The sequence below is a fragment of the Anabrus simplex genome, chromosome 8, assembly GCF_040414725.1.
Source record: "Anabrus simplex isolate iqAnaSimp1 chromosome 8, ASM4041472v1, whole genome shotgun sequence".
NCBI classification, from domain to species: Eukaryota; Metazoa; Arthropoda; class Insecta; order Orthoptera; family Tettigoniidae; genus Anabrus; species Anabrus simplex.
Genome location: NC_090272.1, coordinates 67,052,025 through 67,124,113, shown reverse-complemented (window position 1 = coordinate 67,124,113; position 72,089 = coordinate 67,052,025). Strand labels below are relative to the sequence as shown.

The 72,089-nt window shown below is 42.7% G+C and overlaps 1 long non-coding RNA gene across 1 annotated transcript; it reads left to right on the top strand.

The window, feature by feature from the left end:
• The first annotated feature begins 44,784 nt into the window (after positions 1 to 44,784).
• On the top strand, positions 44,785 to 60,934 carry LOC137501829 (uncharacterized). Its single transcript, XR_011018628.1, has 2 exons — positions 44,785 to 44,898; positions 60,514 to 60,934. It is a non-coding gene; the product is annotated as an uncharacterized lncRNA (long non-coding RNA).
• Positions 60,935 to 72,089: the final 11,155 nt, after the last annotated feature.

The following is a 72,089-nucleotide window of genomic DNA, read 5'->3' as shown; positions in this document are numbered from 1 at the left end:
ATACCTTTCATATTGTCAAAGCCAAGAATGAGACTGAGACAGATCAATGAAAGTAACAAATTTGGTATAGCCCATACCAGAAGACATAGTGCATTATAAACACTACATCTCGCCAGCAAAGGCATGAGGTAACCTTATCTTGTTTTAAATACGCTTGTATTCGCGGACTTAGCGTGGTGGCTCTTGTTGCGATCAAGCGACAGGTTAGATCCCAGTCTCTTGCGGTGGACTATTACATTCATTCACCAAACAAGACAAAGACACCGCCGTACAAGTCATGAAGGCCCTTGGAGGAGTGGTAGGTAAAGGCTTCCACCATTGTTAACCGCGGCACGTGATGGCCCGGCCGCCTTTGCCCCCAGGAATTAACCTGGTACTCATTTTAGGTGTAGGCTGAGTGAACCTCAGGGCCATATGCACCTCCGGAAGTGGAAGTCTCGTTTCTTAAATTTTACGACTTACTGACGGGGATTCGAACCCACGTCCTTCCGGGCGAACCGAGCACGCCTTTGTCGCCTCGGCCAGACAGCCCCTTACATGCATTCACCATCTTTGTTATACCGGGTGATTCAAAATTTTGCACGGAAACTGAAGTAGCCAATAGAGAGTTTTCATTCCATACGCGGATAAGGTATGGAGGACTTCCTAGACGGTAACACTGTCTCTCAGGTCAAAGAGATTTGTATCGGTGATGTGATTTTCGGAGAAGGTAAATTATGGGATTAATCCAATTATGGTGCCAAAAACAAGGAATCTATTTAGAAGGGGAAAACATACAGAGATATATCTTTTCAACTGTGGATTGTGGAAAACGAGATGAATTAGCGAACGTAGTATGCACAGGAGTTCTTCGTTGCCGAATGCCCGTTCTTATATTCATCCAGGAAGCAGGTCGTTAAGTGAATTTTGAGAGATGTGATCTTGGCAGAATTCATAAATCGATGAAGATCAAAAGTAAGAGAAAATCGTGGTGCTTTGCAGAGGAAAGATTTGTTGTATTTAACACTACGATGAATGGGAATCTAGAGTGTAGATTTTGTATATCGGTTATTTCTGCCATGTATGTTGTTCATTGATCGGAATAGGTTATAGAGATAGCATGGGATGTTAATATATAAAATAGAGTATTGTGTCTGTAGCGCAACTGGGACATCCTTACGATATTTAATGTAGTAGTTTCCCGTTGCTTTCTATATCCTCATGCTGTTGACCTATAGTATTTTCCGCCTTAGGGACGGATCCCATCCCAAGGGTAAGAGATTGCCCTGAACATTTATCTGCTCATCCGCCCTCCTAAGAGGCCGTTGATGTGGTGGAGGAGGACTCCTTATCCCGTGGATCAGTCAGTCGGCTTTCCTTTTTTTTTTTAGTCGCCTTCTACGACTAGCAAGGGTTAGCGTGGATGAATTCTAATCCGCAATCCACACGGACAGAGGGCCACGAAGGGCGTTAAAATGAAAGACTCCCTAGGCCTCGAATGCTCTAATACCGTCGGGGTCGGAAAAGAGTTGTCCAAGGGAGGTCGGACAGGATAGATCAAAGTGAGGAGTAAGTGGAAGCAATTCCAGGGCTTAGCTAAGGGCCCCGTGGTTACCAACCCACGCTCCCTAGTTGAAAAACCTTGGCCCCCTTTTAGCTTCCTCTTACGACAGGCAGGGGGTACCATAGGTGCATTGTTCATATGCGTCCCCCATCTACCTTTGTTTGGAGTGTGCTGCTGTATGGGTGCGGCACCATAATTGAAGGTGTACTGGGAAAGAGACCCAGGGGACGACCAAAGATGTCATACATCAAGACCTCCGTCGGTGAACTGGCATGTGGTTCATATAGCAATATGAAGAGGCTAGCAGATCGTCAGATGTGGCTACAGCGACAAGCCATTGCCTTAAGTAGATGGTGATGATGATGATGATGATGACGACGACAAAGAAAGATCTTCATTGGGGTAATCACATTAATGAGGTTGCAAATAAAGGTTACAGATCTCTTCATATGGTTATGAATAGGGGACGGATGTTAATGACCGAAAATATCATTCAAAAATCATCAATCAAATGCCCTTAAATTTATGTAAAAATTATTTAAAAATTACTTTAAAATATTTGACCAAATTGAATTCTGGTTGATTATTATTAATTTCGTGTGGTTATTTTTAGCCGAGTGCAACCCTTTTAAGGCAGACCCTCCGATGAGGATGGGCGGCATCTGCCGTGTGTAGGGAACTGCGTGTTATTGTGGTGGAGCATAGTGTTATGTGTGAGTTGCAGGAATGTTGGAGACAGTCTCCGGGCCATTGCAATTAACCAATGAAGGTTAAAATCCCCGACCCGACCAGGAATCGAACCCGGGACCCTCTGAACCGAAGGCCAGTACGCTGACCATTCAGCCAACGAGTCGGACCATTGAATTCTAGTGACTGTCTAACAATGGTTTTATATTGTTAGTGCACAGCTCTTGTTTTTACAGAAATAATTATCTCCTAATTTACTTGGAAGTGTATATAAATGTGGACATAATGATTTGCCGGATGCCCTCGAAGAACCAAGGAACACTTGTTGTTCTTCTTCGCACTTGTTACAGCTTTCGGATGCTTTTCTTGTTTAATGTGCTGCTGTACAACAAAATTCGTTGCCCAGCTCCATGGCTGAAAGTTTAGCATGCTGGCCTTTGGTCACTGGGGTTGCGGGTTCGATTCCCGGCCGTGTCGGGGGATTTTAACTTCTTTCTTTCTTGACCTGTTTACCCTCCAGGGTTGGTTTTTTCCCTCGGACTCAGCGAGGGATCCCACCTCTACCGCCTCAAGGGCAGTGTCCTGGAGCTTCAGACTCTGGGTCGGGGATACAAATGGGGAGGAGGACCAGTACCTCGCCCAGGCGGCCTCACCTGCTATGCTGAACAGGGGCCTAGGTGGGGGATGGGAAGATTGGAAGGGATAGACAAGGAAGAGGGAAGGAAGCGGCCGTGGCCTTAAGTTAGGTACCATCCCGACATTTGCCTGGAGAAGAAGTGGGAAACCACGGAAAACCACTTCCAGGATGGCTGATGTGGGAATCGAACCCGCATCTACTCAGTTGACCTCCCGAGGCTGAGTGGACCCCGTTCCAGCCCTCGTACCACTTTTCAAATTTCGTGGCAGAGCCGGGAATCGAACCCGGGCCTTCGGGAGTGGCAGCTAATCCTACTAACCACTACACCACAGAGGCGACGATTTCAACTTCGTGTGGTTAATTTCTCCGGCTCGGGGGCTGGGTGTTTGTGTTCGTCTTAAAATGTATAAGTTAAATTCATCAAAGTCAATTCATAATTAATAATCAGAAACATGTAAAAATTGTAGCTGGCTAAATGGCTAGTTGGTAAAGGCGTGGCGGAGCGGGCTTGCATGTCAGGTGGGGGGTTCGAGTCCGGGGAGAAAATTACAAATTTTTGAAATACTTCTTTAATACGTACCGCACGCAGTGTAAGGTGAATACCCGCTTTCATGCAAATTGTGTGAGAGTTAAAGCGTTTAGCAGACAGGAAACATACAGAACGGAAATTATAGGAACACAATTGCCCTGACAATGTTTTATCGCAGCAAATGCTCGATATGATGACCGTTTTGGTTTATGCACATTCGGGCCCGGTGTCCAATAGATCGTCTTGCGCGCTGAAGCTTTCCAGGTGTAATTGCTCGGCAGACGTCCGTGATAAGTTACCGGAGCTGGTCGGGGTTTTCCGGCGTTTGAGTGTAAACGACCTTGTCCTCACAAGAAGAAGTCTAACGGCTTTAAATCCGGTGATCTGGCGGGCCAAAAAACGGGCCTCCTCGTCCTATCAATTTCCCTGGCAGTTCCTCGTTCAGATGGTTACGAACGGGCAAAGTCGAATGTGGTGAAGCTCAATCCTCTTGCAACCACATTGTCAAACGATCGTGCAAGAGCACATCCTCCAGCAGCAGTGGGAGTTCCTGATGCAGAAAGTGCAGGCAGCGTGGGCCCGTCCAATGGCCCTGTAAGAAATAAGGTCCAGTCAGGCGATCCCCCACGATTCCACACCAAACATTCACTCCCCATCGTACTTGATGGGCCGCCTGTTGCACCCAGTGAGGATAGTACGAACTCCAATCGTGCATGTTGTGGCGATTGATGTTCCCATTATTGTGGAAGCTCGATTAGTCCGAGAACAAGATATGTGATACGAATGCTGCATGATTGTCCAGCCTGCCTAATAGCCACCGACAGAACTCCATTCGAGCTTCGAAATCACGCCCATGGAGCTCTTGGTGTAGCCCAAGATGGTGTGAGTGAAATTTATGTTCTTGCAGTATTCGCCAGACGGACGGCTGGCTGCTGTTCACCTGTCGTGCAATCGCCTTTGTACTGATGTGTGGATTATTACAGGCTGCCTTCAGAACGGCCTCTACTGTTTCATCCGATGTAACGGGCCTATCGCGGACTGATGGCTGGTTGGAAATCACGCCTGTTGTCTTAGGCGTCTTTCAACACGGCGGAATGTCGTAGCAGCCGGGTGTCTCCTGTCGGGATACCGTTCCTGGCACAGACGCAATGCCTTGCATGTGTTTTGTCTTGCTTTCCATATATCAACGTATTCCTCAGTGGAAAACATGCCGAATGACAGCAGAGATTACAGTACATTCAGGCCCTAACAAGCGGAGTATGCGCAGGGCACAAGGTAGAATAACAGCATCATTCTACTGTTTGAATGTGGAAACGTGAGCCTGTCTTTACGTATTCAAACATCATACCGATGCAAAAATACTCGAACGATGCTGGATTCGAACCGCTGCTGGCACGTTCCGTCGAATGCCACTTAAACGCCTAACTTCATCCGCTACGCTACACTGCTGGAAACACGCTGGTAGTACAACGAGAGCAGAGTACATACGCCATTCCGTTCGGTGTTTAAGGCATTAATTACTGCACTCTTACCTGCTTTTATGCATTGATTCCCCTCTTCGCTACGCCCGGTCACGAGGCACGACACATTAACATAGTTACATGGTAAAAGGTCGTTGCTACACGACTTCAAGGCGTCATGTTTTGCGAACGGACGTTATAAATTTCGCTAAGGTTCATAATCGTGTGCACCGAGCTCGATAGCTGTAGTCGCTTAAGTGCGGCCAGTATCCAGTATTCGGGAGATAGTAGGTTCGAACCCCACTGTCGGCAGCCCTGAAAATGGTTTTCCGTGGTTTCCCATTTTCACACCAGGCAAATGCTGGAGCTGTACCTTAATTAAGGCCACGGCCGCTGCCTTCCCACTCCTAGCCCTTCCCGGTCCCATCGTCGCCATAAGACCTATCTGTGTCGGTGCGACGTAAAGCAACTAGCAAAAAAAAAAAAAAAAAAAAAAAGAAGAATCGTGTGCAAAATGTGCTCACTGGACATTAGTGGCATACAGTACGCCTGCAGGGAAATAGCACTCCTACAACCATGTGGACGTTAGTTAGGTTGCAGCAGATGATATTGGAAGGCGCTGCTGGATCACACTGTAGGCCCATCATATTTTTTAAATACTGGTGTGTTTGAGATGCCTATGGTGTAGTGGTTAGTGTGATTAGCTGCCACCCCCGAAGGTCCGGGTTCGATTCCCGGCTCTGCCACGACATTTGAAAAGTGGTACGAGGGCTGGAACGGGGTCCGCTCAGCCTCGGGAGGTCAACTCAGTAGAGGTGGGTTCGATTCCCACCGCAGCTATCCTGGAAGTGGTTTTCCGTGGTTTCACCCACTTCCCCTCAAGGCAAATGCTGGGATGGTACCTAACTTAATGCCACGGCCGCTTTCTTCCCTCTTCCTTGTCTATCTCTTCCAATATTCCCATTCCCCGATAAGGTCCCTGTTGAGCATAGCATGTGAGGCCGCCTGGGCGAGGTACTGGTTCTTATCCGCAGCTGTATCTCCCTACCCAAAGTATCACGCACCAGGACACAGCTCTCGAGGCGGTAGAGGTGGGATACCCCTCTAAGTCCGAGGGAAAAACCAACCCTGGAGGGTGAACAGCTTAAGAAAGAAGAAAGAATTATAAAGCCGAGGCCACTCAGGGACGGCCCAACACCCGGGCGCAGACCAGGAAGGCGGCACGGAGACGGACATCTCCGGGTGTTCAGAGGATGCTATCCAGCCCGGCCTTCTCTTCCACCACCGAGAAGAGAACCCCATCGCCATGGAGCAGACGCCGCCCCTAGTCCAGGAGGAAGAAGACGACGTCAGCCCACCAGGAGAGGGCCACCCAGCCGCAGCCCAGGAGAGCATTCGAGCGACGAGCCAATCAAGAGAGGACCTCAGGGGGTAGCGGACTAACGACACTGGGTTACGAACCCACTCTCTCCCGAATGCAAGCTGAGAGCTACGTGACCAAACCACGTAGCCACTAGATCGATCAGTTAATTTTTCTCAGTTTCTGTCGCTTTATAATTGGTCATTTCCGCGATAATTAAACGCCATTTCAATAATAATAATAATAATAATAATAATAATAATAATAATAATAATAATAATAATAATAATAATAATAATAATAATAATAATAGTAATAATAATAATAATAATAATAATAATAATAATAATAATAATTGTACCGGAGGTACACCTGCCACGAAATTTCGAGGGCTGGAACGGGCAGGGCTTTATAATTGGTCATTTTCGCGATAAGTACTCGCCATTTTAATAATAATAATAATAATCATAATAATAATAATAATAATAATAATAATAATAATAATAATAATAATAGTACCGGAGGTACACCTGCCACGAAATTTCGAGGGCTGGATGAGGCAGGGCTTTATAATTGGTCATTTTCGCGATAAGTACTCGCCATTTTAATAATAATAATAATAATAATCATAATAATAATAATAATAATAATAATAATAATAATAATAATAATAATAATAATAGTACCGGAGGTACACCTGCCACGAAATTTCGAGGGCTGGATGAGGCAGGGCTTTATAATTTGTCATTTTCGCGATAAGTACACGCCATTTTAATAATAATAATAATAATAATAATAATAATAATAATAATAATATTAATAATAATAATTGTACCGGAGGTACACCCGCCACGAAATTTGAAAAGTGGTACGAGGGCTAGAACGGGCATGAAATAAATGGAACTCGTATTTCTGTAAGAATTGTACTCTAGGGTCTGGAAGACTATTATTTTGCAATCTCATGTTTAGTAGAGTGTATTGTACATTTGTGTTCACAGCTGACGGCATCGCGTGACCGATAACTCGCCTTATCTGACAATTCCTGGAGAAACAATTATCTGTGCTAACCATGACTAAAGTGTTTGGTCTTTTCTGTCATACCTGATGTGAATATGATAACGGTAGAGATAATATTGTAGCATTCACATACAAAAGCGCCTTAAAAACACGACGGCAGGCTGTCACTATTGTAACGGCCGCACGGTTGTAAGTGCTTCGTAGACTTACTTATTAGAAATAAAAGACAAATATAATGTTAATAACTAGGACTCGAATGTTTATGATATGTCATTTTTTCTTTATATTATTCCTTCTTTCTTAATCTGTTTTCCCTCCAGGCTCGGTTTTTTCCTCGGACTCAGCGAGGAATCCCACCTCTACCACCTCAAGGGCAGTGTCCAGGAGCGTGACACTTTGGGTCGGAGGATACAACTTTGGATAAACACCAGTACCTCGCTCAGGCGGCCTCACATGCTATGCTGAACAGGGACCTTATCCGGGGATGGGAAGATTGGAAGGGATAGGCAAGGAAGTGGGAAAGAAGCGGCCGTGGTCTTAAATTAGGTACCATCCCAGCATTTTCCTGAAGGAGAAGTGGGGAAACCACGGAAAACCACTTCCAGGATGGGTAAGGTGGGAATCGAGCCCACCTCTACTCTATTAACCTCCCGAGGCTGAGTGGACCCCGTTCCAGCCCTCGTACCACTTTTTAAATTTCGTGGCAGAGCCGGGAATCGATCCCGGGCCTCCTGGGGTGGCAGCTAATCACACTAACCACTACACCACATAGGCGGACTCTTTATATTATTTCCATAGAAAATACAACTTAAGCATGATTTTCAAGGGTCATATAAAGTCATATTTTGGCTCTTTTGTGCTGGCTTTTGGTCACAGGGGTCCCGGGTTCGATTCCCGGCAGGGTCGGGAAATTTAACCATCACTGGTTAATTTCTCTGGCACGGGGGATGGGTGTATGTGTAGTCTTCATCATCATTTCATCCTCATCACAACACGCAGGGCGCCTGCGTGCGTCAAATCGTGAGACCTGCACCTGGCGAGCCGAACATGTCCTGGGACACTCCCGGCACTAAAAGCCATATGCCATTTCATTTCATTTGGCTCTTTTAACGTTCTTTGTCGTTTTCCACTAACTTTTTAGATTATGGTCATATTTTCCCATGGATTTTCTTGTTTCTTGTCGTATTTTTATCTTTCTATTCCATTTGCGCATATCTGCTTGCAGTCGTCTCAAAGAGAGATTTTTCACATCTCCTACTTGTCTGTAATTTATTACAGTTATCGTGTAGGGGTAGCGTGCCTGCCTCTTACCAGGAGGCCCCGGGTTCGATTCCCGGCCAGGTCAGGGATTTTTACCTGGACCTGAGGGCTGGTTCGAGGTCCACTCAGTCTACCTGATTAGAATTGAGGAGCTGTCTGACGGTGAGATGGCGGCCCCGGTCTAGGAAGCCAACAATGACGGCCGAGAGGATTCGGCGTGCTGACCACACGACACCTCGTAATCTGCAGGCCTTCGGGCTGAGCAGCGGTCGCTTGGTAGGCCAAGGCCCTTCAAGGGATGTAGTGCCATGGGGTTTGGTTTTGATCTTTCTTAGAAATATATGTTTATGTGAATTAAGAGTGTAAGCTGCATAGAAAGAGACAGATGCGTATATAGAGACAGAATAGTGAGCCTCAATTGAACTCTAATGATTTGACGTATTTCAAAGATGTCTCAATAACATCCTGCGACGGTGAGCGGTCTTTTCCCCGTTACAAAGCAATGTTGCTCCAAAATAGAAGATCGTTCTTATTTCAAAACATTGTCATTCTTTCTGATAACCCATCAAAATGTGCCATTTATTTCATTCTGTGCAGAGTCGAGTGTTACCTCTGGATTGACCAATTAAATAACATCAAAATATAATAATAATAATAATAATAATAATAATAATAATAATAATAATAATAATAATAATAATAATAATAATAATAATAATAATAATTGTTACCGTGTTTTGGTGGTAGTTATGCATGAAAGAAGGTGCTGGGTGGTGAAGGGGTCTCAAGCTACTAAAGTGAAATTAATTTTAAAATTTAACAAGGTTATATTTTCTTTTCAAAATTAGGTAACAACAAAGAGAACAGGTACTTAGTAGCCGAAACACGATTGACAAATACATTTACATAGGTACCCCATTTGGGGCTTCAAAAAGTCAGAAACATAATTCTTGAGCCATGAGCCCAACCTTACAATGAACACCATACAACAAAGGGGCCGAAAACCCCCAAACATGCCAGAAACACCGGCTTCCAATTACATCCAAAAGCCTCCTTGAGGCAGAAACACAATTTTCAAAAAGGGCAACTTCCCCTTAAAATACAAGCCTATCATAGGCCACTCCGAACTCCACCTTTAAGCCGTCCTCAAAGGACATATACACAGGGGCAAAATACCCAATCTACTGAGGTCTGTTAAATGACAAGAAAGTTAATACATGACCTCTAAAATCACAATTTGAGAGGAGGCGAACTTGCACTCCTAATACACTTTGTCTTTAAGACCTATTTTGGCTCTAAGGCCACTGATGCAAGGGCTAATCCCATACTACAGAGGTGACTTAAGAAACTACTAACTTACATTACTGAAGAATAGGTTGCGAAAAATAAGTTCACCTCAAACAATGTGAGTGGGAGCTCGAGAGGGTTAACACTCTCTATCCCAGTATGTCGCTTTACAAGAGAATAGAAGAAAAGAGAAGTTACATTTTAGGAAAAGGTTACATAGGGGAACGCTTAGAACCTGCCCCGAAAGTTAAACTGCTGAGCTGGCAAAGAAAAAAATTTATTAATCGGCCATTACCTTATTGTTGACCGCTGCCGAGGAAAGAGGCGCTTCCCGCCTCCTGCTATGTACTTAATACACTGAAAGATGGAACAGAAGTGCCCGGAGACCCTAAAATCAGCAGTTTAAATACTCTCGCAGAAAGTTCTAGGCGTTAGGGGAAAGAAAACACCCTCCCACAAAGATTTTATTGGGTAGGACCCCGCAACAGATTCAAGTTGGGGAAAGATACACCAGATTGGTCAGAAATTAATTGAAAAAATTCGTGATTGGATACATTCAAAACAAGGGGAAGAAAGGGGTAAATATTGCCAACTTAAACAATGACAGAAAGAAATTTAACAAAGAACAAACTCCTGAAATTAAATTTTCTCCAACAAAATAGTTCTTTGACTCCGCACTAGGGTGCACTATTGTTGATCTTCAGTAGTGTCCTCTAGAAGAGAAAGTTCACACTTCTTAATACAAGCAAGACAACAGTACGTCGAAAATGACACAGTTCACAAACTCAAAAATTTCCAGGTAGTGACATCTTCTGAGAAATTTGGAAATTAAGACCGTAGATAAAGTTCAGACTTCCTCCAGAAGAGGAGTTTCAACTGGCGCAACTTTTAAATAAACGGTGTGGAGGTGTACCGCCCGGTACAATAATAATAATAATAATAATAATAAAATTATTACTTATTTATTATTATTGAATGTTCTAGATTTAAAAAATATATTTTCAATATAATGTTATTTTAAACAGCGGCAATATTTTTAAGATTCGAAGATGTTACCAACAAATTTTCAAGTCACATTATCATATTTCTAACATTTTTAGGTTATACGCATCTGGGCCCTAATAATTACTTTTATTCAGTAGAATGTCGTACACTTCGAATGTGGGTAATAACTCGGTGTAGTGTTGGTCTGTGATATGAGAAATACGAGACATAGTTTAAGAGTTCGGGAATAATATTACGAGTAAAAATAAGATCCCAATTTGTTGGGATAGTTACTCGGCACAAAGTTCAAATGAAAGTGATGTTTGAGAAAATCAACCTCCAACTGAGCGCGCGGGGTTTTCCCGTTGGGGGAGGGGGAGAAGCCCGCAACCCCGCCTGGCGATCGACTCTAATCTACATCACCTCCGACATGCTATTAGTTCTAAGGAGAAAGAGATAGCAGGGAGTGTTGGAAATTGTGATACTAGGGAAGTATCGCCTGTCCTCATGCTCAACATGCTACAAGGCCAGATGTGTTGATGGGTATCAATAGCGGTGTAATCAGGTAATAAGGGTCAGGACAAAACCACATAAGCGGAAATAGAAAGATGCCTACATGTAAGACCTGACCTTTTTTAAAAATAACATATGCAAGGATGTGGTTCTGGGAGGGTCCAGGTAATTCCGTTGGTTGAAAATAAGTATCATGCACAAGTCAATAGCCTAATTCTCGCCATTCCAGTTATTCAGAGGATCAGTCCTTCTGGGCACTGCCATGACTAGCGCGGGCCTTGCCAGTTCCCGACCCATGTGGCAATAACCACTAGGGCCTATCGCACCGCTCGACCCCCTTTGTGATCCCTCGTTCCCAGTCTCCAATCCCGGAGAATGCGGTCAAGCCCGCCGAGGTGGGACCTCCTGGATGAGCGTTGGACATGACGCCGGGCCTCATTCCTTTCTTCCCAGGTCATGGCCCGGAAGACCGGACAACTACGATGACAGGCCGGATGGCTCACCGCACAGTTGGCGCACACCGGCGCCTCCCTAAATGCCGTGTAGGCCGTGCAGTGGTGATCATCCCTACAGCGGTTGCACCTCACTAGGAATCCACACCTATACCGACGGTGGCCCCTCCTCAAGCAGCGGAAACACTACTGAGGGCGACGTGCAGATCTCACCTGTCTGCCGCTACCCGCTGAGGTTCTCTCCTGATTGGCTTCTCGCTCGACTGCTGTCTTGGGCTGCGGCTCGGTGGCCCTCTCCTGGTGGACCGACGTCTGCTCCCTGGCGGTGGGGTTCTCTTCTTAGCGGGGGAAGAGGCCTCGTGCTGGTGGCCCTCCTCCCGGCCTGGTAGCCCTGGAGTAGTGGGTGGCCCCGTTGCTGTGCCGGTTTCTCCCTCCTTCTTGCTGGCAGTGGCGGCGTCGGTTGTTGCTGGCACCTGATTGCGTTCCCTGTCTTGTAGGTTGCACATCGATATCTGCATCGTGAAGGAGGTGCTAGCAGACCGGGCTGGGTAGCAGCCTCTGAACACCCGGGGGCGTCCATCTCCGTGCCGCCTTCCTGGTCTGCGCCCGAGTCGTGGGCCTTCCCTGAGTTGCCCTGGCTGATGGTGGACGTTCCTGGTTAGCGGCCCGCTCGGTCTGCGAGTGCTTCGAGAAGTGCAGCGGTCCGGCCTGGGTCACGCCTTCACAGCGCTCGGGAGCGTGCCGTCCTCCTCGATCCTCGGCTCCAGGAGTTCGTGCCCACCTGCTTGTTCTTCTGCCTCCTGGCAGTCTGCGTCTCGGCGGTAGACGTCTCCTGTGACGTTTGGGTGGCCGCCTCCTAGTTGTCGGTATCGGCTGGACAGCTTCTCCTTCCTGGTAGCCGCGTGACCTGAACGTAAGCAGAAAAACTCCTCTCATAGTGGCCGATGAGGCCTGAGCACATGGGTCGCAATTTAGAGGTGTAGGTGTAGATTGTTTGGCCTTCGCTGACGATGTTGCAATCCTTTCTGAGAAGATACAAACAACACATATCCAGGCAAACCTTTTGAAAGAAGTTACAGAGAAAGTTGGTCTTCTGAGAAGACCAAATTTACGACTAACATTTGAAATTCACGTACAGTGTTAATAACAGATTATGGACAAATCGACAGGATGGAAAAGTTTATGTAGGCCGACTTGGGAGAAGAAACTCAAATTAATAATCTAGACAAAGAAGCAAATAAATCAAGAGCAAGGAAACAGGAACAAGCTTGCCTACCGACCAAGCCTACCTATAAGACGAGTCTCTTCATCAAAACTAAAATCAGGCACTGCAACATGGTAATTAAACCAGAATGTCTCTATGCTATAGAGTTTATGTTCTCCACGAAATCAGGAAAAATAAAAGAGCTACAGAAAATGGAAATAAATGTTCTAAGAAAAATCTGGGACCCATTAAAGACTGAAATGGGGATTACAGACACAGGAAGAATGAAGACCTAAAAAAAAAATTTAAAAAAACCGAATAAAATAAAGATACGATCAGGAAGAGGAGAGTTTATTTAGGTCACACATTGAGGGTTTATAATGTCAGTCTCAAAAAAACAAATTTTTAATCATGTTTACAGGAGTGAGAATGGCAATAAATGGATGCAGAGTATAAAGTGAGATGTGTGTATGTTGGGTATTCAGCCCGAAGGCTAGTTTGATCGTCCACAGCTCCGCCAAAGGCTGTCATAATAGCCTAGGCATCACTGAAGAGGCGTACTAGGGAAATAAGGAGTGAGGTACTTTCCCATTGCTTTCCTCACCGAGCCAGAAATTTGCATTTACATATCAGTCTGCCAAGCCAACTGAAATGCATGCACCAACCGACCCGATGAGCGATATTTTCACACCATTCATAACAGGGACTGGCTGCATAAAGAATAGTATTACTAGCATCACTCATACCTCAGTCATTTTCACATTATCAAAACCAAGGATGAGACTGAGACAGGTCAATGAAAGTACCGTAACAAATTTATTCTAGCTCATACCAGAAGACACAATGCACTGTAAACACTAAATCTCGCCAGCAAAGGCATATAAAGTGAGATATGGCAGAGATAATACAGGACAGAACCACGTTTAGGAGATTGATACAACATTTCACGGATTTCCAGGAACGGAATAGTGTCTAAACAGAAAAGAGGAGGAAAGAACACAGTGAAATAATGAACTATTCGAAAGAAAGAAAGAAAGAAAGAAAGAAATGATGATGTTTGTTGTTTAAAGGGGCCTAACAGCTAGGTCATCGGAAAGAAAGAAAGAAAGAAAGAAAGAAAGAAAACAGGGAACAAACGGAAATGAATGCAGTAGGTTATTATCCGTGGTCTTAAGGTGGCCAAAATCGACGAGGTAATCAGATAATTATAACGTACGTAAGAACAATTCGAGCCCCTCATCGGTGAATATCAAACTGGCTTCAGATCAAACAGATCAGCTGTCCAAGAAATCTTCAATCTGAAATCCACCTTCAAACTTCGAGCCTCGTGAAACCTCCCAACCATCTGTACATTTGTTGACTTCCGGAAGGCTTATGACTCCATTGATCGACAATCTCTTCTTAATATACTTCAAGAAAACAATCTCGATCTGAAGACAAGAACTCATCCAACAAACTCTAACCGACACAATTTTCAAGGTCAAATTCATTGAAGAGATCTCTCAACCTTTTCCCATTAAAACCGGTGTCCGGCAGGGTGACGGACTTGCTCCGTTGCTGTTTAACATCGTTCTTGATAAGGTCATCAAAGAATGGGAAAACGAATTGAAAAGTCGCAATATCTGGAAACCTGTCATGTTAGGAAGAAAACAGAATAATATCAACATTACTTGCTTAGCCTTTGCTGATGATTTGGCAATTCCTCTCCGGAAACGAGCAGACGACAATTCACCAGATTGAAGTCCTCAAAGAATGTGCTGGGATAGTTGGTTTACATACCTCCTTTACCAAATCTACACTCATGGCTACAAAACACAATGAACCACATACGTTGGTAACACAATATGGCACAATGAACAAGGTTAACCATTTCAAATATTAAGGTGAAATCATTGAACCTACAGGTACTGAAAGAATAGCAACAAAAACACGTAATTTCAAAATGCGGAAAACATATGGAAAAACCGCCAACATCTACAACAAAAAATGCATGAGCATTAACACAAATATTTGACGTTACACGACTAACAAAGAAAATATTGATGTACTCACAAACATTAAAGATGACAACAGTTTGAATCAAACAAGTTCAAACTGATCTCAATATCATCAATATCACACCTACAGATATCGAAGACCGCAAAACTTTCAGGCATAAGATCTACACTTCGGAAGTTGCTTCAGAAGATAAGCCCAACAGATCTAGCGGAAAATGGACTGACGAACGTCGAGCTAATCACAGCGACATGAAAGAATTCTGCAAGAACAAAAAAAAAAAAAATAACTACAGCAATTCATAATTTGCTTTATGGGTCGAAACAAACTAAATAAATAATAATAATAATAACATGAGTAAGTTAATTGCTCGAGTTCTCGTCTAAACACACTGTATAGTTCCGACAACAGAGCCTGACAAGTGGTTCCCCTCCCGGTCAGCTCAGGTTAGAACAATAAGCATTCTTTACCAGGGTTTAGTGTTTACCCTGTTGTCACGGTACAATAGCTTATCAACAGTCCCATTGTTCAGCAGCTCTTATGTAAACAAGCCCTGGGACCTCATGTTACGAGCTGATCATCGGGAGGCTTCATGTATTGTAGTTATACCTCCGCCTACATCTAAACAATTAATATCCATATGTTACCATTGACCTCTTTCTGGTAGGGACAAACCGACGAATAGACACACCTCGGCGTCTCCGAAAACCTCAAAAGTAGTTAATGGGACGTAAAATCGATAACAGTATAATCATTTGGTGGTATTAGGTCGCGTAATGTTAATAATATGCTGACACGTTTCGATCTTGCGACCAGGATCGTCTTCAGAGCAATAACAAGTAATGTATTGGCAACTGTCACCCCATAGTAACCAGACTCAAGACAGAGAGACCCTCTTAGAAATATAGTTACTTAGAATCGAAACGCGTCAGCATATTACTAACATTACGCCACCTATTATTTCCAAATTAGTATTATTTCATTTAGTGGTCGTGAAAGTCCACGTATTATTAATATTATTATTATTATTATTATTATTATTATTATTATTATTATTATTATTATTATTATTATTATTATTATTATTATTATTACATTAGGGGCTGCCTGGCCGAGGTGGTAAAGGCGTGCTTGGTTCGCCCGGAAGGACGTGGGTTCGAATCCCCGTCAGGAAGTCGTAAAATTTAAGAAACGAGATTTCCACTTCCGGAGGTGCATATGGCCCCGAGGTTCACTCGGCCTACACCAAAAATGAGTACCAGGTTAATTCCTGGGGGCAAAGGCGGCCAGGCGTAGAGCTAACCACTCTACCCCATCACGTGCCGAGGTTAACAATGGTGGAAGCCTTTACCTTCCACTCCTCCAAGGGCCTTCATGGCCTGTACGGAGGTGACTTTGCTTTTTTTATTATTACATTATTGCCATCGGTGCCCGACACCTTCGCGAATGGCCAGCGTTGAGGCCATCGGTTCAGAGGGTCCCATTTCGATTCCCGGCCGGGTCTGGAATTTTAATCGCGTCTGATTAATTTTTCTGGCTCGGGGAATGGGTGTTTATGTTTGTCCCAAGTCAAGGTCGACTCAATGGATTGGCTCTTTTGAAGATTGACAGAGACATAATTAGTCAAACCAACACAACTCTTGAATCGATTCTCTAGGAAGCCTCGAAAGTTGTACTTTAGATTGTAAACTGAACATTCCATACGCTGTAAAACTTCTGAACTTGATCATATTGTTCTTGTTCTGCATTTTAATGTGAGATTTTATAGTGTACTACAATCTGAATATCAACATAATTCACTTGTATTAATGTCTGTATGACGACATTCATGCATGCGCGCATGTATAACCCCGCCTTCCCCCCATCAATGTCCGGCTGCATGGCTAAATGGTTAGCGTGCTTGCCTTTGGTCACAGAGGTCCAGGGTTCGATTCCCGGCAGGGTCGGGAATTTTAACCATAATTGGTTAATTCTCCTGGCACGGGACGGGGTGTACGTGTCGTCTTCATCATCATTTCATCCTCATCACGATGCACAGGTCGCCTACGGGAGTCAAATAAAAAGACCTGCACATGGTGAGCCGAAGTCTTCGGACACATCCCGGCACTGAGAGCCATACGCCATTTCATTATTCCCCCGTCAGTCGTCCTGGGGTTACGTCGCGCATTCCTATCTACCAAATGTCACTGTAAAATTTGTCACAAATGGAACATAATAATTGCTTTTACTTAAATGAAGTGAAAAATCTGCGGTAAATTAAGAAATAACGTCGTTATTAGAGAAATATGAATACATATTTAACGCCTGTAGACCGGACTACTTTATGTCGTATTCCGCTGCTGGTGCCGTCTTTTGTTACTTTCTTGAGGTCCAGGGTAGCACCGAGGAATGGGAGTGCAATGTCTGTGGATTCTCATTATCTTTGTCCATATGACTAGAGCGGCCAGTTGAAACAGCAAAATGGAGGTCAACAGCATTCACGATGTTATTTCGTTCTTCAATGAGGCAAATGACCATGTTACAGTGATGTGACTGGAACTCTACGGAAAAACAAACTAAGGACGCATTCAACAACTTGGTGCTGCACATTACAGAGACATATCGTAAGTACCACAAAAATGATTTCTGTTGAAAAAAAATAGCATGATCCCTGGACCAATAAATCACTACAATTCAGGAAATGATGTCATTGACGACTGAAGCAATGAAACGAAAGCAAAGAACTTCAGTGAACACAGACATCACACACGAAATTGTTGAAAGTGTAAGACAAACAAAAGACATATGTGTGTTACTGGGAACGTAGCACCAAAAGTACTTGTAAGGTAGGTATACATAACATTCTCCAAAAATAAAATATTTCTTAACTTACCGCAGATTTTAGACTTCAACTGTGTAAAAGCAATTGTTATGTTCCATCTGTGACAAATTTTACAGTGACATTTCGTAGATAGGAATGCGGGATGTAACCGATCCTGGATACGCTACTGCTAAGTACACTTCTCCTCTGCGACAGCCGCATTAAAGTGTAAAACTGATGTAATATGGAATTACTTATTTTCAGAATTAATCAAAATGGCCACTTCAACATAAATTGTGTAACTTTTACTCGAAACGGCGCTTGTAAAGGTAATGACGTTGACAATTTGACTTTTAACTACATTCTCGGAGGACGAATAAAAGAACAAAATAGCGTACTAACAAGGCAGATAATAATAATAATAATAATAATAATAATAATAATAATAATAATAATAATAATAATAATAATAATAATCGTCCGCCTCTGTGGTGTAGTGGTTACTGTGATTAGCTGCCACCCCCGGAGGCCCGGGTTCGATTCCCGGCTCCGCCACCAAATTTGAAAGGTGGTACGAGGGCTCGAACGGGATCCACTCAGCCTCGGGAGGTCAACTGAGTAGAGGTGGGTTCCATTACCATCTCAGCCATCCTGGAAGTGGTTTTCCGTGGTCTCCCACTTCTCCTCCAGGCGAATGCCGGTATGGTATCTAACTTAAAGCCACGGCCGCTTCCTTCCCTCTTCCTTGTCTATCCTTTCCAATCTTTCCATCCCCCTGCAAGGCCCCTGTTCAACATAGCAAGTGAGACCGCCTGAGCGAGGCACCGGTCATCCTCCACAGTTGTATCCCCCGACCCAGAGTCTGAAGCTCTAGGACATTGCCCTTGAGGCGGTACAGGTGGGATCTCTCGCTGAGTCCGAGGGAAAAGGGAAAAGTCGACCCTGGAGGGTAAAGAGATAAAGAAGAAAGATTATCATCATCATCATCATCATCATCATCATCACTGTAACAGTAATACAGCCTCTTCCTAGTGGTAAGCAACACTTCTAACGCCTGAAGGCAGTCAAGTCTCCCGGAGACAGGCTGAACTGAATGATGAGTTCTTAATTTTCATGTTTATTAAAAGATATGATTCCCGGCCAGGTCAGGGATTTTTACCTGGACCTGAGGGCTGGTTCGAGGTCTACTCAGCCTACGTGATTAGAATTGAGGAGCTATCTGACGGTGAGATAGCGGCCCCGGTCTAGAAAGCCAAGAATAACGGCCGAGAGGATTCGTCGTGTTGACCACACGACACCTCGTAATCTGCAGGCTTTCGGGCTGAGCAGCGGTCGCTTGGTAGGCCAAGGCCCTTCAAGGGCTGTAGTGCCATGGGGTTTGGTTTGGTTTGGTATTAAAAGATATCACTACTTTTGATTTTCAGTGCCACCTAGAGACTTGGATTGTGTACAGCTTGTTTGAGAATTCCTTCTGTTTGGGGGTTAGTACAAAGATGGCTTAAGTCATTTGTTTCGAAGTTGCCACTACTGTCTGTTCATTTCAAACCTACCAATCAGCGTCCAGCTCGTCCCTATAAAATCTGTAAATTTGAACCTTATGTCGTCGGTAGATGCAGAGTGGGTTTCGTCTCTAAAGTGGCCACGGCTGGTCCGTGGTCCAACAGCTTTGCACTCTGACCGGCCAACCGAGCAGAGGAGAGGTGGCTACGGCTCTACCGTGGCTCTACGCCTCTGAATTCGGGAGACGTGACAGGGCTGGACCCTACGCCTGGCCCCAACCGTCGGCTGTCCTGAGAATGGTTTTCCGCGGTTTTCCATTCTCCTGTACTAAGGCGAATGCCGAGACAGTTCGTAGTATAGGCCACGGCCGCCCACCCCCTCACTTTCTCCGCACATCTCCTTCACCGTAACAAATCTCCCGGCCTGAGAGACGGCGTCACCGTCTCAGAGGCCCACCTCCCCCTTCAGAGGAGGAATGAAAACGTTTAGTAGTAGTAGTAGTAGTACCTTATGTACCTATGTGGATCTTGAACTGGGCGGCAATAAGTATTTTCTATATTTAGAGGAGGGACAAAGTCTGCACTCTGTGTCAGTTATTCATAGTGTTCTACGGAGCGAAACACCGGTTTACTTGAGAGATGACCTTCAGTGCCTATCATCCAGAAATGATCACCAAACAAGGTCATTAACTCACTACCTACCCATCACACTGCCAGTTACAGTGATTCATTCATCCCCAATACTATCCGCCTGTGGAATTCCCTGCCGGCTGAAATTAGAGACATTCCTAGTACTCAGCTGTTCAAAAGAAGGTGTTGCAAACATTACTTTCATATAACAACATAATATGCCTTTTGTGGCAGGACCTAGTGTTTAAAGTGCTCTATGCCTTCTGGTATAGGCTAGAGCAATTTTGTTACTTTCATTGATCTGTCTCTGTCTTTTCCTTGGCTTTGAAAATATGAAAGTGACAGGTATGAGCGATGCTAGTAATGCCATTCCTTCTGCAGCCAGTCCCTGCTATGAATGGTGTGAAAATGTTGCTCATAGGGTCGGTTGGTGCATGCATTTCAGTGGGCTTGGCAGACTGATATGTAACAGCAACTTCTGGCTCGGTGACGAAAGCAACGGGAAACTACCTCACTCCTCATTTCCCTAGTACACCTCTTCAGTGATGCCTAGGTCATCTATTACAGCCGATGGCAGAGCTGTTGAGGATCCAACCAGCCTTAGGGCTGAAGACTGAACATACATACAACAACATAATCAAAAGAACATATCTAAGATAATGCACTTTATTCATGTAAATATTAACCGTAGACGATAAGCTTTTCCAGTTAGCCTATAAATTACACAATTTTAGTATGTTATAGAATTTAACATAAATTAAGTTTAAATAGTGTATTATGGTTGGGAATACTATCGGTCTCTATAGTCTGAGCCACGCCATAGAAAACAAGACGATAAATAAATAAATAAATAAATAAATAAATAAATAAATAAATAAATAAATAAATAAATAAATAAATAAATAAATAAATTGTTACGGAGTTGTTATCCGTGGAGGTCAGAGGTGAAAGAAGGTGCGGGCTGGAATGGGTCTAACTACAAGTCCGAAAGATGAATTAAAATTTCAATAAAGGTTATATTTTCAAAACTTAACAATGGTGACATAGAATTTTTAACGTACAACAAATAACAACAAGTTAAATCAGGTACACAATCAAGAAGTCCAAACTTAAACCAGTTTCCACTAGGGGAAATAACAAAATCAGGTACCAGAGTAGATTTACAAGAAAAGCCCGAGATTCGGGTTCATACAAGTTCTGGGCTTCGTGCCCCAAGTTACAATTCCTGAGCCCTCAGCTCATAACCACAAATTACCAAAGGGCAGAAAACCCCTAATTGCATGGAGCACTTGCTCCCAACTTTTAACCTCAAGCCTCCCAGAAGCACCTTTCACACACAAGAAAGAGCTGACCCGCTCTCAACTTTTCAAGCCTATTTAAGAGGCCATAAACTGACTTTACACTAACTGCCCTCAAGGCACACAAAGAAACAGGGGTATTTAATACCCAACCTACAGGGCCTTCGCATGAAGAAAACAAAACATCAGGTTAAGTTAATCGCCCAAAGTACAGAAAGGACTGGAGGCGTGAACTTGCACTCCTAAATACACAATATTAAAACCTAAGTGGCTCTAGGTCGATACACAGGGGCTAATCCCAAGCTAGGGAGGTGACTCGTATGAAAAAACTTTAATACATTAAGGAAGAGAAGAAACGGTTATGAAAACGTAGTCACCTCAATTTCAAAATGAAGGAGAGCTCGAGAGGGTGAAGCACTCTCTATCCCCGCTTTACGGTAAAAGAGATTTGTAGTTTTTACATAGACTGAAAAGGAATTTACATTTTAAAGAGATGGGTTACATATTAAAGGTTTCGAACCCTCCCCGAGAGTTAGACTGCTGAGCTAGCAAGAAATAAAGATGTTAAAAGGCCATTACCTTGTTGAAGATCTGTTGTCTGAAGAACGAGGCGCTTCCCGCCCCTGCTACATATTCACACACTGAGTTAGATGTTATACGAGTGGCCCGGAGACAAGAAAATCAGCAGTTTTTATACCCTCGTGGAAAATTCGAGACCTTTCAAGAATGAGTAGACACACCCCCTCAATTTTTATAGGTAGACTATGAATTACACGTCCGCCTCTGTGGTGTAGTGGTTAGCGTGATTAGCTGCCACCCCCGGAGGCCCGGGTTCGATTCCCGGCTCTGCCACGAAATTTGAAAAGTGGTATGAGGGCTGGAACGAGGTCCACTCAGCCTCGGGAGGTCAACTGAGTAGAGGTGGGTTCGATTCCCACCTCAGCCATCCTGGAAGTGGTTTTCCGTGGTTTCCCACTTCTCCTCCAGGCGAATGCCGGGATGGTACCTAACTTAAGGCCACGGCCGCTTCCTTCCCTCTTCCTTGCCTATCCCTTCCAATCTTCCCATCCCTCCACAAGGCCCCTGTTCAGCATAGCAGGTGAGGCCGCCTGGGCGAGGTACTGGTCATTCTCCCCAGTTGTATACCCGACCAAGAGTCTGAAGCTCCAGGACACTGCCCTTGAGGCGGTAGAGGTGGGATCCCCCGCTGTGTCCGAGGGAAAAGCCGACCCTGGAGGGTAAACAGATGATGATGATGATGATGATGAATTACACATGGAAATTTGAAGAAGAAAGCTATGATTGCGAAAATTAATTACAGAAATTACTGATTGGCTTAATTCAAAATAGGAGGAAGGAAATGATTAATATTGCCAACCCACAAACCACAGAACAAAATTTAGTAAAGACAAAACTTATGAATACTACATTTCTCCAAGAAGGTTCATTCCTTTACACCAGAGTTCGTTATCATAGTTTTGGGTAGAGACATCTGTTAGAGAATGTCCACACTTCTTGATCAATGATAAACAAAAGCAAGTCAAAAAAACAGTGACATCTTCTGATAACCAGTAGAGTTGGTTCAGTTGTTAAAGTTCCGGGTTTCTCCAGTAGAGGAGTTTCAATTGGCGCAAGATTTGAACTTGCGTCGCGTGGAGGTGTACCGCTCGGTAAATAAATAAATAAATAAATAAATAAATAAATAAATAAATAAATAAATAAATAAATAAATAAATAAATAAATAAATAAATAAATCCGCCTGCAGTACCATTGGGTGGATTCAGTAGCCTAATGGTGCTGTTGCCGCTCCCAAGCCGGGGTAAAGGAGGAGGGTTGGTGTAAGGAAGAATATTCCGACGTAAAACAATTGCCAAGACTGTCAAAGTCCTCTGGGGTTAACAACTTCAGCTATAATATCGGGAAGAATTTGCTTCTTCCGCAAAATCTGAGTGATAATATCAAACGGACGCTGTACCTCACCTGCGTCCGTCCGATATTACTCTACGGCTGTGAAGCCTGGTGTTATATCCTGAAATCGTCACTGCGTCTCCTTCAGGTCTTTCAGAACAAGGTTCTACGGCGCATGACCTATTCTCCATGGTGCAAATCAAATTTGGACATCCACCGGGATCTCAATATCCCAACTTTTAAACAGCAGATTCAGAAACTTGTTCATCGAACGAAATCTCGTACTACTACTACTACTACTAAACGTTTTCATTCTTCCCCTGAAGGGGGGAGGCGGTCCTCTTAGACGGTAACTCGTATCTCACAAACCCAGTCAACAGATGAGGGCATCCCTCTGCTTAAACGGGTTCTTAGGACCAAGAAGCCGAATACTCGCTTCAAGTACAGAGGCCCTTGGCTTCTATACCAACCAAATTAAACTTTCGGCCAACAATTATTTCCTTATGTCAAAATTCTGTTTTTAAAGTCTAACCCACTTACATGAAACCAACGACCGAGCCATGAGGGGGTTTCAGTTCTGACCTTTGGCAGTAGGGCAGAGTGATTTCTCCTCCACCAGTGTAGTAAACACGCGCTTTTTCTGTTCATCAGACACTCCACGGATACTGATGAATAAGACGGTATTTTTTCACCCTGGGGCTCCCATCTGTTCGATATCATTAAAAAAACCTAAGCACGTTTCTTAACTCCTCACCTTGAAGCATGACGGACAATTCAAACGGAAAATCTACCCCAGGTGGTAACCAATCCTCCGGTCCTCAGCGGACCGCATGCAGACCAACGGATTCTGGGGAGTCTGCACCAACATGCTGAAAGGAGAAGTCGGAGTCTCCTGAAATATTTGACACACACACAAATTCAGTTCCAAGCATTCAACTTTCTTTTTAACCTTCAACGCCAATTCACTCCTCAAAGTAGGTAAACTCAAACATCTAACGGATGTACTCACGAAACATCGAATATCAATAGCTGCGATTCATGAAACACGTTACTCAGACGACGTACCGTTTGAAACCGAAGATTACAGAGTATTCAAGAGCGAAACAGATTTAAAAAATCCTCCAATATGCTCCACATCTCGACACTGGTTTCCTCGCAAGTCGTATGGTCCTTGGACCAATCATCAGCTTTATCCCTATAACCAATAGGTTATCCACTCTTTCATTTAAATGTGCTAATGACGCATACACCTTGGTAAATGCTCACGCTCCAATCAATGCTGACAATAAATACAATCCAGGAATTGTTGAAATTTTCTGGGACAAATTAGATGATGTCATCTCCAATATTCCAAAGACTCACACTACAATATTCTTGGGCGATTTCAACGCCCAAATTGACAAAGGACGGAAATATCGGAACATAGTTGGTGATTATCCAGCACATCTGAGAACGAACCAAACTGGAGAGCGGTTAATTGAAATATGTGGAGGAAACACGCTTCTACTGAAATACACGTTTTTTAAGCACCTTCCACGGAATCAGAAGACTTGGACATCTCCAACCCCATTATTCGAAGAATTACAACTTGACCACGTCACCATCTTTGCAGAGTCCTCCAAAGAAATTCAGAATGTCAAAGTCCTTCGAGGCGTCAACCTCGACTCTGAATATTACCTCTCCAACGTAAATATCAAGTTCATCCCGTGAAACACACAGAAAAACCGGCCTCAACGGATCCTTCGATCTGACACTGAGAAACTTAAAGTACTTCAAACCGAATTCTGAGAACTAATTTTCTTTCTTTCATCAGCAGACCTCGAACAATTGAAATGTTCTCTTGTTGATACAGATCTTAAAATAGCACCTCAAACGAGGAAACCCAGGCACCCTTGGTGGAATTCGCAATGCGATGTAGCCCTCAGTGACAGACACCAAGCCTGGCTACTTTGGAAATCGCATAAGACTCAGTGGACATATCAGAAGTTCCTCGAAACCCGCAAGAATACCGTCCGAATCATTAGGAACACCAAAAGAACATTCTACAAGAACGAACTGGCCATCATTGAATCCAGTTTTCAAAAGAAGAATTCGAGAAAATTCTACCACACATTCAAACGGAACCTAGCCAGATACAACCCTCCAAACCTATGTTTCCGTGACCCAGCCACTAACCAGGTCCCCCACAATGACGGACAAAACTGTCAGATCTTATCAAAATACTTTGAGTCCCTTCTCAACTGTGATCCACCGTAATCGACTTGTATCGCTAACCTGAATTCAGTTCCAACCAACCCTGATTCTTCCCCACCAGACATTTCTAATCTTCGAGTATCATAACTTTTATCAAAATCTAAATCTCCGGGTGAAGATCGCACGAATACTGGAAATTACTGGATGACAATACGCTACAATCCTTCCTCCAAATTATCCACCAGATTTGGAAGCCGACTCAGATACCATCCAAATGGGTCACAGCTCTTATTTATCCCCTTCATAAAAAAGTGATAAATCGGATGTCAATAATTATTGCGGCATATCTCTTCCTCCTGTTACTTATAAAACCTCTCCAAAGCCTTACGCATTAGGGTCGTAAAACAACTTGATTCAGAAATATGTGAATACCAAGCTCGCTTCCGAAAACCCAGATCCTGCGCAGAACAGATCCAGAATCTAAAAATGACTATCGCCTACCTGAAACACAGAGCCAAACAATTTGTCATAACTTTTGTAAATTTTCAGAAGGCATATGACTTGATTCATCGCACAACTCTTTTCCATGTTCTCCAAGAATCTGGCCTAGACGAAAAGACCCGACAGATCATTCAAACTATACTCAGTTGTACGTCTTCCAAAGTGAAATCCAACCCCCTGTGGGTGGAGAACGCAGACGAAGAATACACCCACGGTATACCTTGCCTGCGGTAAGAGGCGACTAAAAGGGGTGACCAAGGGATGATCGAATTAGAACCATGAGACTACTTGTAATTAGTTCCACCACACGGGCAACACCATGGGTCACTTTTACTTGCGCGTAGTACCACTATGTTAGGTACAAAATAGGTCTGTGATTAGTAGCAACAGAGTGCGCTTCCGGCTTTTACAGTACCTGTGATTAGTACCACTATATGAGCAACACCATAGGTGGGCAACACCATGGTCCTGGCTTGCCTATGATTAGTAACCACTCTATGAGGAACACCACGGAAAAGTATGAGTCCCTGTGGTTAGTACACTTCTGTGATGAACACTATAGGTTTGCGTTGCCTATAAATGCGCCGCAATGTGCGAAACACCATAGGTCTGTACTATATGCGAATTTCATTACCTGTGAGTAGTACCATAATGTGAAATACCGCGAGTCTACTTTACTTTTGATTAGTACCGCAACATGACAGATACCATGGTTCTACTTTTCTAGCGATATGTACCATTATGAGGGGCGGATGACTTGGATTTTGGACCCCTTTAGACTGCAAGGATCATCGATTCAGTAATATGCTATAGAAGCAGTCCCTTGGTCAGTAATACTCTTGTTTTACGTCAGTTTCTGTGAATGTGAGGCATTGCGGGTCGGATCCACTGATTGTTTTAAACAGGGGAGATATAGCTCACATTTTACAACACAAGACGTTCATGTCTTTGCAGGACCAGTAGGTCTGCACAAATCTTTGGTTTAATACAGAGGCTTAGGCCAATATTACCATGCTGAGGGAAATAAGCTCACCGGACAAATAATTAATCACCCTAGTGCGCACGCACAGATGGATCGTTAAGCCTGTACAGATGGCGCAGCGAATGAGTCTCCCGCGCACTGTCTCTGCGTGAGCATAAAGCAGTAGCGATCAGTGAGACATTGATGTTTCAAGCGGACAGTATAGGCTACGTAGATGTAAGGATGTGACAGAATGGCAAAAAGGGGCAATCGTGTTTGGCCGTGCCATTGGTCATACGGTGCGTGCAGTTGCTGGATTTGTTGGTGTTTCGCAGCGGACTATTCAACATGTCTACAAGCAGTGATGTACGACACGTGGCCACGAAACATGACGTCAGAATTGTGGTTGGAAATAGATCCTAACTGAAAGGGACCGGAGCGTTTCACGGCTTGTGATTCAAAATCGTTTTCAAACCCGACAGGAATTGCTGCAGTCAGTGAATGAAGGTTCATCCCAACCTGTCAGCGAGAAAACAGTGCAGCGTGAACTGAATGCAATGGACATTGGAGTCGTCACCTCGCAAGAGACCATTGCTCACACAGGCACATGCAGCTACGTGTCTTCAGTGGGCTAGAAATCATCGAACGTGGACAGTAGCTGACCGGCGGAACGTAATGTGGCCGTATTCCAATGACGCACGTCGTCGAGTGTACCGAAGGCCAAATGAAGTATTTCATCCTGGATATGTGAAGGTCAGGTTCAAACCAGAGGTTGGTCTGTGATGTTTAGGGGGTGTTTCTTGTATCAAGGATTGGGCCCGTTTGCTGAGATAACCACTAGCATGCAGCAGCATATTTATTTAAACTTTCTGGATGATCAGATGTTGCCTTTCAGTCAACATCTGCATGATGAGTATGCTATTGATGTCCCAGATGACAACAGCAAAGTTCATCGGGCTGGGCGCGTTTGTGACTGGTTTTATGAACACTCCCCTACCCTATTACATCTCGATTGGCCTGCAAAATCACCTGACTTGAACCTCATTGAAAATATGTGGGACATGTTAGAAAAGCTGGTAAAACACCGACATCAGCATACCCACCATTTGGTGGAATATCGCGATTTAATCCTGAGTGGCTTAACCTGGATGTGACGTACCTGCACAACCTTTTGGACTAATTTCCTAACCGAATCCAGAGGTGGAGTTATACGGTATTAAATGACGCTCGTAATGATTTCTCCAGGGGTGACTATTTTTTTGTCCGGTGATCTTAGATATTTTAACTTAGGTTTAATATAAATAAGAAACTAGAGCTTCCAAAACAAGGTTACATATCAAAGTGGCTCTCGGATCCTGAACTACAACATGACCTTTCAATGGCCGAACAGGCCAAGATTCCACAACAGGATTACAATTAAAAGCTCACTATGTTTTACTTAATTTGACACTTGCTACCCTTACTCAATACGGAAGCAACAACAGAATATATGGGTCGGAAGAATCCAGAAAGACAGGAGCCGAAGCTCATAATAGACGGCCAAGAAAGGGAAAAACAAAATATTAATAGAAAGGCCGAGAACAAAATAGAATGGGATGCGAAATCCACTGGAGTTATCCCGTGACATGACTTGCTATAAAACCTAATGGGACAGAAGGCCCGGTGACAGAGAGGATAAGCCATACTACGTTGCTGACTAAGACAAGAAAGAAGCGTGTAAAGACCAAAACACAAGATATAAAATGTAGAATTTAAAAAATATTAATCACAAGAAAGCAAGTAAATAAGGAAAACGAGGGTACACACTCGTACATCCTTAAATTACAAGATAACCACAAAAGGGATTACAAATTAAGAAACCCTACATTTAAAACTAAGGTGATCGCAGCACACCCTAACAATTACATGATAAGAGAATAACGCTTATCTTCCCGTTGCCACATGAAGAGACGTTCACATATTAGGTCAAATATTCCTGCCTTCTTTACATGCTGCCCCACCTAATCCGTCATCTCCAAGGAGGAGAACATTATTTATTTATTTATTTATTTATTTATTTATTTATTTATTTATTTTTTATTTATTTATTTATTATTCATCGTTGGGGCCACTAAGGACAACGAGATCTCACCTGTTTGTCTTCTTGCGGGACCACCAAGTTTTCATCCTTTCGGAGTGTGCTTTCTTCCTTGCATCAAAATAGATATCCTTTAGTCGAGTTGGAACTTCTTCTTCGCAAACCTGTCCAAGTTTTTGTTTGAGTGATGCTCAGAGTTGAATGTCTGTTTCTGAGACTCCATACTTTAAAAGATCCTTATCGAACTCCACCAACCAAGGAGGGATCGTTTTGAGACTTCTGAAGTAGGATAACAAACATTTACAGATTCTTTCAGCTGCAATCTGAAGAGGTGAGCGTAAAACGTTATCCTTCTTTTCCGGATTACGCTTGATATCTTTTCAGTGTGGGTGTATATTTATAAATTTCTCCGAAGCCTGTAAACACCATCTTTGAGACTCGGACCAAGAATGTTTTGGATAATCCTCCTTTCCTTAATTTCCAGTTTTTCAAGCAGGCTATGCGTTCGAAGTGTTAAACATTCTACTGAGTATAATGCTTCAGGTCTAATTACAGTTTGATAATGGCGAATTTATGCATTTCGGGAGATGGACTTTTTGTTACATATGTTTTGAGTGAGTCGGAAGGCTGTTTCAAACTTGCTGATGCGTGTTAAGACGGCGAACTTCTCAGAATTATTGGATTCAACCCATTCACCAAGGTACTTGAATCTTTCCACTTTCAAGATTCTATCGTGGGAAGTCAGAAGATGTAGTGGAGCATGCATGATGTTATAAATGAAGTGGGTTTTGGTATAGGAGATTTTGAGACCAGTCTTAACTGCGTATTCATGGAGGTAATTGATTTGTGGAGTAGCTAGTTTAGGAGAGGATACTGTAACCGTACCGGTATATTAACGGCTACATGTTAAAGGAATAATAATTATTATAATATTTGCTACCATTGCGTAACCACATAATTACACACCAATACAAATTAACGCCAAGAGACATGATAATATGTACGAAATTAAAACTATAAGCACTTTAAGCACAAAAAATAATAACAACAGGTTAACCAACATGATGACTAAGAACGGATAATTGGAAAGCGACTGAACCATATCCAGGCGGTGAAAGGTGTTGGCAATGCTGAAGAAGCGAAATCAAAGGCGATTCTAAACTTTACTTAGCAATTTATATTCAAATTAGAGCGCAAAATAATCAACAAAAAATCTTTACAAATCGAAGATAATTTTAATAATAATGTTATTTGCTTTACGTCCCACTAACTACTTTTTAAGGTCTTCGGAGACGCCGAGGTGCCAGAATTTAGTCCCGCAGGAGTTCTTTTACGTGCCAGTAAATCTACCGACACGGGGCTGTCGTATTTGAGCACCTTCACATACCACCGGACTGAGCCAGGATCGAACCTGCCAAGTTGGGGTTAGAAGGCCAGCGCCTTAACCGTCTGAGCCACTCAGCCCGGCAAGATAATTTTCACAAGAAAAACAATTTACCCAGAGTGTAGACTTTTATATAGTTAACCTTAGATCTGAACATCTCACATGACGTTCCACTGTTCATGGCGAAACATTTAAATCACATAATACTGACAAAAGAAAAGGAAGGTAATATTATACAGTCATGAGCATGTACATGTAAGAAAGGAAAACAACCTATAAAATATATATCCTAGTGCAGGGCACCTTTAGGAGGCAACCCCCTCAAAAACACTTCTGAGAAAGGGTGCCCGTCCTAAAATTGAATACTCCAAGATGAAGCGGGATAAACGAAACAGCCCAAAGGTGAAATTTACATATTATTATTACATCGAAAGGCGTTGAATATCTAATTTACAAAATCAACAAAATAAATGGGAACTGTCTCTTAACATATCTCTGATATGACTTGCCGGTAGGCTAAGTCATTGTACTGAAATTTTGGCGATTGAAGGAAAAAACTGGTAAGCTCCGGCAAAAGAAATTAAACGGAACACTACATTTGAAGATAACCAGAAAGATGAAAAACAACTAAGTGCTTACCTGTTGGAGGGGCCAAGAAGACCCCTCACCTGCAAAAGGCAACTTCTCCGTTCAGTGGTCACCGTTCGAAGACGCCTCGGAAGAGCTAGGCTCTAGCGAAACGCTTCTCTCCGGAAATTGGGAAATCGTAAAACAACCAATGAGCGTCCGTTCTTTTTCCTTCACCCACCAATCACAATTAATTTTATAATGACCAATAGGGGCCCAAGAATAAAATCTGATCATCGAGGAGCATCCAGAAACGTCGAAATTGATGCAATATTATGAAACCGGAAACCTCCCATGCCTATCTGGCGCGTGTGTCAAAATTTTTTCATTTTACTTCAATTTTTCCCACGACATTGAAACAATCTTGAAGTCATATCAAAATCAACTAATTCCAAACTTCGCACACTGAAAATATAAACCAGCACAGGAAACATAAATAATTACCTGATATAAAATTCCCCAGTCTTACAATTTTAAATAATCACTACAGATACCATTACGAGTTCAACCTATTTGAACTCCATAAGAAATTCCTCTAGACTGAAGAACATGTCTACATTCCCGGATGACTATCTCGAGAGCACAGTTGAAAAGTAGTGGTGAAAGTCCATCTCCCTGCCAAACTCCTGTCTGGATTTGAAAGGCTTCAGAAATATCAGATCTGAATTTCACTTGATGCTGATGATGATGATGGTTGGTGTTTAAAGGGGCCTAACATCTAACATCTAGATCATCGGCCCCTAATAGTACGACATGAAACGAAATGTAATGAAAAAATAAAAGTCCAAAATCACTGATCAGAATTCAAAACGTGAGGACGAAGAATGAAAGGATGGAAATGCATTTAAGATTATTGATGATTATGCTCTAAAGTTTATCTTGTTATTTTCTCTCATAAATATGTTTTGTTATCTCTTGTTAAATTGTCGCTGTTACTGTTGTTGTTTTGAAAAGAGAGTAGATTCAAACAAAACAAAATAAAAGATCGTTGGAGAAATACATCCTAAATTTAAAATTTTGTGTGGTTTTTGTCCAGATGCCTAGGCCATGCCGTTTCTTCTCCTCTACTTCCAAGGAATACCCGTAACAATAATAAGCAGAACAATTGATCGTAACTTATGTGCCGCGGTCCCGCCATTGTATTCTGTCATTATTAGTGAGTTTCGAAGCGGTCATCGGAAACAGTTTCATCAAGAAAGTGAAGATGAATAATCTAAGTGAGAGGGTTCCATTCCTTTTATAACGTACAGCACATGTGTGAAGATGATTCCACACTTGTTTTCAATTTAGTCAAAATAATAAGACAAACAATCTCAAAAATAACGCTATAATGTGACGAACAAAGACAAACATCACCGTCTTATTGGAGCGAGTTGGCCGTGCGGTTAGGGGCGCACAGCTGTGAGCTTGCATTCGGGAGATAGTGGGTTCGAACCTCATTGTCAGTAGCCCTGAAGATGGTTTTCCGTTGCTTCCCATTTTCACACCAGACAAATGCTGGGGCTCTACCTTAATTATTAAGGTCACGGCCGATTCCTTCCACTCCTAGCTCTTTCCTATCCCATCGTCGCCATAAGACCTATCTGTGTGGGTGCGACATGAAGCTAGTTGCATTAAACTTATTCTTTCAAAATGTAGCCCGTCTTCTTATATATAAAAAAAAACTTAAGTATGATCACATGACCCTCGCGCACGCAGAACCAAACTGACGGGTACATGTGGCCTTAATGACACACAGGGCTTCACACAGAATCAGCACCCGGAGCCTAATGTAAAACGGGCCTGGGTTTCGTGTTTCAGCGTCATGATAAAAATTAAGAACATTTTAAAAAAGTATTGTGGGTTTAGTCAACGCCATAGTACTTCGTTCAGAGGCGAAGCAATACACTTCAAAACAGGAGGTTGCGATTCTTCGCAGTACAATGCTCAATAAAAATTGCTATAACGTATTAGTAACTTTATTGACCACGCGTTATGACCGGCTTATCAGCTTATTGGACACTCTGGGTGTGAAATAGCGCTCGAGTGAAGATAATACAAGGATTTCCGGGCAGGGACGTAACGAATGTAATACGGGCCCGCTGCCAAAGTAAACATTCGGGCCCCTTCATATGAAATGTAAAACTTATGAATAAATTAATATAAATTTATTTACAGTAGTAGAACTAGGTCCGCCTCTGTGGTGCAGTGGTTAGTGTGATTAGCTGCCACCCCCGGAGACACGAGTTCGATTTCCGCCTCTGCCACGAAATTTGAAACTCCTCGGCCATCCTGGAAGTGGTTTTCCGTGGTTTCCCACTTCTCCTCTAGGCAAATGTCGGGATGGTACCTAACTTAAGGCCACGGCCGCTTCCTCCCCTCTTCCTTTTCTATGCCTTCCAATCTTCCCATCCCCCCACAAGGCCCCTGTTGAACATAGCAGGTGAGGCTGCCTGGGCGAGGTACTGGCCATTCTCCGCAGTTGTATCCCCAAACCCAATGTCTCACGGTCCATGACACTGCCCTTGAGGCGGTAGAGGTGTGATCCCTCGCTGAGTCCGAGGGAAAACCAACCTTGGAGGGTAAACAGATTAAGGAGAAGAAGAAGAAGAAAAAGGTAGAAGTAATGTAATATATTGTCAAGTTATAAGAAATAGAGATTATTCGTTATTGTAATATTATTATTAAATAATTTTAATAGGCATTATTTGACTGGCTTCGTGGTTTAACGGCTAAGTTGCTGAACTGCCACTTAGATTTTCGAGCTTAACTTTAATTTATTTCATTTTTCAGTAACTACAGAACTATACGGTACTCTCTAATCGATACCGAAGTCTCGGTTACAACAATTTATTCGATTACAATACAGAAAAATATACGACCAAAATGAAATAAAAACTCTTCATATAAAGTTTTGAAAAGCATCAAACTGCACAACTGATAAGCTAATATTAACTTCGCCCAAATAGAGCTCGTTCGAAATTGAGCTGAGCGATTTTTATTACAACTTATTATTGGCCCTGTACTCTGTAATGGAATAAATGTGTGACAAAAGTTAAATGTTGTGCAAAATTTGTGCAAAATACGATCTCAGGTGCACTACACGTTAAGAGAGGGTCATTTCCTAAGCAATATATATTTTTTTGGTATCGATTTTCATTGCTGTAATTATTTGTAAATAATTTGGTGCAGGTCTTTTCTGAGGAACGTGTTGCGAGAGACAGACAAGGACAAGTACTTTTTACAGCTGTGCTGTGTTACAATCAACACAATAAACTGCTGCTTTATGCGAACAAATGGCAATTCTTCTACGTACAAATTGTAAAAAAAACTGCAATATTTCAACTGATTCTAAAAAACCGCCCAGACCATTTCCGTGCAGAGTGACATTAGGCTAGGAGATAAATATACTGGGTGGTCGGAAACAACGTGAACCGTATATATGAGCTTTAGAGGGTTGGTCATACTGATCAATAATTTGAAAAAAAAAGTAATTCAATATTTTCTGCCGTTGTCAGTTTATTAGCTACTGAAGATAGACAATCAGATCGCTTCGAGGCCGAATTCAAAAGGGCTTTGCGAGGCGGAGTTGCTAAAACTTCACGTAGCTTAAGACAGGCACACGCATGTCTTCCAGTGTTTAATACAAGTATGCCATTACGGCATCCTATCATGGTAAGGCGGTAAATACCAAGATATCCGGTTGTGTTGTCTGAGCATACCGGGAGGGCAGATGTTTTCAGGACGGAATTAATATTGTGGGTTGCATAAAACTACATTGGAAGGGGCGGCTGAATCACGCTGTATATAATTGCGAGTAGTCTGCGGGGCCATGTTTCCAGGTTTTATGAGATACAAGCCAAGAGCTCACCAGCTTTGTTTTTAGAGACTGGGGCCAGATCATGTTTGATCCGCCGTCACACGGTAATATGGTAAGTCAAGTCCATATGGCGAGCTTTACACTGCTATCAAAAGAACAAGTACAAACATTATACCCAGCCGAGCACCAACCAAAGATAAAACTCAGAAAGAAAAATCCTCGACGTTAAATACGCTAAGGAAAATGGAAAACGCAACGCGAAAGAGTGAACCTACGACACCTTAAATGTACATGGGGATGCAGTGTTGCCAACCAAAAGGGTATGAATAATAATAATGCTATTTGCTTTACGTCCCACTAACTACTTTTACGGTCTTCGGAGACGCCGAGATGCCGGAATTTAGTCCCGCAGGAGTTCTTTTACGTGCCAGTAAATCTACGACACGGGGCTGTCGTATTTGAGCACCTTCAAATACCACCTGCCAAGTTGGAGTTAGAAGGCCAGCGCCTTAACCGTCTGAGCCACTCAGCCCGGCCAAAAGTGTATGAGTTCCACTACGGAGGTATTGAAATTCCAATACAGTACAAAAATAAAAAATAAAAAACATTACATACTGACATTTAAACAGAAAACATGCACTTTAATTTGTCCTAAAAGTGCAACTGTAGTAAAACTATATTACAGTAAAACTTGCTCACAGCGGAACCGCAAGGGACCAACCTTTTTTTCCGAATTAGACAAGTTTTCGCATTACAAAAAACATCGTTTTCTGCCTTAAAAAAGTAATTTAAAATATTATTTAGAGTTTATTTTAATTTGCATACTGCCGGGCGAGTTGGTCGTGTGGTTAGGGGCGCGCAGCTGTGAGGTTGCATCCGGGAGATAGGGGGTTCGAGTCCCATTGTCGGCAGCCCTGAAGACGGCTTTCCGTGCTTTCCCATTTTCACACCAGGCAAGTGCTGCGACTATACCTTAATTAATGCCACGGCCGCTTCCTTGGCACTCCTAGCCCTCTCCTACACCATCAGCACCATAAGACCTGTCTGTGTCGGTGCGACGTAAAACAAATTGTAAAAAAAAGAAAACCTGACGCTCGGCTTTTTAGATTGACGTATGTAGCGCACAGATTTTTTAATTATTATTACCGCACTTATTGTTACATACAGAACGATACACAGTATATTATTTTGGCACTTTCACAAGACTATATGATACTATTTCAGAACACTGGATATACGCTCTTTAAACTTATTTCCATGCCGGGCTGAGTGGCTCAGACGGTTAAAGCGCTGGCCTTCTAACCCCAACTTGGCAGGTTCGATCCTGGCTTAGTCCGTTGGTATTTGAAGGTGCTCAAATACGACAGCCTCGTGTCAGTAGATTTACTGGCACGTAAAAGAACTCCTGCGGGACTAAATTCCGGCACCTCGGCGTCTCCGAAGACCGTAAAAGTAGTTAGTAGGACGTAAAGCAAATAACATTATTCAATAAACTAGTTGTTGTTTTACGTCGCACCGACACAGATAGGTCTTACGGCGACGATGGGGCAGGAAAGAGCTAGGAGTGGGAAGGAAGCGGCCGTGGCCTTAATTAAGGTACAGCCCCAGCATTTGCCTGGAGTGAAAATGGGAAACCACGGAAAACCATTTTCAGGACTGCCGACAGTGGGGTTCGAACCTACTATCTCCCGAATACTGGATACTGGCCGCGCTTAAACGACTGCAGCTATCGAGCTCGGTTTTTCAATAAACTTATTTCCATCATAAACCTTTATACAGTACTTCACAACATTACGCTTTCTTCCACAGATCAAACAAAACTTGTTTCATCTTCTTTCTAATCCTGTCTTTCTTAATGTAGTCCTGAGCTGAGTACATTAGTTCAAGAAGAGTTAGATGTAATGGCAAATTGCTTTATGTCACAAAAGCACTGTGGGTCTGTTCGTGGGTTCGGATCTTGTTTTGATCTTCATCTTCTTGCTCGTCTCCTTTTTCTTCTGTCTACCGGGCGAGTTGGCCGGGCGGTTAGGGCCGCGCAGCTGTGAGTTCGGTGGGTTCGAACCCCACAGTCGGCAGCCCTGAAGATGGTTTTCCGTGGTTTCCCATTTTCACACCAGGCAAGTGCTGGGACTATACCTTAATTAAGGCCACGACCGCTTCCTTCCCACTCCTAGGCCTAGACCAGTTACAACAGTTGTGGGTAAGCTTGCCTCAGGAGATGATACAACAGCTTTATGACACACTTCCCAACCGAATCAGTGCATGCATCGAGGCCATATGGGGAGCAACGTCATACTGATAAGTGGGCTCGTACTGTCAAGTGTTTGTAAATTTGACTCGATTCCGTAATCACTGAAATAACATTACACACTCTCTCAACACGTACAGATCACACCAGGCAAATGCTGCGGCTGCACCTTAATTAAGGCCACGGCCGCTTCCTTCCAACTCCTAGGCCTTTCCCATCCCATCGTAAAACCTATCTGTGTCGGTGCGACGTAAAGCAACTCCACTTCTCCATGCTTCAATTTTTTTGTTAGGTGGTGTACATACATATAGTTAAAGATAAAATAGATCAAAAAGTGAATTTAGGTAAGTATTTAACTAAATATTTTAACATTAAGAACTAAAGTATATTTAATTACATTTAAAACGCAGTAATTAAAACTGAGAGGACTTTTCCTATTTGTGAAGATTCTTCAATATCTATGTCGTCAGATAATATGGCCCACTTGAGTTTTAAAGAATTACATTTTCTCACTGTCCTTCCAAATTGTGGAAATCGCTCACTGTGATACACACGCAATTACTTCGCAATGCTGGTGCTTGTTTCTTCATTTTTTAATCGCCCATACTATGTGCGACTTTTCTTCAATATTAAACAATTTCCCTTCCTTTTGCAACATCTCCGCGGTGATGCTTGCATTGACTATTTAACAGACAGACTGATTAGAAGTCTACAAGCGTTACGTTGTTGTCAGCAACCCCAAATACGTAACACACAAAAATCAAAATTACAAGTTATAGCCGACACATTTATCCGAAAATGTGATAAAAATACGTCGTTTTATGTCGTAATAAGCGATCTCGCTATAAACGGTTTCGACTTTACATACGATAGAAGCAATGCCTGCTTGCGGTAGGCGACCCGTAGTTGCCAGCCCATAACCTCCATCCACAGGGGGATATCCCCTTTAGTCGCCTCTTACGACAGACAGGGGATACCGAGGATGTATTCTATCACACCCGCCTACAGAGAGTATTTAGCTGAGATGTTGTAGACTCCCCCTATTGAGCCCTCGCTCAACTCACTAGCTTCTTATCAATCGTACGTCATGCGAGAGAAGTCAACGTTATCACAGCAGGTCACACTCCATTGTTATCTCCTGAATTCCTGTTCATAAAAACAGCATTCATATAGCTGTAAATAATTAAAAAAACTGAATATGTCATACGTTTCGAGTGAGTAAAGACATATCGACACAGCAAATCAACACTGTAAACGGGCAGACTTTTTAAAAAGGCAGCAAATAGTGCGTCTGGTAATTTCTGGTTGAATACAATTGTATGTGTAAATATGCGTGGGTATTAATTAGGTCATCCTAGAATTAAATTAGACTGATAACATAGACGGTGATTTTTTCGTAACAGTATGATTACTTTAAGAAGTCTAAAAGCAAATACGACAGAAATATGACATATTTACAGGAACTTCGATCTAATGTTTCAGAATGTAGGACATTTTCGAACTTTTCAGAAGTCCACCCGCACCCCGCACAGACAATGAATGCATTAATGGCCAATCAATCAATCAATCAATCAATCAATCAATCAATCAATCAATCAATCAATCAATCAATCAATCAATCAATCAATCAATCAATCAATCAATCAATCAATCAATCAATCAATCAATCAATCAATCAATCAATCAATCAATCAATCAATCAATCAATCAATCAATCAATCAATCCCTGTGGGTAGGGGCGATATAATAACACATACAGTATTCCCTGCCTATCGTAAGAGCCGACTAAAACAGGCCCCAAGGGGTCTTAACTTGGGAGAGTGGGTTGGTGACCACGGGACCCCTTAGCTGAGTCCTGGCATTGCTTCCATTTACTTGTGCCAGGCTCCTCACTTTCATGTATTCAATCCGACCTTCCTTGGTCAACTCTTGATCTTTACCGACCCCGACGGTATTAAAGCACTCGAGGTCTAGGGAGTCTTTCGTTTTCACGCCCTTCGTGGCCCTTGTCTTCTTTTGGCCGATACCTTCATTTTTTGAAGTGCCGTATCTCTTCAATTTTCAATTTTTCTCTCTCTGATTAGTGATTAGAGGATGGTTGCCTAGCTGTACTTCCTCTTAAAACAATAATCACCAACACCGCCACCATCAATCAATCAATCAATCAATCAATCAATCAATCAATCAATCAATCAATCAATCAATCAATCAATCAATCAATCAATCAATCAATCAATCAATCAATCAATCAATCAATCAATCAATCAATCAATCAATCAATCAATCAATCAACCAATCAATCAATCAATCAATCAATCACCACTTATGGCAGTCACCCCGGTGGCAGATTCCCTGTCAGTTGTTCACATAGTCTTTTCTCAAATAATTTCAAAAATCTGGAAATCTATCCAACACCTCCCTTGGTAATTTATTCCAGTCCCTATCTCCCCTTGCTTTAAAGGAATTTTTGTCCTAATTTATCTCTTGAATTCCGATGTTACCTTCATATTGTGACCTTTTCTACTTTCAAAAGCACGATTCAAACGTATTCGTCTACTAACGTCATGTGATTAGAGTAATAAATAAGTTACAGTACGATTTCCCAAACTTCTTGTCTGTGAGGCCGCCTGAGCATATCTCATACATGACACAGAAGATAATACCGCATTCAGTAAACAACAACAACAAAAAAACAGAATTTTGTAATGATGTTTGATTTAATTCGCATAATTTCGGAAAGTTGAAAGTTTAATTTAAATTCATATATAAAGCTATTTTATAAGTGCATATAAATTATAAAACAATGTGACACTTGGCTAATAATTACAGCAGTCTGGATCTGGAAACTTAGTTGAAAAACTTGGTGCAGTTGTTGAATCAATGGGAAGACCAAGCGTTTTACAAGCGTAGTCACTCGAATCGAAGATCAGCCTCTACATTAGCTCTGTTTCTGTATTTCGTTTTCATTTGCGTCAGAGTATAAAAGGTGCAATCACACAGGTATTGGAACCTTTCCCACCGTCCCCCATGACTCATGGGACCATGTGACAACAAACCAACCCTTTCGGGTCACGAACACATGGGACCATGCTCCACGGAAGTCGATAGTCAAGGGATCTTTTTGGTCTGTGCCGATTTCTCCTCATTGGGATTGTATACTTAATCCACTCATATGAGAAGTTATCAGCCATACGACTCAGCTAGATCACAGCTACTCTCCCGTTCCTGAGGTCTGAACACGGACTCCTCAGGGCCGAAGAACGTTCGCGGCATATAGAGGCTATCAAACATAAGCTATCTTAAAGGCCTACAATGAACGGAAGAGGATTCTGGATGCATGTTTTTCGGTAGAGATAGGCATGAAATCGTTTAGAACAATTTACTATTCACTCGGTGAAATATACAAAATTTACATACACTCTTGATCCTTTTTACACAGTTGATATCAGCAATCACTTATTTTAGCAGCGGAAAAATAGGGGCTGCCATTGACATCAGATGTTACCTCCACATTCCACAGACCAAAATCTATGTGGACGGCAACGTTAACTGATACTCTCTCTAATCCAATTTAAATTTCCCTTTTGACACAGACGTAAATATCCATATCCCTCTCTACCAAAACAGAGAATTACCGAGAGGTTATTAATATGATCTCACCTTTTCACATACTATCACTTTGAATTGCCTGTGTCCTATATTGCTTACATAACTATTACATTAGTTTGGATGTATGCTACACAAATTGTTTTGTGTATTATCGCGATTGTTTTGTGCGTTCCATCCCCCGGTTACCATAAACCACTTGAGTACGACATACACAATAACATGACCCTATCATATTCACAAAAACAAAACAAGCCATGTTCCCCCCAATGCGAGTATTCCATGGGACTGAATCCCGTATTACACATTAGACTCTATTTACACAAAAGAAAAATGTCCGCTTTTGAATGGTCGGCTAACTTGAGAAATCACGAAAGTAAATATAAAAAAAACATAATTAATCCGAACATTCTGACCATATCAGAAATCCGTCATTAAAACACGGAGAAAGAAAAAGAAATGGACTCAAGTCTTCCATATAAAATTAAACACAGACTTGAACAACGAACTATCACTTGCAATCACTACCAGTGGACTTTCACGAAGTCTAGATTCAAATCGACATCGATTATAAGTAAACAAAACACTTCCTGGAAAAGAAATATATCAAACACATGTATCAATAAAGACAATAGCTGTAAATAACCCGTTGTAACCCGCTGTCTTAGCGAGCTGTTGATCCCTGCTGTGCCCACACGAGGTTCGAACCTGAGACTCTGGTCGTCTCCATCCAGGGTACTATAATCAAGCCCTAATTAATCTAATCATGTATCGAACAGTAGTTACTCTCTACATTGTTTTCCGGATCAAGGCTAATGGACAGTGTGTATTATTTACATAAAATTTGCGTCTTCTTTCACACAGTAGAACGCAACATTCTACCAGACACGTTTTCTTAACAAGGCGAGTTCTTTCTTTTCTCTGGTCATAAATTCTGACCCAAGTCCGCTCCCCTCTCGCACCACAGCGAGACTAATTCACCACATTCACAGGCGGCCTTCAAGGAGTCCATAACATCATTCAATTTAGCTAATGCAGGGTCACCTGCTCAAATTAGCTCATTACGATCCTTATGACCAATAATTATTTATTTATTTCTATTACTCAGCCAGATTATATCAAAAACTCCCTCGTTATACTAGCAATTGGGATTTACCCATACATTTCCAATCGTATCCTCATTCACACTTCCAATCGCCTTTCCTCGAACGACAACGTCTCCTAATTCCACCCGTGTGTGTATAGATTGTGTACCTGGCATAACATTAACTTGCCATTTTAATAGATCGGCATGAAATCATCGATCAAAACACGAAAGAAAATAATAATAGTAGTAATAATAATAATAATAATAATAATAATAATAATAATAATAATAATAATAATAATAATAATAATAATAATAATAATAATAAAAATTAATTAAAATTATTAAATCCTGCCAAAAACACTAACAGACCTTTTACATCTAACCTCAATAGTGTAGTGGAGGACAGGGGTTCAAACCTCGGCACGTCATTTCTTGACCATCTTCAGTTGCAGCCAAAACTTATATTATCATGCAACAAACTCTACCATTACGAACATAGTGCTGATTCTAGCCCAAGCCTTTTCTCTCATACGGGCACTCGTTGATGACTCTGTCACCTCGCTAGTCCCTGTCTAACTTAGGCAATAGCTCAGATGAGATCTACATTATTAATCTACATAGCACTCTACTCCTTTTCCCCTCAATACCTTCTCAGCACTAAATAAACAAAATATGATAACATGCAAATATATCCACTAAAAGGGGTCCCATATTCTATACACTAACACAGGATCACTCCCTTCCCATATCTAATTAATTAATTGAAACAAAAATGAATAAAAGGATTCCCGACCATTCTTGGGCGGATTAAACCTATTGATATACGTTATTTTAACCCTATACTTCATGACTATTATTTACAAAGGGAAATACTAGCATTGGAGAAGAAAACATAACTTTGTACTCAACGGTTGCTGTCATCGGCCTGGTCCGGAGGATCCGGAGGCCTACCCATGTTGGATTACTCCATGGCGTTGGATCCTGGAGTCCTGGAGTTCAGAAGTTCCATATCTTGTCTCGCGTAATCCATTTTTGTAGCACACGGATCACTGAAATTAGATTGTAATTTACACAATTTATCAATTTCTTGCACACGTGTTACCGTTCACTCCTATTACTTCTTTTTCTACCCACTGCCAGTTACATGGAGATGAATATATCGGCTACTTTCAGCTGGTCTATTACACTGTTAAGCCGGGCGCTCCCAGCATCCGCATGATGTAGAATTTTCTATCCCTATCTTTTGTATGTTTTGATAGTTCAGGAACACTTCTCACTGCCTGTTACTCAGTTAATAATCTGACCTGCGCTTTGTTCAGAAACAGCGCGGATTTATACAGATCTATGTTCTCCCACAGAAATTCTGCGTACTATCCAGTAATTGTTGCTATACAAAACCCTACTTCATATTTCACGAAGTCTTAGTCTACTTCGCAACCGAGATCTAAAGTACATCTCATTACCGTAGTCTTCTGTTGCCTATCACAAATTATAAACGAAAAAAAGAGTGAAAGATTTCACCCCCCGCTTTGTTCACATAGTATACAAAGGAGCGGTAATCCGATAGCGAACCGACCGTCGTTTCCCGTCGAAAGCTCCTCAACGAATGCTGAAGCTCCCTGGAAGTGCAAAAACGTATACTAGCCCCGGCAGTAGGGGCGGTTTAGGTACTTCATCCCCACTCTTATTTCGACTGCTCCTGGATAAACCAGCCTGTCGAAATTAGCAATACGCTAGACTGTGTGACTTGGTTATGCACAAGTACGCTATGCCATGCGGAATTGGATATGTTCGGCGGATCTGCCGTAATTAATTTATCATCTTGGAGGGGAAGTAGGGAATCCCCGAAGGCATCTGGTTTTCCACTAGGCGTCCGTACGCTATGAGTGTTATATAAGTTGTTTACCAACGCCTTTCGCTTGGAGAGTATTTTCTACCAGAACTCCTGACTTTATAATTCCACCAAAATTCAGCACACTACTCTAACGGGTGCAGTATTGTTAATTAAGCCTTATTTATGCCGAAAATGCATTAAATCTTGCCCGATAGCTTTGGCATCGCTGTACACTGGCATATGTTTTCCAATATGGAGTCGCTAAATAGTGTTCTTCTCCTGCTTCTTCTATGACGTGTGCCTAGTTCGGGGATTCTTTAAGCCACCCAGTGGGCGGGTGAAGGCGCCTCTCTGGCGGGCTTCGTATTGCACAACTTGATGATACTCCCAACATCTACACAAAGAGAGCTTGCTGCCTGCTTCCTTACCAAGCATATCACCTTGAAATAACTATTAATTGTGCCGATACGGTCACAGTATGTTGTCACGAAAGGCATTAAACTCAGTATTTCTTTTGTAGAAACTGTAGGGTATAGGCGATACCATGGACTCAGAAGTCGATCAGAGACGTTGAGTTGTGATACATTCATGGAACTTCAGGAGCAAATCATTATTCTATAGAATTGTATTTATAAGTACATTATACATCATTACGTATATTCTTTTGATCGTATATATTTTTTAACTAAATATTGGGAGAGAAAGTGAGAAAATGTTTTTCTCTTCCTAAAAATATACGTTATCGACAACTATAAATCAACAATGAAACGTTTCTGATTCTCTATATCATTCTATATCAGTTGTTTATTCTATGTAGTCGATATGTAGAAAATTTCTTGCCGGTATTTGTCATACACCGGTAGATATAAGCGAATTTTCAAATACATGCATTTCCACTAAAAACGGCTTGGCATTTACAACAGTAGACTGGAGGCGGAGCTCTGGCCTATTCCAGTTGATGGCGAGCGGCCGACCAGATCAGCTCCTGGCTCCAAGAGGGTTAAGAGTTACATATACTGTTAAATAACAGTGAAGACATTTTTCTTAAATTTACTATAATGGTCTATGAATTGTGTGTGTAGAATAACATTTCACTCTTCAAACTACATTCTATTTGCTGACCCCGTGGATTATCACCCGCGGACCACAGTTGGGAATGGCTGAGTTACAGGATTGTGAGCGACTGCAAAAAAAAAAAACTCAACAGTGTTGGGAGATAGACAGCAGACAATCGTATACTGGGTAGCTAAATTTCTAGTCGGTAGATGCAGAGTGGGTCTCAGCCCATAAGTGACCACGGCTGGTCCGTAGTCCAACAGCTCTGTACTCTGACCGGCCAACCGAGCAGAGGAGGGGTGGCAACGGCTCTACCGTGGCTCTCCGCCTCTGCATTCGGGAGACGGGGCAGGGCTGGACCTCACGCCTAGCCCCAATCGTCGGCTGTCCTGAGAATGGTTTTCCGTGGTTTTCCATTAGAGAGGACAAAGTGGGGGTAAATATTCGTTTATAGAAAGGTGAGTCAGGAATTGGAATACATTATCAAGGGAAATCTATACTAATATTTTTTTTTTCGTTTATGGCCATTAGAGACCACGTTAGGTAACAGTTACATGTTTCTGGAAGCCTTCTTCACAGCCCAAAACTTTAGCATCCTTTCTCTGGCAGCCTGTCTTCTTTCTTCCGTCCACCCATGGTTAAGTTTTGGTTCATCATGGAATCCCTGGAATTTGTCGATCACTGATCTAAACTTTGTTCGGTTTGAGATGTCTTCTGAATTTAGTCCCACCTGTTTGAGATCCTCTCTCACCTCCCTGGACCATTTGTCCGACACTTTAGGTCTGCTGTCTAGTATTGTGAAAATCCTTTTCGTTAGTCTCTTCTCATCCATTCTAAATAAATGCCCATAGAATTTAAGTCTCCGTTTTCTCATGTACTCAGCCTTTCATTGTCACGGTAAAGTTCTTCCCTTCCTCGCAACCTATACTGTCCATCTACAATTTTTGGACCCATTATTTTGCGAAGGATCATTCTTTCGAATTTCTCACTCTCAGTCCCGATTTCCCTGTCATTTGGAGGCATTCACTAGCGTACAGACATGCCGTTTTAATCACTATATCGTAGTGCATTAGTTTAGCTCGTCTGGAGATGGTTTTTTTTGCAGGCCTATATAGGTTATGTCCTACAAAAAGCCGCAGCCATCTTCTCTCGTGTGGTGTTGTTTGCTTCTCTTTCATTTGTTTTCAGTTGCACTATTTCACCCAAGTACTTAAAGCTATCAACTCTTTCTATTTTACCGTGTTCTGTCTTCAGGTACCGAGGAGCTATTTTGATGTTTATTATATATTTAGTTTTTTCGAAAGAAATCAGTAGTCCTGCTTTTTCTGCTTATAGTTTTAGTACATTCAGCTGTTCTATTGATGTATCAGTATTCCTAGATAGCAGCGCAAGGTCATCAGTACCCTCCATATACTTGGTTAAGTAATCCTTTTCTGTCCAGTTCTTTTTCCCATTCCCGGATAATCTTCTCCAACGCAGTTGAAAGAATTGGTGACAGTCCATCACCCTGTCTGTCTCCTGTTTTAATTTCGAACTGCTTGGAGATCTCTCCCATGAACTTAACTTTCGAATGAGTCCCAGTTAAAGTCCGCTTAATAATTGCCGTTGTTTTGGCATCGATTCCAAATTCCACCAATAAATTGAATAGCACTTCCCTGTTGACTGAATCATACGCCTTCTTGAAGTCTACAAAAACTACTACCAGATCCTTTGAGAGATAAAATGAAATGTCGTATGGCTTTCAGTGCCGGGATATCCCAGGACGGGTTCGGCTCGCCAGGTGCAGGTCTTTATTTGACACCCGTAGGTGACCTGCGCGTCGTGATGAGGATGAAATGATGATGAAGACAACACATACAAACAGCCCTCGTGCCATTGGAATTAACCAATTAAGGTTAAAATCCCCGACCCGGCCGGGAATCGAACCCGGGACCCTCTGAACCGAAGGCCAGTACGCTGACCGTTCAGCCAACGAGTCGGACCTTTGAGAGATGATTCTCTAGTACACGTTTCAGACTCCAGATTTGATCAACGCATGATCTTCCCTTCCTAAATCCCGCTTTATACTCGCCTAGTTGGTGATCCACTTGTTCCACAAGTCTCCTCTGTAGTGCTTTGGACAGTGTCGTATATGTTACAGGTATGATGGAAATGCCGCGGTAGTTGTTAGGATCTGCTCTATCACCTTTTTGGTGTAGAGGATGAATGATAGCATTTTTCCAGTCTTCAGGGATTACCTACATTTCCCATATCTTTTCCATTTCTCGCCTTAAAATTGTGATTGCGATTTCTCCACCACTTTTCAGCATCTCTGCTGTGACAGAGTCTTCCCCTGCAGCTTTGTTGTTCTTTAAGTCTGTAATTATTTCACGGAGTTCTTTTTCGTCTGGGGATACTGAACTTTAATTCCGTTGCTTTGGACCCTCTTTTGGCCATTTATTTTTAGGTTTTCACAGTCCAACAATTCCTTAAAATACGTAACTAATATCTCACAATTTTCATTCTTATTCACAGCCAATTTTCCATCTTCCCTTCGAAATCCCATGGTAGATGCTTGATATCCATGTATTGAACCCATAATTCTACGGTGAGAAAAATATTTTTTTCTCAATATTTATTTGATATCAAGAAGCTACTTTTATGTTTGAGGGCAGCCATGTTGCGCTCCTAAGAGCCCCGATGTCGCGTGGGAAGGATCTCACGGCAAGCTCGTGAAATACCGGGACACCTCGGTGGAACTCGAGTGCCCGACAATTCTTTAAATTCATGGAATTCTACATAACGAGGGATTTTGGCAATACAGTAAATAAAGAAATAAATAAGTTAAATTATTCGTACACCCTACGTGAAGACAGAGCCCCCAGGGAAAAACTTAAATGCAGTTAAGCCTAAGTACGTATCAGTATCAGATCAGTGAACCAGCTACACGTGCCAAGGTCAGGGGATGAAGAAAACGCGCGAAACGCACGGGCAGAAATAATTTATTTCCCCTGTTGTGAGTGTAGTAAAATTATAAGATTAACATCTAAAATAAGTGCAAGCCTGTCCGGAGTTCTGGGACAAGTCTCATCAAAATCGGTCTATTAGACGCAAAATTGGCAGATTACACAATCAAGCCTCATAGTGGGGATAGCGTCCCTTCTGAGATTATAAAAGAAACCCCCCACCGTATATTTTTCAGTGTCGATCTGGAACTTGAAGCCGCGGGAGCTTGTGCCCGTCGTCATTGGAAATTCGCGCCAGGTTGATCGACAAATAATTAAATACGTGTCCGTGGCTAAGGTCCATATACTCAGTTAAGAAGAAAGTGATTGGAAAAGCTCTGAACGTTTGCCGACGAACTAGGAAAGTGTAGGCTGGTTGAAATATACACAGCAGGTTTTATTTATATCATCTCATGTACGCTTGAAAGTGAAGAGGGTTTGGGGAAGCTATTCAGAGTAGTTCTGCTCCCTTCATCTGTTGAACACCTGTTTTATTGGAGTGACGGAGAGAGACAACTCTGGGAACGAGCCAGACAGTCATAGCCGACTGCAGAACGAGGGAAGTCGTGGTGCAAATTACAGAGAAAGTGCCTGATTTATGTGGTAATTTTAATATCGTGTGTGAGAAGGGTAGTGTTTGTAAGAGTGAGATTTTGGAAATGAAAATGTTATCTGTGAAAATGTGCGGCTAAGCCCGAGGTCTGCTGGTGACGATGTGACCAGAATGCTGGGAATGATGCCATTGTTCAGGTCTGTCTATATTTGTATTATGTTGTAGTTAGTTATTGTTCTGTCCCAACAAATTTTTTTCAAGATGAAATGTCGGGTTGATATTCGTAATTATCAGGCGAAAGGTGTTGTAATTTTTGGGCAGCGTGTGAAAATTTCAGTGTGTAGATTTCATGTCAAGGAACGGTAAAATGCGACGTTTAAATTGTGGTGTTAATGTTCGATGAGATATTGTCCAAAGCGTGGATTTTTTTGGAAAGTTATAAGTGTAAATTAATCGTGGCGAATATCTTAATTTCAAATGTCAGTTGAATTCAGAAATGTTGGTCGATCATAATAATAATAATAATAATAATAATAATAATAATAATAATAATAATAATAATAATAATAATAATAGTAATGTCTACCGCGGGATAAGGAATTTTTTCTATGTTAAAATTGCATTTAACCAGTATATTTATTTTTACTAGGATCGTAGGCATATTTAGATAATTTCAATAAAATTTGATAGAGTTACAGTCATTAATGGGAAGGAAATTTTGAGACATCGTGTATATCAATGATACGAAAAGTCGCTGTGTGCTCTTGGATTCTCGAGGTCCGAAAGTCGTAATGACAGAAAGTAAGAGATGTGTTTAGTAATGGTTGTTGTTTTCACCAGCGGATTGAATTATGAAAAAGGGTCTTGGAAATATAAGAGAAAGGGATTGAGAGCGACGAATTTACATGTATGTGGAGATGAGAGAGATGGATGAAATGAAGCCTGGATTTTAAGTGATACCGCTGGAATAAAGCGAGGAGAATGAGTTTGAGATAGGCTATATTTTTGAAGAGGAAGTATTTAGGAAACAGGCTGTGTTGAGGCAGGCTGTATTGTTTTCCGCAATCAATCCCAATTTGAGACGACTACTGTGTGAAGCACCGTAAATTTATAGAAAGATCCCAAGTGAAAACGACTCTAGTGAAATGTTAAAATCTTGGTAGTAAACGTCCAGTGATTTTGTTACGTAAAGCCTGTATGAATATTAAAATGATGCGACCTCAAGGATAAAGAGCACTTTGGACACACGGTTGGTGTTGTATTGATTTTGTTCACTGGATCGGTCATTGATAAAAATAGTTGAATTGATGATGGCCGATTTGTGAGTTTCGAATGCGGTAGTGATGATTATTATTTTGTAGGCATCCACTAAATGGTAGACGTGTGTTGGGAATTTTCATTTGCTTCCCTAAAACTTCACTGCACAGGCTGAGATTGTGTTCGAGGTGGAGAATCGTTCGTCAAGTATATTTAATTTTGAGTTCACGTATTGTAATGAGGTAGAGACTTACTGTATTTTTCGACTTGCATTCATTTGATAGTATGAGACGTTGGTTCCGTCGTGCGTTATTTGTCTAATCAGATTTAGTATTAAATGTCGGAGTTGTTTCAAATTACTAGTTCGCCTGATATGTTAAGGGAGGCGTAGTACGACCCACTTTGACGCCCGACGATAGGATTAGGACGTCACATGTTATCCTTGGAGTCACTGGTGATGAGACGTCCTAGTTCACGCCCGACGATAGAATTTGGAAGGTATCATGTACATAATGATTAGTGTTAGGATATACAGATTTTAAGTGAGCCCGACGATAGGTCTGGGATGGTAGCTGTACACACTCAAGTCTCAGTTTAGATGTTTCTTTCGTTTTTTTGTTGAAGTGGCCTGGACGAAGGTAGCATCTACAGTATGATATGATTTATGAAGAGGGTCAGTGCGTATCCTTGAGATAACGGGACTGCTATCAGCGAGTGAGGGTTGTCCAAATATTGGACATCGACCTGATGGAGATTTAATATTTTTACCGCGATTCTCCGTGCGCGTTGAGCTGTAATGACTTCGAGATGTTAATTTATTTTTACGGACCTTATTGTTTCCTCGTTTTGACGTCCGTTTCGTTTGATAGTGTGCATATTGACACTTAGTGTATTAGTGTGAGACTTGAGTTGCGAATGCGGTTTCGATTCGTCAGCCAGTAACCATATTTTTATTTTCAATCTTGTCGTGCTTTCATTTTATTCATAGTTGAAGTAAGTAAGTAATCATTTTATAAGTAGTGTGTTGGGACAGACAGAAAATAGATAGATCTGTACGGGTAGCATTGTTTTCAAGGGAAAGAATTCCTTAAAGTTGTAGTAAATTTTAGCGTGGACTGGTAAATTTTATTAAGCATAACAAACCATTTCTAACCTGAAAATCGGTTCGATAATAATACTTTTCAAGTGACTTTCCACTTTTAATTAACTTCAGGGTTTGGCATTTCTTCTAAATGCATGATGGATAAGTGTTTCCTGCATTTCGCAGTTTTGTTCCTTTAGAACGACATAACGTAAGATCCTCATGGATCATGTTGTTGTTGGCTCCTTCCGAACAGCTGTTTTGTGTGATACACATTTAGCACCGGGATTATCTTATCACTTAAGGGTGTCATGAATGACAAATACATGGTGGGATTTTATTTCAATTGTGAATGATGCTGTTAATTCGTAGTGAACACCATGCTTTCCCATAATATTTCGCAACCTATCCAAAGCAACTGATAGTCAGTTTGGTTCGATTAAGGGTCCATTCGGCGGGTGTTCCGTATCCGTTAAGGGTATTCGACTGGTGGATAACCTTAATTGAGAGAAAATCAGGCGTTCTACTTGTTGAAAGTCAGATTTTCCACGGATCGTGTGGATTAACTCTCAGTTCTCGTTTGGAATAATAGGTGCCCGGTTTTCAGGTCTTCCCTTTTTCAATTTTTCAGTTTCGCTGTCCACTAATATATTAACTTCTCCGAAGCAACTCTTCGATATTGTAAGAAACAAATCAACGTTAAGTAATGTGACTGTGTTTGAAACATTCAAAAATCAATAATTTATAATTTTTTAAAATTCAAGAATGCATATTAAATTCATAATGTTATCGTGATATTTCAATTTAATAAAAGTTAGTAAGCACATTTTGCTCCTCATTTCAAGTAGTTAGGCTCTCTTCTGAACCCCATCGTTTGGTTAAGATCGTGACCGAATTTATCCCCGCAACGACCCATGATTTAAGAGTTCTAGATTGTTCTACTGTAGCAGCCGTGGCCGACCAACGATGGAATGGTAAGTTCAAGGGTTCAGTATGTGCTCTTTAAAGGTCTTATAAAAGTTTCTAGTATTGTTCTTCTTAAATTCCGTGTCAATACTTCGGATTTATTCAGATATTTGATTCCTTTTGGATTGCCGGAGGGTCTTTGCCGTCTGTTTTCGGACCTCTTTATATGTCTCAAATTTATCTTCTTTTTTATCAGCGTACCATGCTTTATAGGCTGCAGCTCTCCTATCAATTGCTACATCACAGTCTGTAGTCCACCATCGGTGTCTGCGAGTTCGTCGCAATGGTGCAACATCCTTATATTAGCCATATTCTCTCGAATATCCTCGCAAGTATTCATTTTCTTCTTCCTCATACGTCTTTGAAAGTCATTTCTGTTTTCTTGAAGTTTTTCATGGTTTATTTTTATTGACACATTCGGAGAGAGTCTCTTCTTGTTTAGCGGTAACGGCTTGAATTTTATGCGAGTCAAGAAGTCTTTCCGTGGAACGCACCACGTTTTCTTTTTCCCAGGCAGTCTTTTGAAGTACGTGGACATTATTTTAAGATCAAATGTCTCACATAAGTCTCTTACCATTCGTATTTGTTCTGGTGTGAGCTGGATAACCACCTATTATTTTTTGGAACTGACGTTCTTTCCTGACCTGCGCGTTGAAATCACCCATCAGAATTTTGACATGATTGCTTGGCGTCTTTACCAATTCATTCTCCAATTGATCCCAGAATATTTTCACCTGATCACGATTTCTTCTGTTGTCTTCGTTTATGGGGGCGTGTGCATTGAATAATGTGTATCTCTTGTTTGCACATTTCAGTGTCAGAGTGGAGAGTCTATCAGAAGAGAAGTGCGTTACGGAGTCAATAACTCGTTTGTTTATACAAAATGCGGTGCCAAGTTGCTGCAGATTTCTTCCAGTTTTTCGTCCAGGTTTACCCTTAAAGATTCTGTAATTTTCTGAATCAAACGTATGAATATGAGTAAAACGTGTCTCTTGCACTGCTAGTATTAGGATATTCTGATTTTCCATTTCATCCAAAGTACGTTTTCATTTCCCCGTCCGAAGTAGAGCCTGTATGTTGATAGTTCCAAAATAGTGATGTTTCTTTGTCCGTAAAATTCATTTTAGGTTAGCCGTCATCAGTCTGGCTACCAGATGGCTCTGACTCCATCTTGCATGTTGGTACCAGCTCCCCAGAGTCCGAAGGCTTGTTTGCGCCGTCTGATGCGACGGCGGATTTCCATTACTGGGTACAACCTGGGGTAGTTTTCCTTGAAAGTGTTTCCATCATGCATAATGTTACTTCATGATAATGCTTAGTGGGACAGGTTGCTCTGTCCGCGGTTAGAACTACGGTTGACTGTTCTTCCGCACTCTCAGTCGTTAGGAAATAACCTCTTCCGCCATCGAGGCCGTTGACTGCAGTCCTTTTTGCCTCAGTTGATCTGCGGGTGTTTATTTGGCTAAGCCTTGTTCACACCTGTCCTGCATATCTGCAGGAGCATCCCCTATCAGCCATATGGGACGCGCCGTGTCGGGGTTGAGGCCCCCCGCCCCAGTGTCTTCCGTGAAGTTATGCCAAACACTTATTCAGTTCAGTGCCTGACCCCCACGGAAGCTAACCGGGCACGGCTATACTAACATAATAAAGAGAGAGAGAACGAATTTTGTGAGTTTGTGTATATCTGGAGGGTGATCTCAGAAACTACTGCACCGATTCTAAAAATTATTTTACTAATGTAAATATACATTATAGCCGACCCCGTGGTGTAGGGGTAACGTGCCTCCCTCTTACCCGGAGGCCCCGGGTTCGATTCCCTGCCAGGTCAGGGATTTTTACCTGGACATGAGGGCTGGTTCGAAGTCCACTCAGCCTACGTGATAAGAATTGAGGAGCTATCTGACGGTGAGATAGCGGCCCCGGTCTAGAAAGCCAAGAATAACGGCCGAGAGGATTCGTAGTGCTGACCACACGACACCTCGTAATCTGCAGGCCTTCGGACTGAGCAGCGGTCGCTTGGTAGGCCAAGGCCCTTCAAGGGCTGTAGTGCCATGGGGTTTGATTTGGTTTTTAAAAAAATATACATTATCCCTGAGGGACTTGGGATGTATTTTATTTTCAAAACAATTCGAGGGGGGGCGGGGGGAGATATAAAAATAATAGGCTAATATAGGCGAAATATCGAATTTGACGTACAAGGATGAGACAAAGCTCATTTTGAGCCCCTTGACGCAAAGAACAAAACTCGGTAAGCCATACGGGCCCGAAAACCATGTTTTAAGGCCCTAAAACCTACCACTTTGGAGATATTGGCACCACACTACCCCTGTTCTAGGAATCGGATAAAGAAATAAACTGCCTTAACCATGGCGACGTCAGCTCCAGGATTTTACAGCAGCGAGATTATGCACGTACGTTCGGGCATAGCTGCCAACCAAAATTGGTACAGCCGGGCTGAGTGGCTCAGACGGTAGAGGCGCTGGCCTTCTAACCCCAACTTGGCAGGTTCGATCCTGGCTCAGTCCGGTGGTATTTGAAGGTAGCCTCGTGTCGGTAGATTTACTAGCACGTAAAAGAACTCCTGCGGGACTAAATTCCGGCACCTTGGCGTCTCCGAAGACTGAAAAAGTAGTTAATGGGACGTAAAGCAAATAATATTATTATTTAAATTGGTACATGTAATCCCTGAGCATATCTACAGTATATCTCAAAAACTTAACATGTTACAGACGTGAGGTGGTATTTATAATATTTTTTTTAAAAAATAAATAGTATTATTTTGTTATCGGAAAAAAACACTTAAGGACTGAAAAGCGGGTTTGCGTGAATTTTTACAGTAAGATGACTAGATGAGCATATGTACAGTATATCTGAAAACTTAACATGTTACAGATGTGAAAATTAGTATTTTTAATATTTTAAAAATAAAAAACAGGTATTATATTGTTTTTGGAAAAACCGCTTAACGTGGGGGATAAAAGGGACTGGAAAGGGAGTTGAATTATTTTTATTAGGATACTGATATCTCAAAAACTGAAGATGTTACAGACGTAAAAATTGGTATTTGGAGTATACTTTAAAACGAAAGAAATACGTATTATGTTGTTTTCGGAAAATCTACTTAAGGAGGAAGGGGGAGGGAAGAAACGATTGAAACAATACTTGAATCATTTGTATGAGGATACGTATACTAAGAAAAACCTCAAGATGTTACAGACGTGGAAATGGGTTTCTGGAGTCTCGTTTAAAAATAAAAAACACGCATTTTTGGGGGAATTATAAACTTCAGGGGCGGGGTGGTGAGAAACAGGAGTTGAATTATTTTCATGAGGAAACAAATATCTCAAAAACGGAAGATGTTACAGTCGTGATAATTGGTATTTGGAAACTCCTTTATAAATAAACACTTATTATTTTGTTTTCGAAAAATTCACTTAAGGGGGAAGAGGGGGTGGAAAGAAGTGACGAAGAAGTTGAACTTTTTATGAGCTTACTTATATCTCAAAAACTAATAATACTAATTTTTATTACTATACGGCATTTTTAATTTATTTGATTACTCAATACAGAGGTAACTCTCGATTCTGCACAGAATGAAATAAATGTCACATGTTGATAGGCGATAAGAAAGAATTACAATAGCAAATTACATACATTTTAAAGTTTTGAAACAGGAACGATCTTCTATTTTCACGCAACATTGACTTGTAACGGGGAAATGACCGCTCAGCATCGCAGGATGTTATTGGAGCAATTTTAAATACGTCAAATCATCATTAGAGTTCAATTGAGGCTCATCTTTTTGTTGCTTTCTACTCATCTGTCTCTTTCTATATAGCTTATCCTCCTAATTCAAATACATATATATTTTTAAGAAAGAGAATTGCAAGAAATTTCAGACAACAATATATTAGGAGATATGAAAAATCCGGCATTGAGCAGGTATGCGAAAAGATATAAAATATGAGAAAAATGAGAAAATTCAGGGGAAATATGGCCACAATATGAAAAATTACCGGAAAATCACAAAAAAACGTTCAAGAGCCAAATTATGACCCGTGAAAATTGCATAATTTTAGTCATCGTAGATAAAATTATGCTTAACTTGTATTTTCCATGGAATGAATATAAAGAAAGAAATTCGACATGTCATAAACATAAATGTCCTGTAGGCTTAACTAATGATACAATAGCAATAATAATAATAATAATAATGTTATTTGTTTTACGTCCCACTAACTACTTTTACGGTCTTCGGAGACGCCGAGGTGCCGGAATTTAGTCCCGCAGGAGTTCTTTTACGTGCCAGTAAATCTACCGACACGAGGCTGTCGTATTTGAGCACATTCAAATACCACCGGACTGAGCCAGGATCGAACCTGCTAAGTTGGGGTTAGAAGGCCAGCGCCTTAACCGTCTGAGCCACTCAGCCCGGCTGATACAATAGCAGAGGGCGTCAAAATTGTATACTGTAAGGGCAGAGTGTCAAGCACCCTAATATCTGGTCTGAATGATTGGTCCGGAATGGCATTCTGGCTAAGCTTATCTGAAAGTCTGGCAGATCTGTTACAGTAGGTCTGAAGTACACAACATGTCACGGTTCACGAACACTACCACACTCACGCCCTCCATCATAGTCAAGCCTTGGGACGTACCACACCCAACAGATATTTCCATAGAACCGGTTTGTTTCCTTATTTTACATAAGACTGCAATCATTCTCAATGTTACTTAACCTATTTGTTTTCTCTGCAGCGTGGAAACAAAAAATGTTCACAAGTTATTACAAACTGTGTGACACTTAACGTGAGGATCACAAGCTAAGGGACCTATGCAATCATAATGCTCAGTAACTCGTATGAGACTAGATGTCAGAATGACTACCTAGACAGCAGAGAGAGAGAGAGAGAGAGAGAGAGAGAGAGAGAGAGAGAGAGAGAGAGAGAATTGAATTGAATTGAATTGAATTGAATTAAATTGAATTGAATTGAATTTATTGATCATGATTTACATGCCACTGAGGCTGAAAAGCCCCTTTATGTAGCGTCTTCTTATAATACAATACAGATTTATGATCACAGTAACTACATTTTTATAATATTAAAGTACACTGACTGACAGAGCAAATGCAACACCAAAAAGGAGTGGTCAGAACTTTATGCCAATTGCAGGGTAGACTGACGTCACTGAGGTATGCTCATGATGTGAAATGCGCCGCTGTGCTGCGCACGTAGCGAACGATAAATGGGACACGGCGTTGGCGAATGGCCCACTTCGTACCGTGATTTCTCAGCCGACAGTCATTGTAGAACGTGTTGTCGTGTGCCACAGGACACGTGTATAGCTAAGAATGCCAAGCCGCCGTCAACGGAGGCATTTCCAGCAGACAGACGACTTTACGAGGGGTATGGTGATCGGGCTGAGAAGGGCAGGTTGGTCGCTTCGTCAAATCGCAGCCGATACCCATAGGGATGTGTCCACGGTGCAGCGCCTGTGGCGAAGATGGTTGGCGCAGGGACATGTGGCACGTGCGAGGGGTCCAGGCGCAGCCCGAGTGACGTCAGCACGCGAGGATCGGCGCATCCGCCGCCAAGCGGTGGCAGCCCCGCACGCCACGTCAACCGCCATTCTTCAGCATGTGCAAGACACCCTGGCTGTTCCAATATCGACCAGAACAATTTCCCGTCGATTGGTTGAAGGAGGCCTGCACTCCCGGCGTCCGCTCAGAAGACTACCATTGACTCCACAGCATAGACGTGCACGCCTGGCATGGTGCCGGGCTAGAGCGACTTGGATGAGGGAATGGCGGAACGTCGTGTTCTCCGCTGAGTCACGCTTCTGTTCTGTCAGTGATAGTCACCGCAGACGAGTGTGGCGTCGGCGTGGAGAAAGGTCAAATCCGGCAGTAACTGTGGAGCGCCCTACCGCTAGACAACGCGGCATCATGGTTTGGGGCGCTATTGCGTATGATTCCACGTCACCTCTAGTGCGTACTCAAGGCACGTTAAATGCCCACCGCTACGTGCAGCATGTGCTGCGGCCGGTGGCACTCCCGTACCTTCAGGGGATGCCCAATGCTCTGTTTCAGCAGGATAATGCCCGCCCACACACTGCTCGCATCTCCCAACAGGCTCTACGAGGTGTACAGATGCTTCCGTGGCCAGCGTACTCTCCGGATCTCTCACCAATCGAACACGTGTGGGATCTCATTGGACGCCGTTTGCAAACTCTGCCCCAGCCTCGTACGGACGACCAACTGTGGCAAATGGTTGACAGAGAATGAAGAACCATCCCTCAGGACACCATCCGCACTCTTATTGACTCTGTACCTCGACGTGTTTCTGCGTGCATCGCCGCTCGCGGTGGTCCTACATCCTACTGAGTCGATGCCGTGCGCATTGTGTAACCTGCATATCGGTTTGAAATAAACATCAATTATTCGTCCGTGCCGTCTCTGCTTTTTCCCCAACTTACATCCCTTTCGAACCACTCCTTCTTGGTGTTGCATTTGCTCTGTCAGTCAGTGTATTAAACTAAACATGAAACATAAAAAAAAATGAAAATACAGATACCAAATCCAGTAAGGTTAAGACATACAATATATAATAAGTAAGAAATTAAGTCATTGAGCCCTTCTGTTATTTTGGAATACATGGAGAGAGAGAGAGAGAGAGAGAAAGAGAGAGAGAGAGAGAAGAGTTTTTTGTTTTTTTGAGAGGCCTGTGAACAAAAACTGCCACGAGTGCATCCTGGCACATTGTTACAGATGGTTTATCACATAACTGGTACATCTGCGTCCTAGGGGCCGTAGGAAAAATTCTTAACAGTGAGGAAAGCAATGGCAAACTACCTCACTCCTCATCTCGCCTAGTACGCCTCATTTTGGTGCTGCCATTGGTTTTTGTGGTTTTCCTATAACTGCACAGCCTTTGGTGATGCTATTTGAGGATCCAACCAGCCTCTGGGCTGCTGTTTTGCTTTACGTCGCACCGACACAGATAGGTCTTATGGCGACGATGGGATAGGAGAGGCCTAGGAATGGGAAGGAAGCGGCCGTGGCCTTAATTAAGGTACAGCCCCAGCATTTGCCTGGTGTGAAAATGGGAAACCACGGAAAACCATCTTCAGGGCTCCCGGCAGTGGGATTCGAACCCACTATCTCCCGGATGCAAGCTCACAGCTGCGCGCTCCTAACCGCACGGCCAACTCGCCCGGTAATCTCTGGGCTGATGACAGACAGACGACAGTACCAGTAGCTGGGGCTCGGAAGTTGATGACCTATAAATGGCCTAAAAATGACCTAAAATTATCCAAAACAACGAAAAACTGCCAAAAAGGGCGTAGAAATGCGATCCAAATTCTTTAATTTCAATTTTAATTACACATTTAATGAAGAAATATAATGTTTAAAAATGCAAAATTCTGATGGTATCCAATATACGGCGCAAAACTATATGAGTGAAATATTTTCATACATTAATATTTTTAGATTGACATAAATTAAAAATGAATTTTGCGTTTGTTAAAAAAGTACTTGCAGAATTTAGAATGAAATATATTTTTTCCACAGAGAATGAATTCAGCGAACCCGCAGTGGACATCCTGGAGAAAGAAATTTAAATTAGTATACCTCGAATCATATTTGGCTTAACCAGACTAGGGCTACAGGAATTGGAATTTGGAAATCTTACCTCAGTTGGCTTTGCAGTATATCACAATAGTCATCTCCAGGTTCTTACGTGTAAAGGAGCATCGGCTTTCAGACAGCACGTTGCGAAACGTAACATTGAGAAACTTTTCCATAACTTACCGAGGATGCACATAGTTTTGGATTCTTTATGACAAAAAAAAAAATGTACTTATATGCCACAAAATGAGGAACTAACGTGCAGCTCACAATCCTGTCGCAGTATTCCCAACGATGCAACTTAAACACAGCACATCTCTCAACCATGGTACAACAGGATCCCTAGGATATTGTTTCGTGGAACCGCTGTGCAAAAGCTGACACGATGTTGTAAGCTTGCAACTGTTTCCGGCCGTGGCCCCCGTTATATCGGTGGTTAGGTTTCGGCCCCCTACTGAGTAATCCCTTGCTAAATGCCCTTTTCCTCATCTCTTGACATTTGTCAACACACGGTTATGATCCCAATACTGTGGCCTCTACGGGGAAATATCCCCGCGCATCACAATCCTAAGTGGTTTCCTTTCATTCAAGCAGTACAAATATGGAGAATTATGTATGGCTCTACTGAGCCTTGCTAGTAGATTCTTTCTACATTCATTTCGATGTAAGTTTTTAAGTTGTTCGTACCGTACGTAAAACAACGGCTGGTCGTCTAGTTTCAGGAAACATTTTGAGGTGGGGGGGGGGGGAATCCCCAGTTCTCCTTTCAATATTTAACTGATCTTGCCTATAATTTGATACCCCTAATTTTTTCAAGTACTAATATCATTTTTTATTTAATTTCGTTTTCTCTCTTTTCAGATACGATTCAAATATGACTGTATTTACTAGAGAAAAGGGATGAACTAATGATGATTCGAATTGAGAATGGGCAGTAAAAATGTAATCGAAAGAAGGCGAAGTTGCAAATAACAGGTCGTTAAAACCTTATAAAAAGGCTTAACAATGGACCAGTAAGTAAAAACTCGCCGAAAAAGAACAAATAAAACCCGCCATTTTCTGGCCTACAATGACCCAGAATGAGCTAGTGGCTTTACGTCGCACCGAAACGGACAGGTCTTATGGCGACGATGGGATAGGTAAAGGCTAGGAGTGGGAAGGAAGCGGCCGTGGCCTTAATTAAGGTACAGCCCCAGCATTAGCCTGGTGTGAAAATGGGAAACCACGGAAAACCATCTTCAGGGCTGCCGACGGTGGAATTCGAACTCACTATCTCCCGGATGCAAGCTCACAGCTGTGCACCCCTAACAGCACGGCCAACTCGCCCGGTCCCAGAATGAGCACACATTATGTAGGGCCTCGTCTTCGGACATTCGAGAAAAGAAAAGTAATTTTTACTCAACTTCTGAGCCCTAGTAACAGCACCTTCCTGTAGTCTCCTACCTCTCATTTGCCTTTCAGTCTGAAACACTGTTGGTCGTGCTTCTCTGTTACTTTTGCTTCTATAATGGTGGTTGGATCCCGAAGATCCAAGTGTACCTTTAGTGATATTTTTTTATATTCACACCACTTTTATTACTTTTATTTTTTCCCACTTGTTTGCAGATAAATGAATACGGAAGTCACTGTAGACTCTCTAAATGAACCATATCGATCGATGACGTAAGTGGAAGTGGCAGTTACTTTTACCTGCCTAGCCGAGCGTCGTATTCCTGGAAAGTGAATGCGAGCAGCAATATTGTCTTGTGGAAGTTCTTCCACGGATGATGGGTGTCTTTGAGGACTTGAATCTGATCCTGGCATGAAGATAAACAATAGCGGGTTTTCATCACTACCACCATCAGCACTTTCATTATTTCAGTACGATGTTCGTTAAAGGCAGTACGGTTGAATCTCTCGTAAGAAATGCCTGCAGGAATGTTCATACTAAAGTTTAACAGTGAATTTTATTTATATCTTTGAAGAACTACTGATGTGTTTAAATGTACATTTTCAATTGTATGACTAAATATTTATTTATTTATTTATTTATTTATTTATTTATTTATTTATTTATTTATTTATTTATTTATTTATTTATTTAATACCACCAACAGAGATGGTTCTCCAATTACAGGTAGCTTAGTCACTATACATTAATTATTAAGAATAACACATACGTAGGTCGAGTCGTACTTAGAGGAGTCATAAGTCATGGCAACTATTTTTTTTTCTCGCGAACAGGAGACAACACGGAAAATCTAAGATATACATTAAGAAACGTACGGTATGTATTTGCGTATGATGCCACTAGATGGTGTATGTAAATAGCAGTGTGGGTCTAAGCATGCCCCCAAGTTCAGTGTGTGAGTGACAGCGTCACAAAATGGAAGTCGACAAGCAGGAGCAACGATCGTATATTAAAATAGCAGTGCTAATGCCATGCAGAGGTGCGGGAAGCATTAGGTGTGCATGCCATGCCCTGTAGAACAGTGGCGAGGTGGCTGGAGACGTGAGGACATCGCAACAGCATTTTGGAAAGAGGTGTCACACGTTAGCGATACACATGCAGCGAATGGTATTCAGCGCCTGCCCCAACGCACAGCAGAAACCTTGGGTGATTATTTCGAAGGTATGTAACCAGTGGAGACCTGTCCTTTGTACCTAGTCTTGTGTAATTGCTATCTATACCATAATGAAACAATGTTTACCAATGGCCTGTGTTCTGTCACTTTCCTACGAGAATCTCCTGAGGTCAGAATTTGTCTTCAGGCACTATGCATTAGTACATGCCCTATATTTCCAATTAAGAAACAGCCCCAGTCGCTTAAGTGCGGCCAGTATCCAGTATTCGGGAGATAGTAGGTTCGAACCCCACTGTCGGCAGCCCTGAAAATGGTTTTCCGTGGTTTCCCATTTTCACACCAGGCAAATGCTGGGGCTGTACCTTAATTAAGGCCACGGCCGCTTCCTTCCCACTCCTAGCCCTTCCTTGTCCCATCGTCGCCATAAGACCTATCTGTGTCGGTGCGACGTAAAGCAACTAGCAAAAGTTGTTCTTGTCTACGTGCACATACAATTAAAGGTGAAGTACGAACCAGAGGAAAGCGACTTCCCATTTCGAAAATCTCGTGTACAGTACAATGACCGGTGTTCGAAGTGCATTGAGTTGTTAACGACGATGTCTCTTAATCATTACGCTCTCTAATAAAGTTAACTAAACCTTTGCAGTGACCGCATTCCTCCTAGAATTCACTCTTGCAAAACCGATTCTGAATAAAACGACAGTGCAGCGTGTGACGTCGGTGTTCACCAAGTCAACCGGAGACGGCCGATGGTGCTGTTTCCAGGCGGCAGAACATCTAACACAGCATGCAGTAATTGAATCGGTAATTAGTTTTGAATATAATATTCTGAACTGCTTAACGCAGTTGTTTCCAATTACTACTGGGCTACAAATGCACTTAATAATCAGGCGAAGTCCGCCTCCGTAATGTAACGGTTAACTGCCGTCCTCGGTGGTCCGCGTTCGATTCCCGGCACTGCCACATATTTAGGAATAGCAGGAAGTATGGTATGTGGCTAAAATGGTACAGGCAGCTCACCTCCATTGGAGAGCGAATGATCTCAAGGATCCTGAATTCTAAATTTACACATGCTGTGGTGTAGTGGTTAGTGTGATTAGCTGCCACCCCCGGAAGCACGGGTTCGATTCTAGGCTCTGCCACGAAATTTGAAAAGTGGTGTGAGGGCTGGAACGGGATCCACTCAACCTCGCGAGGTCGAATGAGTGGAGGAGGTTCGATTCTCACCACAGCCATCCAGGAAGTGGTTTTCTGTGGTTTTCCATTTCTTCTCCAGACAAATGCCGGGGGTACCTAATTTAAGGCTATGGCTGCTTCCTTCCCTCTTCTTTGCCTATGTCTTTCAATCTTCCCAAACCCCCTCCTCCCCCACAAGGCCCCTGTTCAGCATACCAGGTGAGGCCGCCTGGGCGAGGTACTGCTCCTCCATCCCATTTTCATCCCCCACCAAAAGTTTCACGCTCCAGGACACTGCACTTGAGGCGGTAGAGGTGGGATCCCTCGCTGAGTCCGAGAGAAAAGCCAACCCTGGACGGTAAAGAGAGAAAGAAAGAAAGAAAGAAAGAAAGAAAGAAAGAAAGAAAGAAAGAAAGAAAAGGGAAGTAGTACGAAATACACCAAAGAGAGGTTTTAATTAATCTTTAATGATAAAATCTCTGACACAAGTAGGAACTTCAGTAGTAGAGGTGATGGTACAGGATGCTCCTTGATTATGTCCTTTCTAATTTTCTGCAGTATATTATGTCGGAGCCGGCTCCACGGTATAAGGGTTATGCACCTGTCTGTTACACGGAAGGCCCGGGGGTTGATTCCTGGCCAGGTCAGGGACTTTCACCTGGATCTGAGGACTGGTTAGAGAACCACTCAGCCTTAGTGAGAACAACTGAGATGCTTGACGAAGAGATAGCGGCCGCGCTCTTGAAAACCAAGAGTAACGACCAAGATGTTTCGTCGCGCTGACCACGCGCTACCTCCTAATCTGCAGGCCTTCGGGCTGATCAGCGGTGGCTTGACAAGTCAAGACCCGTAAGGGCTGCAGCACTGTGGGGTTCGTAATTTTTATATTATGCTGGATCTTAAAAGATTCTGAGGGTGCCACGGATATTTGGTCAACTGTTTTCCCAATAGCGAATTATTCACAGACTTGTTCTCGTTTTTTTCTTTTTTTGCTATTTGTTTTACGTCGCACCGACACAGATAGGTCTTATGGCGACGATGGGACAGGAAAGGCCTAGGAATGGGAAGGAAGCGGCCCTGGCCTTAATTAAGGTTCAGTCTCAATGTTGGCAACTCTGAATATGTTTTTCCGTGGTTTCCCATTTTCACACCAGGCAAAATGCTGAGGCTGCACCTTAATGAAGGCCACGGTCGATTTCTTCCTAGTACTAGCCCTTTCCTATCCCATCGTCGCCATAAGACCTATCTGTGTCGGTGCGAAGGAAAGCTAATTGTACAGAAGAATGAAAATTTTGTCTACAAGAGATACCCTTGCGGACCGCTATCCCGGTCAGTGCACCACAGCAAGATATTTAAGTGAGTCGCATTGCTTTAAAACACCAGTGAATTGACTGAGTGACCCACTGCAGTGGCTACTGAAGCATGACTCGAAAGAACAGTTGGACACAACCGCCCATTTAAATATTCTAGTGTAACTTGTGCCAAGGCTAACACACAGGAGGGGAACTGCCAAGGACAACTACAGAACTCGATCCTAATTCAGAGCTACCAAATGACACACGACGTATCCCTCTGACCATTATGTAGGATGCTTAAGATATAAATTTCCTCCAAATATGCTATCAAGTACAACCTTAAAAAGGACGAAATATGATTCAAGAATAACTAAATATGATAAAAAAATTGACTGTATATAAATTACAAACGTAAATTAAAAGCTTTTCAGTCTGTTGGATATACTATTTCAAAATATTACACTATTGGATACCTGTAAAAATCACATTATTAAACAAGGAATAATAATACAAACTATTAAAAAATATAGCCTAAATTATAAATCACAATTGCAAAATTTGTTATGTTAAATTCTTGCCTAATAGGCCTATTATTATTATTATTATTATTATTATTATTATTATTATTATTATTATTATTATTATTATTATTATTATTATTATTATTGGATAAGTCGTCAGCGTAGTGGCCTTTGCTTAAGAAGGGCCAGGGTTTGATTGCCGGCCGGGTCGGGCATTTTAATCTAAAATGGTTAATTCCATTGGCTCGGGGATTGGATGTTTGTGCTATCTCCAACATCCCTCCAACTCATACACCACACACAACACTATCTTCCATAATAACACCACGCAATTTGCCTTACAGGGCAGACGCCACCCACCCTCGTTGGAGAGTCTGCCTTTCAAGGGCTTCAACCAGGCTAGCAATAGTCACATGAAATTATTATTATTGTTACGGAGTTTCGGTGGCTCGCAGAGGTTTATGAAACGCCTAGGCTGAGTGGCTGGACAAGGAATTACTTAGAGCAACTTTTAATATAACAAATTTGAAAATTATATGGTTTTTTTTTTTTTTTTTTTAATGCAAAGAAACTCTGAATGCATAACAAACAATAGAACCAGTTAAAGTGAGCTCGTCAACTCTCAACAATATCATGGACTTAGAAGTCCTGAAATCAGCTACAAAAATTAGAAATAGTTAAACAAAGTGTTAGTTTACATATAGAGGAGCATTGTTGCTCCGGACAGGTACAAATATTTTACAAGAGCAAGGTTTGCTCCTAGCGTTTACATTACACAGGAGTCTGAGCCCCAAAATACCACAGTATAGCCTCGCAGAGGCAAACATTTCCTTTTGACGCAATAACATTTCCACCTGCCTACTGTCATTTCCTGATGGATACAGTACTTTTGCATCCATCTCTTGGCACAGGCCAGAGCAAAGTGTAGCTTCCACTGAAGTCCCAGTCTCATCCATGGCTGTGACAATATGGAAGCTGCTGGGGTATGGGTGGTGCTGATTAATGACATTCAGAGCACAACCAGTGTGTCTGAGTGTCACGAAATGTGTGTGTTGCTCATAGGGTTAGCTGTGGTACAATAGCACTGGCCCAGTGAGGAAAACAATGGCAAACTACCTCACTCCTCGTCTTGCCTAGTACGCCTCATTTTGGTCCTGCCATTGGTTTTTGTGGTTTCCCAATAACTGCATAGTCTTTGGTGGTGCTGTTTGAGGATCCAACCAGCCTTTGGGCTGATGACCTGACAGACACAACATTTCCACCTCACATTAAAGTGTTCATGCACAGTTGCCCCGATGCGGGCTTATTCATTGCTCAACAGTTACATTAGTCACTGTTCCCAAAGGGAACGAACACAAGGGAATATTTACACTCTGAAATAAGTAAACAGGGGCATAATTGTCCAAACTACGTGGCCTTAATGGTAAAAAGAAAAAGTTACACATAACCAACCATAAAGAAAAGGCAAGAAGGCGAAACACCAGCACTCCTTACAGAAATTGTTTAAACCCTAAGTGGACGTATGGCCCAATGATACGGAGGCTAATCCTATACTATAAGGTGTGACTAAAGGAGGAACATTTAAAGCCTAGACCAGACTGCTGAAATTTTGAAGTTTTTAAAAACATTAGTTACCCAGTGCAAGGTTGAATGGGAAACAACAGGGGCTCATCACTCTTTGTTCCCTTACATTACATATTTCCCAGTAGGGAAAAGAACCAGAGTCCTCAGACTTGCAGAAAATTCTACACTGAAACCACCAATTTACAAAATAGCATTAAAAGAAAAGAGGTTGAAACCTTTCCCTCAAACTACCCGCAGGAGGTATCACATGTGTAGGTAAATTCTGTCATTACTTTGTGCCGCTGGATCTTCCTTACGGTGGCCTCGCCCCTGCCTCCCTTAGGCCAAGCTGCAATCCGAAGCGCTGGAGCAATTCAAACAAGACTGCTCTAAAATGCCCTTCTTTTATAGTTCAATAAGGGGAAGCTTCCAGAACTCTTTGCTAATAGGCTGGATTCCTATACACACTCCCGGTTTTAATTGGCCAGGTAACTGACAGGTAGATTACAATCGAGGAGGAAACAGCTGAAGTGTTGACATCTTTGGTACCTTAAAAACAGAATCCTCAGAACCAGGTTTACCAACTCCAAAATAAACATTACTGTATCAGTAGTTACAAATCGATGGTCTAGCCATCTAACGGTAGACGACAAACTTTTTGGAAGTTTACAAGTTCTAGTCCGTTGCCATAGATGGCCTTAGAGAAGGCGCGCAGTTTAAATAGTCGGGGGAGGTGTACCTCTGGTGCAATGATTACGTGCCAGTCCTGCCGTAACCTCTTTGGGACGAATTTAAACATAAGAGAAATTGGCGAAAACTTGTAGGACTCAGGAACAGCCGAATTAAAAACTAAAGATAACTAATGCAAGGATGTAACACAACGAGAATGAACTTCGTGGTGGAAGACAATAAGGGCTGATCGAAGATTCTGATTAACCCGCTCAGCGAGCTCCCCCCCCCCCCCCACTCCACCCCTCGGCATTTCATGGAAGGGATGAGTAAGCCGGGTCTGGGACCTTCCAGCCGGCTCGGTGACATGCCACGGCCTCTCTCTCTATTGTGCTTTCGCCTGGTTTCCCGTGTGCCTTATCGTAGACAAAACGAGAATGTTCCGCCTCTAACTGAGATTCCAGCACTTCATCAGCAGGATATAAAAAGGAAGCTAGCCGCGAAGTCAGTTGAGACAAGAGAATGGGACGGGAGTAGTACTGGCTGCCACCAGTGCCCACGAAAGTAATAATAACGTTATTGATTTTTACGTCCTGCTAACTACATTTTGACGGTTTTCGGAGAGGTCCTGTTGCCAAAATTTTGTCCCACAGGAGTTATTTTACGTGCCAGTAAATCTACCAATACGAGGCTGACGTATTTCAACACTTTCAAATACCACCAGACTGAGCCAGGTTCGAAACTGCCAAGTTGGTCTGAAGGCCAGCTCCTTAACCGTCTGACCCGCTCAGCCTGACACCCACCGGAGTCAGAGTATCGTCATGTACTGAGCAGAATACTGTGTGTGTGTGTGTGTGTGTACTGCCGTGGAGTAAGTGTGTGGAACAATTGTTGTGGGTAGAGTTGGAGCAGTGTTCATAGTCGTTGTAAGGAGTATTGTAGTACTGGTTAGCACTCTTGATTTGTTGCTGTTGTGTGACCGCTGGTTAGTTGCCAGTGTTGAATATTTCATTGTCTTAGGCACTCTGATATAATTTCACGGCTGACAATTCGCGCTCACATGCTCTCATTCCGAAACATTCCGACTTGCTATAATTTAGTACCGAATACATATTATATGCGCACTTTTTAGCGATAGATTTACACCCTAGTGCTGAATCGGTCGACTTCGGTTATCTTCGAGATTGGTATTGGCAACCTTTGAAACACAAACTAAGAATCGCTTATCATCGCTGTGCGACATCTGGCGTACACTTTAAGTACTTGTACTGTTGTTGTTTACACAGCAAAGCCAAACTATAGAATTCATGCTAGGAACACGTTTCGTATCGGGAAATGTTATATAGTATTATATATTGTGTGTGTGACACAGTTGTTGGCGTAAGATTATAAAGGTTTAGAAACTTCATATCGATCGATCATATTCTCGATTCAATTCAGATTTCATTTCTATACAGTTGGCAGTACTACCGGAACCGACTCCCTTCTTACTCCTCAACCGAGTACAAAAAAATCTGTCACTAAAAAGTGCGCGTACAATACTGTTTATTCGAAACACATCAACTATTCCTTTCAAAAGTATATTTTTTCTGGAAGCTTCTGACGAGGGAACGCATACATTGTGAACCAACCAGGCTGTAACGAGCTGCGCCAGCAGCCAGGCAACGTATAGTTAGCGCGTTCCCCTTAACTTCCCGATCAGATGTGCAAAACGTAAATATGAAAACAGCACATGAAACAAGTGTACAAAAGACGATGTTTGAACAACGATGCCAATAAGGTTTGAAAAATTCACGTCCGAGTTCTTGTTACTCGTTGTAATTTTTCAAACCTTATTGGCATCGTTGTTCGAATATCGTCCTTTGTACACTTGTTTCATGTGCTGTTTTCATATTTACGTTTTGCACATCTCATCGGGAAGTTACGGGGAACGCGCTAACTATACGCTGCCTGGCTGCTGGCGCAGCTCGACGCAGCCCGGTTGGTTCACGTCCACTGCTTCGCTCCTCCCTACCTCTCCGCCACACCTCGACACTCCCGCGGCACTTCTAATTTTACGACTATTTATTTGTTCAATTTTGGCGTTTAAACGTGCGCTGGGCACATGCAGTTTTCACCTTAGCATTCTACTGCCTCCCACGAATATTCCTACCAAATTTCAACCGAATCCGAGTGTAACACATGTATGTGTTCCCTCATGAGTAATCAGTCTCCAAGTCGACTGCGCAACGATGTGAAAGAATGCTCTTCTAATATTCAGTTCTTTGCTTTATAATCTCATTTTGTCCGAATGGCGACTTTCATATATCAGCCATGTTATATGTTGGACCTGAATCTGAAATGGCGTATTAAATTTTATAAAAAATAAGGATTACAAGCAAAAATGGCTAAGAACGTTTTCGTTGCAAGTAATTAGATTTATTTTATTCAGTTACTTCCCAACTCTGGTCATAATGACATAAATAAATTATGGTGATAATAATAATAATAATGTCGTATGGGTTTTAGTGCCGGGATATCCCAGGACGGGTTCGGCTCGCCAGGTGCAGGTCTTTCTATTTGACACCCGTAGGCGACCTGCGCGTCGTGATGAGGATGAAATGATGATGAAGACAATACACACACCCAGCCCCCGTACCAATGGAATTAACCAATTAAGATTAAAATCCCCGACCCGGCCGGGAATCGAACCCGGGACCCCCTGAACCGAAGGCCAGTACGCCGACCGTTCAGCCCACGAGTCGGACAATTATGGTGATAATTGTACAGGACATCGCCATCCTCTCAGCACACATCATGTGCAGCGTGTAGCCTGGATGTCCGGCAGCAAGTCCGGTTTCCCCTCGCACACATGTGCCACCCGAACACAAGTGTTCCCGTCACGCTTTGCTACAACGAGCCCACTCACACGCTACAAAAAGTGACAAGCTGATCGACATGAGCGCGCTCCATTAAAACAGTTCACATTTAACGACCTCATTAACAATTCTAATACAGTCTACATCACATTGTGTGAAGGATGCGTCATTTTAAACACTGCGTTTCCCTTACGTAATTACATTGATTTTTTTAAAAGTTGCTTTACGTCGCATCGACTCTTATGGCGACTTTCGGATAGGCAGGGAGAGAATCGACCGTGGTCTTTCTTTCTTTCTTACTTTCTTAATCTGTTTTACCCTCCAGGGTTGGTTTTTCCCTCGGACTCAGCGACGGATCCCACCTCTACCGCCTCAGGGATAGTGTCCTGGAGCTTCAGACTCTGGGTCGGGGATGAAACTGGGGAGGAGGACCAGTATCTCGCCCAGGCGGCCTCACCTGCTAAGCTGAACAGGGGCCTTGTGGGAGGGATGGGAAGATTGTAAGGGATAAACTAGGACGAGGAGAAGTGGGAAACTACGGAAAACCACTTCCAAGATGGCTGAGGTGGGAATCGAACCAACCTCTACTCAGTTGACCTCCCGAGGCTAAGTTGACCCTGTTCCAGCCCTCGTACCACTTTTCAAATTTCGTGGCAGAGCCTGGAATCGAACCCGGGCCTCTGGGGGTGGCAACTAAGCACGCTAACCTCTACACCACAGAGGCGGACGACCGTGGTCTTAATTAAGGTATAATCCCAGAATTTACCCGGGGTGAAAATCAACCCCAGGAAAATCTTTAGAGCTGCCGACAGTGGGGTTTGAACCTACTATCTCCCAACTGCTTAAATGGTTTCGAAGATTAGTAGGTACTAACCTTTCCTGGGCCAGGGATTGTGTCGACATTACGGAAGAATTATAACGCCACGACAAAATACACTGACTGACAGAGCAAATGCAACACCAAGAAGGAGTGGTCAGAACTTTATGCCAATTGCAGGGTAGACTGACGTCACTGAGGTATGCTCATGATGTGAAATGTGCCGCTGTGCTGCGCACGTAGCGAACGATAAATGGGACACGGCGTTGGCGAATGGCCCACTTCGTACCGTGATTTCTCAGCCGACAGTCATTGTAGAACGTGTTGTCGTGTGCCACAGGACACGTGTATAGCTAAGAATGCCAGGCCGCCGTCAACGGGGGCATTTCCAGCAGACAGACGACTTTACGAGGGGTATGGTGATCGGGCTGAGAAGGGCAGGTTGGTCGCTTCGTCAAATCGCAGCCGATACCCATAGGGATGTGTCCACGGTGCAGCGCCTGTGGCGAAGATGGTTGGCGCAGGGACATGTGGCACGTGCGAGGGGTCCAGGCGCAGCCCGAGTGACGTCAGCACGCGAGGATCGGCGCATCCGCCGCCAAGCGGTGGCAGCCCCGCACGCCACGTCAACCGCCATTCTTCAGCATGTGCAAGACACCCTGGCTGTTCCAATATCGACCAGAACAATTTCCCGTCGATTGGTTGAAGGAGTCCTGCACTCCCGGCGTCCGCTCAGAAGACTACCATTGACTCAACAGCATAGACGTGCACGCCTGGCATGGTGCCGGGCTAGAGCGACTTGGATGAGGGAATGGCGGAACGTCGTGTTCTCCGATGAGTCACGCTTCTGTTCTGTCAGTGATAGTCACCGCAGACGAGTGTGGCGTCGGCGTGGAGAAAGGTCAAATCCGGCAGTAACTGTGGAGCGCCCTACCGCTAGACAACGCGGCATCATGGTTTGGGGCGCTATTGCGTATGATTCCACGTCACCTCTAGTGCGTATTCAAGGCACGTTAAATGCCCACCGCTACGTGCAGCATGTGCTGCGGCCGGTGGCACTCCCGTACCTTCAGGGGCTGCCCAATGCTCTCTTTCAGCAGGATAATGCCCGCCCACTCACTGCTCGCATCTCCCAACAGGCTCTACGAGGTGTACAGATGCTTCCGTGGCCAGCGTACTCTCCGGATCTCTCACCAATCGAACACGTGTGGGATCTCATTGGACGCCGTTTGCAAACTCTGCCCCAGCCTCGTACGGACGACCAACTGTGGCAAATAGTTGGCAGAGAATGGAGAACCATCCCTCAGGACACCATCCGCACTCTTATTGACTCTGTACCTCGACGTGTTTCTGCGTGCATCGCCGCTCGCGGTGGTCCTACATCCTACTGAGTCGATGCCGTGCGCATTGTGTAACCTGCATATCGGTTTGAAATAAACATCAATTATTCGTCCATGCCGTCTCTGTTTTTTCCCCAACTTTCATCCCTTTCGAACCACTCCTTCTTGGTGTTGCATTTGCTCTGTCAGTCAGTGTATATAAGACAAAGCTATCGACATCAGAGAATGGTGAACCAGGTTCAATCCGTGAGAAAATCACTGTTGTATTCCTTCATATATGGTGGTGATAAGCAGAAGAAACGAAGTAGTAGTACATTTAATTGTGAGACTTGGAGAGCATGAAACTGAAATTGTTCAACACCTCACATACTGTAGCTC